Raw genomic sequence first — 72,089 nt, forward strand, 5'->3', positions numbered from 1 at the left:
TAACATACCTGAACATACTGAACAATCTGACTTACGTGGAATTTCTCCTGTGCTATAAAAGTAAATTTTAATCAATACTGGCTCTTTTGGCACTAGAGAATATTTCATGACATTGACTAATTCAGCAGTATGGCTTTGTTTAGACCATGCATATGTGCACACATACACAACATGATATAAATAGTGGAGGGATGCATGTGATATACACATCATTCATCGTTCAAGTGCAAGTCTTATAAGTGATGTCTTGAACTCTTAGGGAATGAGACTAATACTCAAAATTTTGTACGTATGTGAATATACTTCTAGCACATTTTTGCTTATTTTGTTTAATTTATTGCTGCTACTTTTCATTTCCTTGATTTATGAAAGCAGTTACCTTAGTTACACATTTCTGCTCCTAATTTAGTTGACTTTACAAGTTCATAAAAATAAAAGAGAACATGACATTAGTAAATTAAAGCAAAATATTAGCATTTCTGCAAGAAAGTCATAAATGGCTTCTTCCTTCCTGGCACAGTCTTTTACTTCTATGTTGAAGACTTTGAAAGCACAAGAAGAGGAAGAAGCTTTTGTATGTAACTTAATCATTTTCTTGTTAACCTTTTGCCGTCAGCCACAATGAGATTCATTCTTCATATCACAGTAGACTTTATCAGCAGGAATATACGTTTATCTTTGCTGCCTGGTTTTACAGGACTGGAGGGAATTGACACAACTAGGGATTCATTAAAGAGATAATGGACAAATTATTTTCTCATATCTTCATTCAGACTTCTTTCTCACTGGTACCCTCATCCTCAGTAAGCATCAATCAGAATTATTCATTAAGAATTGAGGGATAGAACAGTGTCCTGAGGCTGAAGGGGGGAGGTGGGGTAAAAAATAATATTGGAAGCAAGTAGGACTCAGACTCAGTATGTCAAAAAGAAGTGTTGGGATTATTGTCTATGTAGATGTATTCAAGTTAAAGAGGTTGGAACGGTACTGAACTGACTTATTCATCTTATAGCCATAAAAAAACAGAGGTAGCTTGCAATCTTTATAAATCCATCTCTTACAAAAAGAGTTTCAGCAGTAGCCAGATATTTTCATTTTGTAAAAGTATTTTTTAAAGCCATTCATGCACATGCAAATGACAAGTAGCTAGTAATTAGGCTTGAGCATCTGTCTCACTCTTGAGGAAAAAAAAAAAAACAACAACTGAGTACTGTAAAAGAAAAATTGCATCTGACCAATTAAACAGTCAAGGGAGATTTTATTGGAGAATATTTCAGTAGGGCAGAGAGACTATTGCAATAGGGGAGAGAGATTTAACTCAACTCTGCTAAAACAAATGGTGGGAGGATTTTTAAATTCTGGGCTGAGCAAATGGAAAAATACTGCAGGACGTTAGGGGTAGGCTAATCAATGTGATTAGGCAATCTACACTTACTAATTGTTGCTTATTGAAGTTAGGATCCTACCTTGCCACAGAAACTAGGAGATAAAGGTGCTATCTTCTTCAATGATTACATTTCAAATAGATGGTTTCCAGGATCTTGAGAAAGACATTTTGAGGCAGAGGAAGAACTTACAGTTGCAGGTTTTCTAAGCTAACTACTCTAAGAAAAGGGCAGTCAGGAGTCTATAGTCAGAAAGAAAACTGCCTAAAGTTTAGTCAAGCTGAGAGGAATGCCAAGGTCGTTTTGGTCAGTAGTTAATAAGTCTCTGTTTTAATGTAGGACTTTCCCTCCTTCAACTGGTGGAAGTTGGGCAGTGAGGCTAAAGCTATGATCAAATGCCCTGTGGGTCATGCCTCAATCTTTATCTCTCAGACAAGGCTGATGCAAGTTTGCCTAAATCGGCCAGGTTATTGGGAGAACTGCTTCATGAAAATACAGATTCAGAGAAAAAACGAAGGGGACCAGTGCTTTTTAAGGGCTAATCTGAATGTGTAGGCTACAGAGGAATACCCCTTTGGACGTGAGATGATTTAGCGTGTTTCTTTCTGGTGCCATAGCTTGGCATGAAGCCAGCTGTTTCCTGGGCTGAACTCACACCTTGAGGCGTAAGAGAAGCGGGGTTCAATTTGTCAGACTTCTTTATTGTGTGTTAATGATTATCAGATGCCAAGCAGGTTCCCGGACACACAGCCATCACAAAAATTCTTTCAGATAATGTTGTAAGTGACAAGATATTATTATCCACATCTGTCTTAATACACATAGAAGTGACACAGATTCATTGTTATAGGAATAGTGATGGAGAATATTATTCCCATTGGAAATATTCTTGGTTTTTAATTTTAATTCCCCATAATTAAGCAAGATAGCATAATATTGTGTATTTTACATGGAAGAAGAATACCATTGTAAAGTCTTTCCATGGGCAATGAATAGAAAAATTACAAAATCTATTTGCAATTTTAATGCCGCTTTTCTGGGAACTCTCCCATCTTTTTCTGTTCCAAATTTAGCAGGTGGATGCACTGTATTTAACTTAAAATCATTGTAGGCTACTTTATAAAACATGAGCAAACTGAGCTATGAATTGAATTTTGAGTTTGACATATTTAAAATATGAAGAGGGAAAACAATGGCATCACTAATGGCTCAAAGTAACAAGGTTATAAATAAACTGCTCACTGTTCTCATGTATTTTTAGTAAAGAGATTTGGGAATAGTGCAAGTAATCCCCAGTGCCCAATTACAATCTCTTAACTAATTTAACAAACACATTGTAAATGTGTAGTTAGAGATACTTTAAATAAACATATATTGCATGGGAGGAAGTTTAATAGCGAAACAAATGGAAAAGCACTTCAGTTGTAGATGTTTTAGCTTCCTCAAAGTTTTTAGTAAAATAGTTATAAAAAAATACAAACATAATTATGAGGCAAAGCATCAAGAGAGGATTTTCTCTAGATGATGATATTCTGCAGTATTTGCCTTTAAGAATATCTTAAGACATTAAAGATTCCCATAATTAAAAAAAAAATTACCAGTTCTTTTTTCTGGTCCTTTTTTGTGTATGATCTTATTGTATATATTGCTCACAGAAATGGATAAGAATAGATACACATAGATATGTAAGTGGATAAGATGCTATTCCAATCTGCTTAAACAGATATATATTGCTTACAATTGATTGAAAGCTGATCCACATGAAGATATAAGATTTATAGGTAGTGTGCCCTTGCTCTTTGGCAGTACTTTTTGCAGGGGCTGCCAATGAAATGAAGCCTGTGACTTTCTGGGGAGGTTGGTCCTCAATTCCTCCTGCACAGGTTTGGTCCTGGTGGAGTTCTTCCAAAGTGTGCAAACTGTACTTCAATTAAAGAAGTCTGCAGGGCACATAGAGCAGATGAACAGCAAGTGCTTTGGGACTTCTCTTGACAAGACTCTGGCAGGTGGGAAGCCCAAATGCAAAGCAGGCATTTGAAAATGCTATACGGGAGCAAATATTTAACATACCAGGGGATTGGGAAGTAATGTTGATTTCTCATTATGTTTCCCGTTTTCTTGTAATCTCTGGAAGGAAGTGCTTATGACTCCAAATAATACAAAGAATCCAACGCTTTCAAATCTTAGCAGTTGCAAACTCCAAACTTGGTGCTTTTAAACAGCTGTCAAGAGGAAAGGCAGTGGTTATTAACAAATTGGTACCATCTTTACTAAACTGAAATACTGACTGCATTCATTTTGGCTCAGGTTGTTCTTGGAAGCTTTAAAAAGTCCCAGGGAGAGTCTTTCATTTTTGTTAGTGCAGATGATTTTCTGTTGGCTTTTGCTTAACTTCAGCTGACTTTCATGTAAATGTACCACAGACAGGGGCTTAAAGTAGCCAGATGGTCACTGCAAAATGTTGTTCTGACTTGTACTTCCCCTTTCCCTCACCCTTTTCATATGCTGCAATCCCCAGTACTATGGAATTGGGATAGATAGGTGAATTATTTTGATGGATGTTCTGGCTACTTTACCAACTTAAAAATAAGGGAATTAGATGGTTTCATATGTTTAGTTGAGACCTTCACTTCTCTGAATAAGACATTCCCAAAGGAACCTGTTATCATTTTAATTATAATTATAAGTAGTTATAATAATACAACTAATGGCTAGGAACAACTCAGTTTATGAACGTTAGTATCTACTACTTGTTCTCTACTGTACTTGATGTCTAGAGCTCTCCATACAGCTTCCATTTACCTCAGACTGAAGACAGTCTGAGGAAATATCTGTAGAACTCATGAAAGAGACTAATATGGTGAATGCAAAGAACCAGAATGTTTCCACTTGATACTGATTTGTTCTAAGGTGGTCTGGGTTACCAGGATAGTTAAGAAGCTTGGATAGGCGGAGGAGTAATAAAATGATTGGCCTATAGTAGCTGATTAGATTGGACTTAGTCATTTAAGGATCCTTAGGGTAATGTGATATTCAAAGATAGAAAAAAAGAGTAATCTTAACTCTAAAGAAAATACCCTTAACGAAGGAGAGAAGGAAGTAGACTTTTAGATCATCTTGTCTTTAATGATCATAATCAGAGATGCTGCAAATATGAATATTTCCTATAAGCTTTATTACTTTGAAATATTTTGGGTAGATTTATTTATGATACTAAAAGGAACTGAATTAGTATCTAATCCTGCTGGAAAGGAATGATATTCTTCCTATCACTTAATTGATCACTTAAGATGTACCATGAGCAATGCTGAAAATTATACAAATATTAATACCTAAAAGTCCTAACAACAGCCCAATAAATAAACTTTATCCCCATATTACAGATGAAGAAACTTAGCAAGTTGAATCAACTTTGTCAATGAAAATTGCCATGCAGTTTGTAAGAGAACCAAGAACCAGCTGAATCTTTATGCTATTGATTCTGCTACTTTGTTAATAGATTCAGGACCTTGGTTTATTTATCCACAACTTACTATGTTTCATTCCTCTCCAAACAAAGTGTTATTTCTATGCATGTTAAATGTGAAGGAGACTGGAACAAGTTAGCCAAAGTCATATTCTCTAAATTGATAATTGAATGCAGCTTTACTCTTTTAGTGGAGGAATATGTCATCCATGCAATTAGCTAATTAAGTGGGCTTGTGTGAGAAAAGGCTCCCATGGGGGTTTCAGTATATACCTCTACTGCAGTCTTGTTGACATTGAGGGAAAATTTGTCTTTTTCTGTCTCCTCTATTGAATTGCGAGCTCTCTGAAGGCAAAGATTGGATTTATTCATGCCAAACTGCCAGTGGTTTACACAGTCTCTGACACATGGATAGTGGAAAGGAAGGAAGGAAGAAAGGAAGAGAAGGGAGGGAGGAAGGAAGAAAGGAAGATCTGGCTTTCAAGCTTTGATTTCCTAATAATTGGCTGTGGACATGATATAAGTTCTTTAATCTCCCTCAGCATTGATTTCTTCATGTCTAAAATGGAGATTATATGTAATTGTATTGTTGTGAATTATCTGAAGAATGCAATGGGCTACAAAAATTGAAGAGATTATTATTTTGAATCTAATAATGAGTATAATAATCACCAAGAATCAAGTTGGATATAATAAATATGGAAAATTAATGAATATATAAAACTCATCAAGAATGTTAGCTCTGCTAATTTAACATCAAAACTGATTAATGTTCATTAAGGCTCCTTAGCTAGGCAAATTAGATAAGAATTTATTTTCCTGGCATTTAGGTCATATTTGGATTTGTCTAATATCAATGACTTTAAAAGAGTACTTTGCTTAAATCATCTTTAAGTGAGTTCAAAAATAAATGCTAAATGATCCTTGGAATAGAAAACAATTCAAAGTGCTAAATTGTGTAGTGATGGACTTTTAAAATGTGCTGTTGTGTGAAGAAGAGGTAAGGATGGATGATGGGATAAATAACATTTATAGATTGTTAAATGTGGGCAGAGAGAGTGCCTTACAGAACCATGTTTGCCATTCACAGATCTTCTGAGGAGCAATATTAATTTTCTTGCATAACCTCGCTGGTGAAATGTCACACCTTCAATGGCCATGATCATACAATAATAAAATCAGAAACTTCGAGATGGGCATGACCTTAGAAGCAACAGTGGTCTCTTTGTACCGATTGCTTTGTACCAACTGGTACTTTGTCCTAATTGTTCCTCATAGGTAGAATTTTTTCCATAGATATTACGAGGGTAGCTGGCTCTTTCTGGCCATTCAGGACTCAGCTTAGACACTATGTCCTCAGAGAGATTGATGGACCACTCAATTTAATATTATCCCCTGGGGAAGCTCTCACCATTCCATCACTCCACTTCATTGCTTCACAACATTTATTGCTATTTGATATGTGCTAGTTTATTTGTTTATTGCTTCTTCCCATTGCCTCTCTCACCCCTGGAATGTAAGCACATTGAAGTAGGGACTTTGACCATCTGGGTCCTGCTGTAGCCCACACATCTAGGACACACATTGTAGGAAATCAACACAATTATTGAAAGTTGGATGAATAAACCCCTCATTTTATAAGTAGAGATGCCCAGGGTCACACAGATGGTTACCAGTAGAGCCAGGGATAGAGCCAGTTCTCCCAACACACAGTTTAATGTTCTGTTTACTGCGCTCTCTTAGTTATGCTTAGAGCTAGATACACTTAATCTATACAAGGGGGCACAATACATAAAGCCGTTTATAAGTTCTCTCCATTATTTTCCAAGCAGTATAATTTCTCCAGTAGTATTTTTCTTTAGAGCAGTAGCACTATTCATCATTGAACTCTGACCCAGCTTTTAATTACAGTTTTATTAGAGTCCTGATAGACCTGTAGTTCTACCATGTAGAAATAACAGAGAAGACATATAACCCAACTCTACACTCAGAACCTCTGTGCCCTTGTGCATGAAGGAAGCCAGAAATATCTAGGTATAAATTAATTTATATACTTATGAATTAATTAAGCATTTATCAAAAACTTGTTGGCATTGTTTTAGATACACTGTTTCAGCATACGAAGAGGAGACTGAGGCCTGCATCATTGGGGTGCAGGGACAGTGTTACACTGCCATGGGGGAAGTGCTATGTGGGAAGGAATGTAAGGGTTTTTTTTACCAAAAGTGAAAAGATCAGAGGGGAAGCAGCAATGAAAGGTGACTGGAAGGCCAGTCTGCAAAAAGAGTAATATATGAGCATATATTTAAGGGTGGGTCATTGTATCCTGAAAAGTGAATGAAACAAGGACTCTTGCTCATTGTTGGTAGGAAAGCAAAATGGCCACTTTGAAAGACAGTTTGACAGTTTCCTACAAAACCAAATTTCTCTTACCATATGATCCAACAATGAAGCTCTTTGGTATTTACTCAAATGAGTTAAAAAAAAATTATGTCCACACAAAAACCTGTATATGAATGTTTATAACAGCTTTATTTATAATTGTCAAAACTTGGAAGCAACCAAGATGTCCTTTAATAGGTGAATGGATAAACAAACTGTGGTACATCCATACATAGGAGTATTATTCAGTGATTAGAAGAAACGAGCTATCAATCCATGGAAAACCATGGAGGAAGCTTAAATGCATAATTTAAAGTGAAAGAAGCCAGTCAGAAAAGCCAAATTATACCATATAATTTCAACTTGATTACATTCTGGAAAGGCAAAACTCTGGAAATAGTGAAAAGACCAGTGGTTGCCAGCGGTTTGTTGGGGGGAGGGAGGAAGGGATAAATAAGAGGAGCAGAAGGCATTTTTAGGGCTGTGAAACAATTCTGTATAATATAATACAATAGTGCATACTTGTCATTCATTATACATTGTCAGTGCCTGTGGAACTCTATAACACAGAGTGATCCCTGAAGTAAACTGTGGGCTTCAGTTAATAATCCTCTACCAATATTGGCTCATGAATTATAACAAATGTACTATGCTGATGTAAAAGTTAGTAATAGGGGGAACTCATGAGAGGGTGAGGGATATATGGAAACTCTTTGTACTTTCTTCTCTATTTTTCTATAAACCTAAAACTGTTAAAAAAAATAAAGTCTATTACTAAAGTGAATGAGACCAACTGAACATTTCTCATAGGGGCAAGTGAAATCAATGTAATTTCTCAAAAGAATAATTTATTGATTAATCTAGGAGACAATTACTAAGTGCATACTTGGCACTCATCTCTGTGTTAGGCACTGAGTTCCAGAAATAAAGCATAATCTTTTACTGTCAAAGAGTTTATAGTCTCAGACAGAAGTAGCTATGCAAACAAGGCCAATAAAGTATGGTAATTGTTTTGGTAGAAGTGCATAAGAGTGCAATGGACAGCAAAATGGGAAGTTCTAACTGTTTAAAGGGGGAGGTTCAGGAAAGTGTTTCCAGAGGAGTTATACCTGGAGCCAAATCATTATTCACCAATAAAAAAAGGTGAATGTGAGTTGGCTAATAGGTGATTCTAATGAAAGAGATGGTTGAAGTCATCTACCATCTACCTATCTCATGCTTGATATTGAATAAGATAAAGATAATTCAAGACTGATATTACAGAATAGAAGGAAATGGTCAGAGCCCTAAGTAGCCATGATGAAGTTAAAGAATACAAATGGGGGAGTTTAGAGCATGAGAGATGTGGAAAGATGGTGATTGGGGATTCATAGATTGAATTTTAAAAGTTTGAGTTGATCCATTCAAGAGAAACAGCTCTTGAAATATTTATGTCTAATTTGGCTGGAGTTTTGGATTGAATTATTTATGTTTTGCCTTAGCAGCCTGAGATATCTAGAAAATTTATAGCTGTAATCACCAGAAATGCTCACTTGTAGTTTGTATGTGGTACCTCAGCCTGTTTATCCAATCATAAGGCCAGGGAGAGGTCATAGAAAAGGTATGCTCACAAGAAGTGTAAGTAAATTTTGTTGGCATTTAATAGGTCAGAGATACTTGAAGCTAAGTTACTTGGTGGGTCATAAACATGGAGATAAGTAGGAAAGAAAGCTAATGAGCCAGGGACCCAAGTACTGAGTGAATAAGGGAGCATAACCATGAGGTCAGAAGAAGACAGCAAAATTAAAGAGTAGAAAAAGACACTTAGCCAACTGTCATCACCTTACATTTATTAGTATCATTATAATTAACATAATTTTTCAGTGTTTGCACAAATATCAGGAGCTTATAGTTTGAAAATTTAGTAGGGAGTTTAGGGACTGTCAGTACAGCCCAGGACATTGGAGAATAAATAACTTCTACCCAGAGGACTGAGCATGAGGGAAGAGATGGTCTTCCTAGAAAAGGGATTTTTATTTTATTTTATTTTATTTTATTCACTCATTCATTCATTCATTTATCGAGGGGCAGAGGGAGAGAAAGAATCTTAAGCAGGCCCCACCCGTAGTGGGGAGCCCGACAAGGAGCTCGATCTCACAACCCTGAGATCATGACCTGAGCTGAAATCAAGAGTGGGATGCTTAACTGACTGAGTCACCCAGGCTTCCCGAAAAGGGTTGAATTTTAATTAAAGCAAGGAAATGGAGCTACTTAGATGCTTTTTTTTTTTTTTTTTAACAATACGTTTTATTCTGGATTGTGTGTTAACAGTTAAAACTATGGAGAAGAAAGCCCTAAAGACGTGCTAGACTGTGAGGAGATGGTAGGCCGCAGGGTCTAGTATTTTGAGTAGTCACTCTAAAACATGGAGGTGAGAGGCACATGGAACTGGTAATGTTGGATTTCTGGAATTTTTGCAAGAAAACTCTTTTTCAGGCAACTTGATCCTAATTCTTGATCAAGAATCTTAGAGGCCTGTGATATAGAGACTCAAAGGTTCATGAGATGAGTTAAAGGTATCGCACTTGATCATAGTTCTCTCCAGAGAGAAAAGATTTTCCTTTGTTGTCGTTGGAGGCTGATTTTTTTTTTTTTTTTTTTTGCATGTCAATTTAGCAATCTAAGGTAGTTAGAAATCCCCTTGTTCTGCTAAGGGTAATTGTCAGAGATTTCTATTCGCAGATAAACCCTTTTGCTTCAGCTGGCTGTGAGGGGTATAGCAATGAGACTGGTAAACCCCCCAGGGCCTAGATATTGACTAAAGCTTTGTCAGTTTAAGTGCTAGGAGGTAGGCAGGAGAAAAGCAGGAGCAGGGGAGAAAAACAGCCGGATATTAACACAGATAGGATTTAAATAGAGAAAAAACAGTGAAAATTGAGTCAGATAAAAGAGTTAAGGTTAACTTCAGAGGGGCATGCAGTTAGAGAATCTTCTGGGATTTTTAGACAGAAGGCTAGTGAACTATTTTGGAAGGAAACACATTTTAGGTTTAAATTAAACAGAAGCTTAGTTTTGAAATGCCTAATGAAACAGTTATTATTTTCACATTGTCGTGACAATAGAAATTTATTTATAGAGATTGCACTGGACTAAAAAAGTGTAATTACATAAAGACACACAAAATGTGTTTTTCACACTTAATCACTTCTGGGGGTGTCTGCAATTTTTTTTGGAAAGTAGTGTATTTCCAGAAGTAAATTTTCTTCATGGCAAAGAATATCCTATTAAAATAGTGTACATTTCAAAGAAATGGCTAGTTCTAGGCTTCTCGTATCCCATGTGGGGGGATGGGGTAGCTGGGTAATGGGTATTAAGGAAGGCATGTGTTGTAATGAGTGCTAGGTGTTATATGCAACTAATGAATCCTTGAACACTACATCAAAAACTAATGATGTACTATATGTTGGCTAACTGAACATAATAAAAAAATAAATTAAAAAAGAAATGGCTAGTTCTAGAAAGAGCAAATGATGAAATCTTAACTAATCTACTCTTAAGAAAAATCAGATTAAGAATGGCATCTACAACACAGGAATATCCTTGTCACTTAGTGCAAGTCTATGCAGGGTGGGGTTGCTTCCTAGCTGCCCTCCAAGGCTACAGATAAAAACCAGAAGTCTTAAGCTGCATGATTGTGTGCTTGTGTCCATTCTGAATCAGTACTGTTTTCTCTCAGTACTTACCAAAAAGCCCAGTGTAGCCAAGAAATCTGGATTTCTAATGGTAATATAATAATCATCTCCCTAACCTACTCACTTTACTGCTTGGCCTAGTAATTAAGCTTCTGGAGCTTCAATTTTTTCGAATGCAGCCCACTCCAAAGGGTTGTAAGGAGTAAATGAAGTAATGCTTAGTAGAGTACTTGGAATATAGAGTAAGGCTTCAACAAATAAGTTATTTTTAAGAGACCAGGCTCAGTACATGAAAATGGTGAGTCACAAATTTTCCTAGAGTCCTCATCTATTAAAGTGGAGCTATTAACAGTATCTCCTTCTTATGTTGTTAAGATATTATCTGTTAAGGGGCGCCTGGGTGGCTCAGTCGTTAAGCGTCTGCCTTCGGCTCAGGTTATGGTCCCAGGGTCCTGGGATCGAGCCCCACATCGGGCTCCCTGCTCAGCGGGAAGCCTGCTTCTCCCTCTCCCTCTCCCACTCCCCCTGATTGTGTTCCCTCTCTCGCTGTGTCTCTATCAAATAAATAAATAAAATCTTAAAAAAAAAAAAAAAAAAAAAAGATATTATCTGTTAAGATATTATATGTTAAGATATATTAGCATACTATCTGTTAAGCATTTAGAACAATCCTGGCCCACAGAAGGCAATGAATGGATGCTACTTCTTATCATATAACTTATCTTCTCTAACTGCTTCTTCTCGCTACTGTTTGGGGTTGATGGTATCTAAACCAGAGGTCAGAAAATGGCCACCCAGATGCTGGATCTAGACCTTGCTGGTTTTGCTTTGCTCACATACTATATAAACTATTAATTTGAATGCATACAGATGTAGCATGTGTTTTCTCATTTGTCACAGTTCTGTACAGCCTTGTGTCTCATACCTGGCATGATGGACATACTTGGGCCACCTGCTTGATGCCTAAGCTATTTATTCTAAAATACTTTGTGTATGGTGTTTTCCTTTGCTCTTCCATTTACATTCTTAAAATTCACCACTTTCCTTCAAGCTCTATTTAATACATGAAGGATAAAAATAGTTTATGCATTTGCAGAAACCCTGATATTAGCACTTCATTGGCTTGCAATAGGAAAATGAATATTGGGTCAATATGCCATCTCAAAAGTTGCTCCAAAGAGAATTCATTTAATTACCTTGGTTTTTCTTCAGTGTAACATAAATGAAAATGAATAATATAAATTTTCATTTCCTCATTTTTCTTTGCTTTGTAAGATATTTCATTCTTGAGTTCTGTATTTTTAGTTGTTCACAAAAGGTATTTTAAATTTGATTTTTTAGAGTAGCTAACATATACTTAACATAAAAGCTCACAATAATATTAATATATTAAATGAATGCAAAATAATGGAAGCATTCTCAGGTCAAAAGAGAATCTTTATGGAGATACATTAATTATTTTTTCTTTTATATAGGCAGTGATAGTTACTGGCCCAGTGTTTGTTAATTGAATAAGTAGAATCTATGATAATCAAGATCACCACTTAGTGGTAGAACTAATTTTTTTGGTGCAGAAGAATGCTCATGAGGTTTGTCCACTGAAACAAAGCATTTCTCAGAATACATTGAATACATAAATGCAGTGGGTAATTTTTAATGTAAAGAAACTTTTATTAAGTAAAAGATTCTGGTTGAGATACTTTTTTTAGACTTCCTAAGTTTCTATTAATTATGTTTATGTTTTGGTGGATGTGGTTACTATAAACATTTTTATGGGACAGTAGGTAGGTGTGACTGCTAGGGAGATCCAAGAATAGAAAAAGTGGTATAGGCCTCCACGCCTGCACATGAGGTGTTTGTAGGACCTTAACAGCATAAGCTCCTGCTTCTTGCTAATGGTTGCTCATTTTTAAAAAATTTATTCTATATTGTTTTAGTTAATTTTATATATTAAGACTTAGTTTTTTTTTTTTTTTTTTAAAGATTTTATTTATTTGACAGAGAGAGACACAGCAAGAGAGGGAACACAAGCAGGGGGAATGGGAGAGGGAGAAGCAGGCTTCCTGCTGAGCAGGGAGCCCGATGTGGGGCTCAATCCCAGGACCCTGGGATCATGACCTGAGCCGAAGGCAGACGCTTAACGACTGAGCCACCCAGGTGCCCAAGACTTAGTTTTTACAACACCACTTAGGTGTCCAAGTTTTCCGAATTCTGAAATGAAAGATTCCCTTGGTCAGATCATTTGGGATAATGTTGTATAAGAGATCTAGGAGGGTCATAAAGCACATGAATATACTGAAGGCTCTGATGATTTCTGCATTTAAAAACTTGTTTGGTTCTCTTTCACTTAATTTCTCACAATGGTTTTGTATTACAAAACTCTTTATTGAATGTCTATTAACTTTCCCAAGGAGAACTAAATTCAGTGGATGCTGCTGGAGGATTTATATTATTTCACTCTATTATTTCTTTTTTTTTAAGATTTTATTTATTTATTTGTCAGAGAGAGAGAGCACAAACAGGAGGAGCGGCAGGCAGAGAGAGAAGCAGGCTCCCCGCTGAGCAAGGAGCCCGATGCGGGACTCAATCCCAGGACCCTGGGATCATGACCTGAGCCGGAGGCAGACACTTAACAGACTGAGCCACCCAGGCGTCCCCTCTATTATTTCTTTTTCTTATAACTTTGGCTTATTAATCTCTGTCTCAAATTTCTTCTTATGTGTACTTATAGCCTTCATACACATTGCTCCCTCATTTAATTCTTTTGTTGCTTGCTTGAAAGTTTGCTTTTTCTTAGTACACATTCCAGAGAGAGGGATTTCAGCTTCCAGCTATGATAGAGTACTTTGTGGTAGACCAATGAATGTTCTCACTGAGGAAAACTTGGAAAGCCAGATGAGAAATAGATGTTTAAATGCAATGGACAATCTTTGCAGCAACTAGGTCTTGAGGGAACCGGATTCTACACAAAGAGGTGAGAAGATATTCTGCAGCCTTTTCTTATCTCCATCAGAGCATTTTTGATTCTCAGAATGGAGTAATAGTTGATGTTACCCACAGACACAGAAAATGGTAGAACTTTTGTTAGTCTCATAGGGCTTGAGAAACAAAATTTTGAGATTTAAGGGGCCAGAATTGCCTGTAATAAGAGAGAGGTAAAGGCTTAGTTCAACATTCTTCTAACAGAATATAGGCCAGAGAAGAGATCTCACAGTCTCATGGTGGTGATTAGCATTCAGAGGAGAGGCCCTGTGGACACTGGTCCCACTCTCCTCAGTTACAACCCTATGAAGGGATACACCCCAGGATGTGTGATAGAGAAGAGGTCAACAGACCATACCAGCACTGCAACCCAGCCTCAGGTCAGCTCAGTCCCTGGTTGGAAGCAGATGATAATCTCCATTCTATCTGGTTATTAAAGGAAAAGGTGAACCCCCACTGGACAAAGATAACATCATCAGAGCCTCAACTTTTTTCATATTTGGTGTTCAGCATGCTATTTAAAATCCAAGGAGGAAAAAAATGGACAGCCAATGTAAACAAATGCAGATGACCCAGATACTGAAATAAGCACATGAGGGCTTTAAAATAGCAATAATTAATATATCTAGGAAAATAAGAAAAATATTTGAAATGATGATGAGAATAGATGGAGAATTAATGAGAGAATTAAAATCTTTAAAAGTTTTTTCTAAAAAAAGCAAATCTAACTGTCTGAGCTCATGTTCTTGTGCTATGTCATGAGTGTTGGCAAGCCAATAGATTGGTAGATTGATAACTGAAGTCAGAAGCTCATATACTCCAATTTCCCTGGGCTGGGAAAGGGAATTCATATCACGTAATAATTTGTATAAGTCTTATGCTTTAGCAAAAACTTTGGGCTGTGGATAATAAGGAACACCAGTAAGTCTAATACACATTTTGTGAAGCATTTAAAATGCACCACACATAAGCAAAATGATGAACAGACAAGGATATTCATTGTAGCACCATTTAAGTATTCACTAATAAAGACTGTTTATAAAATACACGTAGTAACCATTGAAAGTAAAACAAGTACAGAAATAGAAAATATTATCAGTAAAAAAAATCTTTAGATAACTAATTTTTTTTAAAAACAGGACTTATATAAGGGTTAGGGTTGGTCACAGTAGTGGTCAGATTCATAACAGAGAGGGACCAAAGGCCAAGGTCTTTTCATGATAGTTTGGGGGCTTTATATATGGTTTCTACTCATGTCCATTGTAAATAATAATGTGGACACTCTCAATAGATTTTGGGATAAAATACCCATAGTGAAGAATGAAGATCTGACTCATTGGTTAGATTAATTACAGCATAAGTATAATGGGTTGAAATTATGATGCAAATTTGGATACTTTCTTTTATATTTTTCTTTCAGAATTTTCTGGTCTTCTGAGAAGTTTACTATAACTTGCAAATTTTCATTCTTTATTTCAGCTAGTCTTTATATACCCTAATTCTATTGCCCTTTATCCTAATTTCTTTGATATTCTTTTAATGTCTAATGAGAACAACTGCTAAATGTTGATATTGTTAATGGGAAAATCAAACAGATATAATTAGAGGTTTTCATTAAATTAACATTTTAGACTTCTAATGACATCCTCATTAACTGGTGCTTTATTCTAACACAAACTCTCAAACAGACTCCTTTTATAGTTTTACTAAATCCAAATTTATTTTTCATGTATACACCTGTTCATCTTACGTATGTGACGTTTCCATTAGGCTTTCTGCTACCTTGTTATATTTTCAGGTTATACTAAAATTTTGCTTTTAGAAAACATCAGAAAGATCAGAAATTTCAAGGAGATTTATGAAATCAAGTTAGTTTATGTTACAAGTAATATGTCTCAAAGTAGCAGTAATGTTTCCTGGTGACTCATAATACTGTAAGAAACTTGATAGACTGTTAACTCTGGAGTTATTTTTGAGCTCTTAGGTTTTATTTACATTTTTCAGGACACAATATTTTCTCTTCCTTTATGTTCCTTTGCTTTTAACTACATCCACATGTATCTATCTATTTATTTATCTCTATCTGTCTGTTCATGTATATTATCTATATCTATATGTTTATGTATATAAAAAACAAAAGGATGTTTCCTCTTGAATTTAATATATAAAGCTAGGATATATCACTTTCCATTTTCTGTATTTTTTTGTCATACAGTCCTTGTTTGTTTTGTTTGGGCCAGCTGTAATATTTTTCAGGTTTTATTTTTTATTTTTTTAAGATTTATTTATTTATTTGACAGGGCACCTGGGTGGCTCAGTTGGTTAAGTGTCTGCCTTCAGCTCAGGTCATGATCTCAGGGTCCTGGGATTGAGTCCCCATCGGGTTCCCTGCTCATCCTGCTTCTCCCTCTCCTCCCTGCTCTTGCTCTCTGTCACTATCTCTGTCTCTCTCTATCAAATAAATAAATAAAATCTTTTTATTTATTTGAGAGAGAGAGAAAGAGTGCATGCACGTGCGATTGGGGAGAGAGGCAGAGAGAGAGGGAGAGGGAGAGAGAGAGACTCTCTAGCAGACTCCCTGCTAAGCAGGGAGCCCAATGCAGAGCTAGATCTCATGACCCTGAGATCATCACCTGAGGCAAAATCAAGAGTCGGATGCTTAACCAACTAAGCTACCCAGGCACCCCATTTTTGACGTTTTTAAATCTCTGGCTATATGACTTTCCCTTTATTCTAATTGATGCATAATTCCAGCTTTTTGATATTATATCATAGACTTGACATATCATTCATAAAATTCATGGCCTTTTTATGGACTTAAAAAGCTTATCATCATGTATCTATTTCTCTATATATACTTTATAGTCTTAGCTGGATTATTGGCTTTCTTTGATGCCTTCAAACATCATTTTGCCTTTGCTCAGGCCACTAATTCTATTTGGAACTTAATACTTGTTCACACACATACAATCATACCCATGCATGGTTTGCATATCGACAAACGTTCTTTTAGATCCTGCCAATTCAATGGTGGAACAAAACCCCAACAATTTCTGCATTTGTGAAGCTCATAAATGAGTGAGGGGCACGGAAAATAAACAAAGACATCTGCAAAAACTGTTTAATATATTAAACAGCGATCAGTGCTACAGGTCAAGGAAGGGAATTAAGGGTGAGGTTAACATTGTAAACAGGTTGTCAGGGAAGCCCTCACTGAGAAGTTGATATTTTAAAAATCCCTGTAGGAGGTTTTGGAGTGGGTCACATGAACATGTGTAGGAGGAGTATTCCAGTCAGGGGGAATATTAAGTTCAGAATCCGCACGGAGTGTGAGGAACAGCAATGTGGTCTGCTAAGGGTGATGGGTAGATACAAGCACGTGAAAGTTGTCAGGTGATCTATTTGGTACGTATAGCATTCTGATGCAGTATTTCCTAGCAGTCTTCCGAAATCTAACTACAACCTATCTTCTCAATGTAACTTTCTGATAATTCCCAACATGATATCTCTGTTTTAGATTGTCCAGACTCAATTCTATTCCTTTTCTGAGGCCATTGGTACTTTACAAAAATGCCGTAACAACTCATCACTTTGACGTAGAAATTCTGGGTCTCGTAATCTTTGTTTCAAAACTTGGTTTCTATTTTCTTAGTTTGTATCTGGAGTCTCTTTCTATGCCTAACCTTAATGAATACATCAGTGATCTAGATAGGTTGCTTAACTTTTGTTGTTGTTGTTTATTCCCTACATCACTATCTCTTTCTTTTTTTATTGACCAATACTATTCACTGACACTCACAGACAGAATGAAACTTCAGATTGAATGACTATTTCTGTAATGCGTCCGGATAGAGCTTTGCGTCCATAGATGTGGTCTGCAGAAGTGTTGTATAATCTGTCAAGAAACTGTCATTATGCATTTCAAACAGAAACAGGAGTTTCTAAGTGGTTTTCCCTATGCTGACTTCTTGCAATCAGACTAAAGCAGTAGAAGAATCAGAGACACAGGCAGAATTGTGGTTCAAGCTTTGGTCTAGTAGTTCTGGTTCTTACCCCTTCAAGGGCTTTTCCTATGGGGCAAACCCTCCTGACACACACCTGTTGCTTAGACCCAGTGACCCACCACATAATGACCATTAGCTATGCATAGTGGAGTATCTCAAGAGAGGAATATTGCCTGTATCTTACTCCCTTGCTTGTCCTTGGTTCTTTTCAATCCTTGTTGATATCCTCAACTCAGTCTTTTTCTGAGAAACTTATGCTATCCGTTTCACTTTACCTTTTTTTTACACCACCTTGGTCCTTTTCTCACATTTCTTAGACTATGTTACATTTGTCTGAAGCCTACTCACTTTTTTTCATCTATCATCAGAAAGATCTTTCATTATAGTATCAGCTCATTGTGATATGGCATGTCCCTGAGCTTCTGTAACAGTTCTTATATGTAATGTTCATGGGCAATTATAAGTTGCATTTTATTGTGAGTTTTTTATTTAAATGGATGGGCTTTATATCTATAATTAGATTGTAATCTTCTGTACAAACAAGGATTATACTTCTTTGTATTTTCTAGTGGTAAAATGGATATTCAAAGATTTTGCTATGATATGAAAATGATATGCAATTGACTGGGCATAGTATCTTTGGTCAAATGACCACTTTTACATTCCTTATATCTTAAAAGCTAGCTCAGTAAATTGGATGGATTTGGTCTCCCTATGGAATTGACTTATTTTATACTTTGGTGATATGAAATGTATCACTTAGATTTTATTACATCATATTTTGTTGATCATCCTGTTGTTAGATACACTTCAAAGGACTTAAAGCTTCAAAATGGTCGGTGAGTAACAGTGAATAAAAGCCTTCATGCACAAATTTTGTTGTGGTTTACTCATATCTGTCTTCTTTCCCATTTTAACTCATTAAACTCATTAAATTGTATTAGTGTTAACAAGGATATCCAATAATCAATGCGGAAGAATTGGCCAAAGTACTGTGTCAGATGCCGTAACAATCACAGGTGCTTTCTGGTGCAATGTTTGAAGATAATAATGATTCAGACTTCTTTCAGACCTATGACATTTGCTAAGATTGCCAAATGTTGTAGAAAATATATAGGGTGGTCAATGAATTGAATCACTCCTTCCTGTGATGAAATGCCACACTTTAGATAACACTGGCCTAGTGGTGGTCTTTTTTTCTACTGGTCTTTTGTCTTTCAGGCATATGGAGCTCTCTAGGAGACTCTGAAGTCTTTTAAGGGAGTCTTTGAACATAATCTATATGCATTGCTTTCTGTTATCATTTAGATACATCCTTCTTGTGTATCACATTTTGGACTGGATGAAGTTTAAAGGTCTTCTCCATATTCTACTTTCTGTAATTCAATGACATAATAAAGTTTTAATAACGTAGTAACAAAAAGACAGAAGGAACAATGCAGAACAAATCTTGGTATCTGCCTCCTAAGAGACCTTGCAGGATAGTATTTAGGTTAAGTGATGTGCTGAAACCATATAGATACAATGAGTCAGAGCTGGGACCTAATAATAAATCAGTTCACCTGAACTCCATACCTCCACACCTGTACCTCATACTGTGTAAGCGGTACCCCTTTGCACATCTCACACCTCTCGTTATAGCTTTTGTTAAGAGCATATTTAGTACTAAAAAAAAGATTTGATGATACATATTTTAGAAGTGCAAAATATTTCTTCTCTTGAAACATTTCTATTATCAACATTTGTTTACATCAAGAATTTTCTCTAGTACTAAGAGGAATCCTTCCCTTTGTGTCTCTAGATGAGATAAATATGTACACTTGTTTAGACTCTTTTGTACTCCTTAGAAATAATTAGGTCAAGTTCCTGGTCTTGGTAATTTATTTTGATCATATGGGAAATATGCATGCTAATTTTTTTTTCAAAACAGATGAACATAGGGAAAGGGAAGGAAAAATAAAATAAGATGAAAATAGAGAGGAGGCAAAGCATAAGAGACTCTTTAACTATAGGAAACATACTGAGAGTTACTGGAGGGGTGGGGGGTGGGGTGATGGGTAACTGGGTGATGGGCATTAAGGAGGGCAGTTGATGTAATGAGCACTGGGTGTTATATGCAACAGATGAATCACTAAATACTACCCCTGAAACTAATAATACAGTATATGTTAACTAAATTGAATTTAAATAAAAAAATTTTTAAAAATACAGTTTTATAATGTAGATAAATCATTTGGAGGCACTGATAATCATGTTAGGTATAGATTTGTTTGAAACATTTGTATTTATATATGAATAAGGAAAATATAATACTATAAATTGGTTGGTATGACTGCAAAACCTTACAATGTAAATTTTTAAGATTGTGTCATTTAATCATACCAAATAATGTGAAGTAAATGTAGCCTTTTATCTTCTATCACAATAATGACACTATTAACCTCTTATTTTGCTGTCATTAACCATAACTTAGATTATGGGGGGGGGGTTGACATATACTTAATGAAATAGATACAGGATAAAAAATCATTCTTTTGAAGCATTTAATTCTGAAATACATGAAAACATCCAAGGTTTTTGTCTTTCTTTTTAAAAAACCTTTGGTTAATATTTTCGGATGCCAGAATAACTTTTTTATATGAAAACAAGGAAGAATAAGAATAGCTAAAAAAAAAGGGGGGCCTTATAGGGACACCTGGGTGGCTCAGTCATTTAAGCATCTGCGTTCGGGCTCAGGTCATGATCCTAGGGTCCCGGGATCGAGCCCTGCATCAGGATCCCTGCTCGGCGGGAAGCCTGCTTCTCGCTCTCCCTCTGCTGCTCCCCCTGTTTGTGCTCTCTCTCTCTCTCTCTGTCAAATAAGTAAATAAAATCTTAAAAAAAAAAAGGGTCTTACAGGCCATTCTTACTCAGGAATCTAGACACAAAATTCTAACTAAATAGTATCCAATCGAATGCAGCAATTACACACATAAAAAACTCATATTTGTAGATCATATCTAAGTAATATCAGGAAAGCAAACATTGTTCAATATTAGTGAAGTTATATTAATGTTATTAGATACTAACATAAAAACAAGATGAATCATGATGATTTTAATAGCAAAAAGGGGAGTATTCATGTGGTGGATGAGGCATCATAAATCAGTGGGGAAAGGATGAATTATTTGATAAATGGCATTAGGGCAATTTGCTTTCCACATGGTAAAATAAAATTAGATATTACTCTGAAAAAATACAGAAAAAACTACAAAAAAACCTTTCATATTAAGGATCTTAATATGAAAAAGAGCAAAAAAAAATAGAAAACATGAACAAGTATTTTAATGAATATTATGTAAAAATGAATTTCTGAAGCAAACGCACAAAGAAGAAATCATGTAGGAAATAAATTATAAAATTAGTCACATCAAAATTAGAACTTCTTATAACAAAATATGCCATATAGTTCACAGATATAAAACAAATTGGGGAAGATAGTTGTAATACATACAAAATTGACATATAGAATATATGTCAATTAGTATACAAATAATAAAAAGATGAACAGCCTAATTAAAAGTAGACAAAGGTTATAAGTAGGAAATTCACAAAAGACCACACCAGTTAGTCAATAAACATATTGAAAGGATGGTCAATTTCATTAGTAATAGGAGAAAAGCAAAATAATATGGGAATCCATTTCGTACCTCATGCACTCTTGTGGGTGTTTCTGAGACTGCCTTTTGGCACTTCCTTCAGTTTTCATGACCCTTCTTCCTTCTCATGAACAGCATCTTGCATGTGGCCTTGTTCTACTCTAAGAAGCCTATGATCTTTCAGATGTTTGGTGAAGTCATGTTTTCAGATATCCCAAATATCTGTGAGAGCTTCTACCAAATTCTGTCTCCATCTCAAGTATCTGCTCTGGTGGTTGATAGTGGGAAGTAGAGCGAGAACACATTTACGTATTACCTCTTTTCACTATACTTCCTCTTTAGATGGCCTCTCCTTTAATAGCCCCTCCTTCTAGGAAAAGAAAGGCTTTGTCTTACTTTCTTTCCCTATTCTTCCCTCATCCCTTGGAGGTAGAAAAGTGTGGGTAAACCTAAATGATAAACGGAATGATGGAATAGTAGTTGAAAGTAAAAGAATAAATAGATGGATTATGCAACTACAGAAGTCCAATATTACATTAATGAGAAAGGCTTAGAGCAAGAGATGATACTGTCTTTTAGCTCAAGTATTCCAGATTCCTGGAATGGTGAGCCATATGTATGTTGTTAAGAATACTGCTGCTTTTGAACCTGACAAGATACAATGAAACCTGAGTGACATTGCTCTGGGAGATATTTTCATTATATGCTAAAACGATGGACTGGACTAATTGTTAATGACTGAGTAAGACTCTAGTAATGAGTCAGTATGTTTGATTCTTATTTTTGTTATACCTACTGCCATACCGTAATAGGTTGTTAATACTGACATTGTTGATAAGGTTATAATACTGATGCTGATGGTCAAATGTATTGGTAAATTGAGTTAAAGCCTCCCCAGGATGTAATATTGATGGAAAATGACTGGACTGAGAAATAATGGGTTTTATCTAACTGTCAACTAGTTTCTATGCTAGGTAGTTCTCTGAAAGTTTATCATAAAGTACAAATAATGGTAAATCAGGGAGTGGCTTCATAGAATGGATCAGTTATTTCTTTAAACTATCCCTCCCCTACACTGGCTCCACCAAATATTAGGAATATTTTTAAATATATTATTGCTCTGTCTGGCATATAAACTATACTAAATATAGATGCCTCAGTGAGGGTGGAGATTGTGTAAGAGAGCCTTGGACAAAGGCCAAGAGATAATCTAACTGTGTAGTAAAGAATTTGACCTTGCCTAAAGAGAGGTCTGGTCTTTTTGCTTGGCTTCTAGGAAGTAAACTATGTTGTATCTGATAGAAGTGGTTTTGTTAACCACCATAAACAAAATGGGGCTGACCATTCCAGATCTTGGGGAAAGGGGCAGTGGCCACACCCAACAATCTTCAAGAGGGGGGTTGACTATACCAAAAAGACCAACATTGTGACTTAGGGTAGGAGCTTTGGGTCATGCATTATCAGTCCATCTGGAAACGGTTCAGCCATGTGGGCAATCAGTCAATCAACCATGTCTACATAATAAAGCCCCACTAAAACCCTGGACACCATAACTCAGGTATATTTTCCTGTTGTCAGTACTCCATGTGTATTTTTGTACATTGATGTTGAGAGAATAATGTGTTCTGTTTCCATGGGGAGAGGACCCTGGGAACTCTGTTAGGAAACTTCCTGGACCTCACCCTATGTACTTCTTCCCTTGGCTAATTTAGAAATTAGAACTTCTTATAACAAAATATGCCATATAGTTCATGGATATAAAACAAATTGGGGAAGATAGTTGTAATACATACAAAATTGACATATAGAATATATGTCAATTATTATACAAATAATAAAAAGATGAACAGCCTAATTAAAAGTAGACAAAGGGGGGTGCCTGGGTGGCTCAGTCGTTGGGCGTCTGCCTTTGGCTCGGGTCATGATCCCAGGGTCCTGGGATCGAGCCCCGCATCGGGCTCCCTGCTCTGCGGGAGGCCTGCTTCTCCCTCTCCTACTCCCCCTGCTTGCGTTCCCTCTCTCGCTGTGCCTCTCTCTGTCAAATAAATAAATAAAATCTTTGAAAAAAAAAAAATAAAAGTAGACAAAGGTTATAAGTAGGAAATTCACAAACTTTGTGACAAGTGGATCTGAAATGAGCCTCATTTTACCATCAAGTTAATAAAACAAATGTATTTTCATGACAAATGTATTTCATCACAAAATATCCTTTCCCTGTAATAAACAGCAGTCATCAAACTGAGGGTGGTTTTGGGAACCCTTCAGTTTTGCTATTGGTGTGAGAAGTGAAGTAAATCTTGGGATGACTATATCCTCAAACTTTGCAGTTTTACTAACTCCAGGTACCTTGTTACCACTAATAACAGTAGTTTATTTTTGTATTTGTATGGAAGGTAGTTTGAATTATTTATTTGTGTATTTTCTTTTGCATGGCTCCTTTTCAACATCTCTATGAGGGAAGATGTTTTTACATTTTGTGTTTTGAAACAGGTGATAGATGTATGGAGACAATAATTGTGGGGCAAGTGAGGTGTGAAAATGAATTCCAAATGTAGGTTTCTTGACTATAGAACCATACTATTCCCTAAGATTACTCCCAACTCTGGATTGTGAAATATTGTTTGCACATACTTTGATATCTTTTCTTTTCAAAACAAACCCATAGTGAGATATTGCAAAAGCATTCTATTCTCTAGCATTTAATCTAAAAAAAAATGCTCTCTATATAATTGGTATAAAGATCTTTAATTGAGGTCTCAGAGTTTCTTATTTAACCAACTACATTTTTCAGAATTATAATATGTAGTTAGTACTCCTAAGTTATTAGGATAAAGGGATGTTGAATAGGAGAAATAAATTCTCTGCCATTAGCACCTTTAGACTTGTATTCTTCTCCAGCGAAAACCTTTTATCATCCCTTAGTTCAGAGATAGTCTGACAGGATTTATTCTGAAGTTCTATTCAGAAAGAAAGCATTCCTTAGCAAAAGAGACTGAGATTTTTCTCAAATGCTTTAGATATTCTTTTTAATCATGATGGTAATAAGATTTAAACAAAAGAATGAATTGAGAGAAATATTTTACTAGCTTCCTTTTTTGTTTGATGGATATTGTTTAATTGTGCCAGTGACAGACAAAATGCTTTCTCTTTTTATTATTTTGAAGTTTCTAACCATTTCGATGTTTATTTATTTAGAACAAGTGGTATCTATGAAGGATCTTCATGAAAATACATTTGTTTTATTAACTTGATGGTAAAATGAGGCTCATTTCAGATCCACTTGTCATCTATGGTGATTTTATTCTTGCTATATAGACCATCCCCTTATGACCTAGGCATGTGTGCTTTGCTGTCCAGACAATAGACAGTGGTTATGGTCAGACTTAACATGCTCATGAAAGCTATATAGATCTATGAGACTTATGGAAAAGTGTTGCCCTAAAAACATCCTTAGTTAAACTGGTTTTATCATGGCATGTCTATTTTTTAAAGATGCTAAGGACAGAGGAGAAGAAAGACTATTAGCAGACTCACTCAAGGAGCTATTTTATTATTTACAGAACCCATGCATGCTTTTCCTCACATCCTTCCACTTGGCAATACGTTGTCTAAATAATATTTGTGTAAATGATGTAGATTTTCTTTGAATCTTTAAAATTCATGAATATTCTTCCATCTACGAAGCCTACAAAGTTAATTAATTCAAAAGACATTTGCTTTTTACCTTTAGTGACCATAATAATTCTTTCTACCTGGTGCGATTATACTTTGTAACCTGCTTATAGCTGTCTGCAATAGTGTAGAGTTGCAGCGATTTAATGACATTTTAAAAACTTTCTTATCTTTAGTATACACAGTAAAAATGAGTAAGTGGCAACCAAGAGAGTCTGAGAAACAATAGCATCCATTAATTATAGTGCTACTCAAGAGGCAGAAACAGAAAAGCAGCAACAAATAGACTTAAGAGCAAGAAACAGAAGATAGAGACTATAGCACTAAGAAGCTAGAATGAGAAATTAGATTCCACTGAGCACTGGTGACATAAACCACTCTGCATTTAATTGATAGATCGCAGGACTTAGCCAGACAGGTAAGCCTTCCAGGCTTCTAGGCTTCTTTCCAATTCTGCACCTGAGAAAGCTGAAAAGCCTTTATTTTAATAGCTTAGTAAATGATAGTTATCTGGTATCTTAGGCTCACAGGAGAGAGTTGCTATGGAGCTAAAAAGGATTATAATGGCACCCTAGATGAGCTTGGGGCTTGTACACTGTTACCTGAGGAGCTGGATATGAGTCTGCCCTACAGGGATGAGCTGGGGGAGAAGTCTTTAAATAAGATCCAGGTGAAATCAGATATGACAAAATTTACCTAAAACTGAAGAGAAATTGTGAGCAACCTTTGGTTGTGTAACACATTCTTTGACCTCAAAAACATTAGAAAATATATTGACTCATGTGTATACCATACACACACACACACACACACACACATATATAACTCAATATATATATTGTTTGAAACTCCAGTTTAAGCTGAAGTTTCAAGATAGGGAAAATTATTCCTGAATACACGATGTGGTTTTGTGCACACTTTTTAAAAATAAAGGATACAATTTCTAATTCACAGAGTTGCTACTATATCTATACCTATAGATATCTGTATCCGTATCTATTTTTAAGTCTGTTTTCTTTTAGGAATATTACATTTTAAACATTAAGACATATTTCTGGCAAGCAAACACTATAGAAACATGAAATTAATTGAGAATTTAAAAATATATAATGTATTGGAACATAATTTACACTTGTACTAATTGCTAGAGAGTCACTGGTAGATACACTTGGCTGTCACAGGAGACCTGAGCAAATGAAGAATGAGAATTTCCCTGTCTTATGATTTAAGGGTCTGGCTAGGCATTTGTAGTGACACAGGGAAGCAGGAACTAAGGCCTCAGAATAGAAATACCTGAAAGGGAGAGGTTTTAAGAAAATTAAGTCAACTGCGGGAGTGCAGAGGTGAGCCATTGACTGATAAGGAAACACTCTGTTCAGAGATTTTAATATTCCCTGGGTCTTTTTCCAAGTTAGAAATGGCTAGATAGGGGTGAGAACCAGCCCGAAGAAGTGTATTTCAACAGATGGGAGGCAAAAGAGAGAGGGTTGTAGGTGACAAAAATTCTCCCTTGTCCAAACTCTAGCTGGGCTCCTCTGAGCCCTTTCTTGACTAGGCCTCAACCTTGACCTTTAAAGACTTGAATAAAACACTTAACATTCTTTCTAATAGCACAAGACTGCATTCTTAGGATGATCCTAGCTTAAGGAGCCTGCTTGAGAAAACTCAAGGCTGCCAAAAGAATTTACTATTTGTTCTAGCTAATACCTAAAGATGGGGCCCCATCTTCAGGAGTCTTTAGAATCCATGGAGTCGTAGTCTCCATGGATTATAAGAACCTAACTTCCATAAGTGCTAGTTAACAAACCCAGGTGGGTTTCACATGGACCGTCATCCCCTTCTTTCTACTTTTTGTAATTTTTCACCTCTCTGACTCTGTTGAGTCCCCGCTCACCCCCTCCCTATTTTCTCATTCTCTCTTTAAATGGCTTTAGTCACCTCTGTATAAATTAAAGTTGCGTTCAGTTTACACTGGAAACTTTGCCCTATTGCACTAGTATATTACTAATTAAGATCTGTCCTTACCACCGTAAATAGTGTCTCGCTATGTTTATCTTTGATAAGGAGAAGAGGAAATTGTGCCTTCAGTACTGGGGGCCCTTATCCATGTGTATTTGTGCCCTTGCCATCCAGCTGTCTAAGAGACATTGCTGTCATCAGAAGGGGGTAGAGAGAGGCAACTGATATCTTTTTGGCATCACATGGTACTTTTAATACCATGTTAAGTACATAAAAGTATCTTATGTTGATGAATTTAATCATAACAGCAGGTGTACGAGAAAATAAGGCTTGGAGAAATGTAGAAACTTGCTAAAATTCAAATGGTCAGTATCAGCTGGATTCTGACCTGGGTATGCCTGATGCCAAAGGTTATGCCTGCCCTTCTGCACACTATTTCCATAGATGGCAACCACGCATGTGATGGAAATTGCACTAGGGATAAGAAATAAAACTGAAGTCCACTGATATAAATTGGAAAAGTCCAGAAGGAAAAAGAAGGACCTTGACACCAAGGGCAAGGCAGGAGCCCAATTAACAGATCTGGGCCAGCTTCCTGAAGTTGACAAACTGGTATAGGAGACCTCATGAGGGTGGCTGTTCGGATCCGGGGCTATATTTGGTTCATTTCTCTTGTCAGGTCTCAGAGTTAGCTTTGAGAACAGGAAGGAGGGTTGACGGTATACAGGTAGGAAAATAGGGGTTGGCATCTGGAAACTGAGCGAACACAATCAGTGCTGTAAGAGTCTCTCAGATAAAGAGTGAATTTATTACTTAAGGCATAGTGAAAGTTATGCATAAGTGAATTGTCTACAGAGAATGCTTTTAAGTCATCAGTTCCAAGGAGTGATTACAGTTCATAGATTAAAAGATCATATATTTGTGTATAGGTAGCTGCCAGCAATACATCATCTCCTCTGAATATTCTGGATGCTAAGATTTATGACGGCAGCTGCTAACAAGCCACCACATATGAGTGGTTATATTGCAGATATAATGTGGTTGAGATAATGTTTTTAGGCTAAAATCTTCCCATTGATTTATTTTCCTTGTTTCCCTTTTATTATTAAATTGCTCAATAAACTTGCAATGGATTCTGAAACATGTGCTTCTAAAATTATTAAAGAGTTCTGAGGAAATTTGAAATTGCTCAGGGGAAGAGAATCCATCAAGTTGCCTTTTAACTTCATTAAGGCAAGGAAAAACTGGTATCTTATAGCAAGTGATCAGGTTTTTGGGGTGTTTTTGTTTTGTTTTGTTTTTTAAGTTTCAGGCAGCATTTGTAGACACTCCTGTCTCACCCTAAACCCACACCCTCAATAATATCATTTTCTTTCTGAAAACTTTCTAATAAATTTCTTTCTGAAAACTTTCTGAAAATAACTTTTTTGAAGCAACTTTGCAGGACAGGGTCAGGGGTCTGAGCTTCATGAACCTAAATGAGGGGGGCGCCTGGGTGGCTTAGTCATTAAGCGTCTGCCTTCGGCTCAGGTCATGATCCCGGGGTCCTGGAATTGAGCCCTGCGTCAGGCTCCCTGCTTGGCGGGAAGCCTGCTTCTCCCTCTCCCACTCCCCCTGCTTGTGTTCCCTCTCTTGCTGTGTCTCTCTCTGTCAAAGAAATAAATAAAATCTTAAAAAAAAAAAAAAAAAAGCTGAATGAGGATGAAACACACTTGAATTGAAGTTGTTCTCACAGGCCCAGCAAAATTTATCTCTGGGCCATATTCTCATGACTAATTCTTTTTCCTTCCACTCAGTAAGTACCATTCACATTCTGAAGGGGAAGAAAAGAGCAGAAAATGTAGTTGTATTAGTGAGAGTGGTCCTTTTTCACTCAGTCCATGACAGCCTAGCCCCTAATGTCCAGTGGACTGCTGTGCAGGCAGACTCACAGCAGACAGTGGGGCTGTGTGTGCAACATGATGACCTGTGATCCCACCCAGGGTGTGGGCATAGGCATGTCTATAACAATGTGAGGGAGAGTGGAAAGATGACAAATAGCAGTTTTTTTAGAATCATCAGAATCGAGATAAATTGAAAAGGCCCTCTGGAATCTTTATCTCCTCAGACTCTTATCCCCTTGGTACAAAGCAGCAAAGGTTGCCTATAAATATAATTACAATGAAGAACTCTCAGGAGATATGAACATTATGAGGAAAGCCATAAAAATAGTTCGAAATATTTGTATAGAAAAATTTTTAAAAAGCAAGAAAAAAGAGAAGATCGCCGATTTAATTATACAAAGTGAGTCTTAATTTAGTTTCTTGTTTATATGTTGTGAGTATTGGAAAAAGGGAGTGAAAATTTTTACATAAGATTTGGTTGGGATAATAGAGGTGTAGTGCGTGCCCAGAACTTCCACCAAATTCTATCACAACAGACAGTCTCAATGTCCCTTTTTTTCTTAGTCAATAGCATGCATAACTCTGTTGAGTTAGATAAAATGTGTGTGCCTGGCACATTCTAAGTGTTTTACATGCAATATTTTCTTTGACGCACACAGCAACCTTAAGTAGTAAATACTAATATTACTCCCTTTTAACAGATTAGAGAAAACGAGGCCCAGAGAGAAAACTGTTTCAGTAAAGCAAATAAAAACCAGAACACGTATATGCAGTGTAAGAGCTTGTGCTTTACCAGTTAATGTGATACAACCTCCCACTGGGTTTACTCTTCCCTAACTGGAAGCCCCCCTCCTCTGCCCTCTATCTAAATTTCTCCTATGCCCCTTAACACTTTCTGTCTTCCATTACAGTAATCTATGTGCACATTTTATCTTTTTGACAGCAGGAATAACACCTCAATCATGTTTTTAACTCCTCCACTGTCATTCACATGTCATTCATTCAACACTTGTTGAATGAATAATGAAGCATTTCATTTCATGAGAAAGTTTCTGAAAAAAAGAAAGTGGAGGAAGAAAATCACAGCTAAAGTCAAAGGCAATTCTTTAGAATGTCAAATAGTAAAATAATGTTGGCTCAGTTTATTATTTATATAAGACACAGTTTACTTGAAAGAATATAATCAGACTTGATCAAAACATCAAAACAAACAATATGGATATTTCAGTTTTGGATGCACAAATGATAACATTAATTCTAACTGCTTAGATATTAGCTCATGGAAATTGCTTTTTAGTGCATTACAGTGTTTCCCTGGAATGGTTAACATTCTGGAAACACTGAAATTATTGTTAAATTTTCTTAGTGATGAGGAAGGAAATATAAAAGTCATCAAAATGGAGATGATTATTCCTAAAACCTGATTATTCTTGAGGTATGCTATAACTTTGGAAAACCTAGTCAAGACATTTCTGCAAAGAAAATAGGCAAATGATAATTATTTATTTACGTTTTATCTATTTATCTTCTTACATATCCATCTGACCACTTTGTTATTATTATCATTATTATAGATTTCAGTATAATTAACATATTGTATTATGTTAGTTTCAGATGTACAATATAGTGATTGAACATTTCTATACTTTACTCAGTGCCCATCACATCACTCTTAATCCCCATCACCTATTTCACCCATCCCCCCACCCACCACCTCTCTGGTAACTACCAGTTTTAAAAGTCTGGGTTTTTTTTTTTGTTTGTCTTTTTCTCTTTGTTCATTTGTTTTGTTTCTTAAATTTCATGTATGAGTGATCCGTACGACCACTTTAGAAAAAGCTGTAAAAGCCAGAAAACTTAAAAAATTAAATTACCTACAAATTGTAAGCATGTAAAAATGGTAATTGATAGTTTTGTCAGTGTTAATTGCCTGGTTTTAAAAATGTACTATGGTTATGTAAGATGTTTCATTGAAGAAAGTGTGGTGAAGGGACACAGGGACTTTACTATCTTTGCAATTTCTTGTGAATCTTAAATTATTCCAAAATAAAAAGTAAAAAACAAAGCAAAACAAAAAAGAACCCATGACCCAGAGATAACAATATTTCAATATTGTTCAATATTTCAAAAATCTCTTTCCAGTATCGAAAAAGAAATTTCTAACACCTCTTTCTCAGAACTATGCAAATTTGAATAGAGTTCAAGAATCTTACTCTAAATATGTGTCCATCTGTCTGTCTATCTATCATTGTTATCATTAAGTTTAAGATCTGTGATGAGGAATGTTGTAAGTCTCCCTATGAAATAATTATTTTTATCAAAGATTTCTCTTTAAGTCTACATTTAATTCCCTTCTACTTTTAAAGGGCCTGATGCAAAGCTATCCCATTCCATGAGGAACATGCCTGGGGGAATGACAGGAGAGAAAAAGGGGAGCACAGGTTTCCTAGTTGTTCTTTGTAATTCTATATCGTCTCCTGTTTCCCCAAGATGGTGTTATTTGTTCCTTCTGTTTTCTAAGCGCATGATTGCAACTTTTTTTAGTATAAGTTTTTTTCCTTTATTCAAATTAATTATTTAGAGCTGAATTGTGAAATAAAGTGTACGTTTCTTAATGTTTTACCCATGCCATATTTCTTTCTGTCTATCTCTAGACCGTAAGATGGTGGATGCAGAGAGTTGTGATTTGCTTACAGATAACTTCTTCCCTCCATTCTGTGTTAAGCCAAATAATTCAGTGTCATGGATCTAGAGAGGAATCATCAAGGAAATGGACTCTTCAACTCATTTTTTAAAGAAAAATAATATTTCCTAGAGATTCTCAGGAAAAAATATTCCCAGATGGGACCTGGGAGCCCTTTGTATTTTTCTTCTTATCTGAACATATATGTCTGTTGTTCATAATTAAGGCATTCTGGGATCACTGTTCCATTTCCTGTAGGATCACTGTCTTTCTGAACCAAGGGCTAGTGAGTAGCGTTCATGTATTTTGGAAGTAACATTCACTACCAGTAGGGGAGGTTGGACTCTGGGCATTTGGTTTTTCAACATCTGTAAAGAAATCCAGACTTTAAAGTGACATCAAATCAAGTGCTATTGGATTTCAGATAGAGATGGAAGATGAGGATGGTAAACTTGATAACTGAAGATCAGAGGTCCTTTTCCTATTTTTGTACTCAGCCTCTGTCTCCCTTATTAAATTTTTCACTAGCCAGGCTAGCAGAACTCAGATTCATATATAATGAGTATTTCCTCATTATATGTAGCTGAGTTCATACAATGAAGATTCATACTCACTGCACATTTATTAAAATGGAGTGGCTATATATATCCTATTGCAGTGAAGCACTAAAAAAATAGTTGGAAGTATTCTAGTTGTCTGCTGCCGGCGGTGGTAATATCTGGACTGGGGTGAGAAAATACATTGTTGGTTGAAATAATTCCATTTTCTTTGTAAACCCCATTGTTCTACATTCTCTTGATAAATCTAGAACTAACTAAAATCTTCTTGTTCACAGTGAGGGTTGTTTATGTGCAATTTGGTATTATATATTATCAAAGTGTGCTTTTTCTCTGTAAGATTGAGCCTGGATTTTTGTCATCCAGCTGTTTTTGTCAACAAGACAAAAGGAGATTTGAATTCTTATGTGCAAGTGATGGCATTATATTATATATAAGACACTGATACTGACTATGAAATGCTTAAGTAGATGTCCTTTGGAGCTTCTGTTTCTGTTACGGCGCTAGAAATACATTCCCCCGAAAGGAAAATAAAGTAGGGCAAACAGATAAAAAATAAGATTGCATTTTATTAGCCAGTTTTATTTTTTTGATATAAGTTTATTTTCACTAAGAATAAAGATAGTTCTGTGTGCTGACAAATTAATACCTATTAGCTTTTAAAAATGTGGTTTATCTGAAAGTACTTAAAGATTATTCTAATGACAAAATTTTAAAAAGATGCATCTTTAAATATTCCTTTCTGAGCAATACAATACTGAAATTATAAAAATGATAATTAACCAGTCCTGAACTTTCTTTGGTTGAAGAAGTAAGCCTTTTTATGAATAATAGGTGTTTTTAAAGTTATACAGGTAAGAGTTAAGGGCAATTCTTTGGCTTTAAAAAGGTCTTCAGAGATATAGGTGTGTTGGTTTCTTTGTTTTACATGATGACTAACCACCAAATGTTTGGGAATATATATATGGTTAACCTGAATATTCTGTTTTCTTTCTGTGTAGCTTACAAGTTGTACATGCTAGTACTTTTTTGCAATCCCTATAACACAACTGCAGTGAATATATATATATATAATATGTAATATATAGATAATATTAAGGTAAAAATCAATTTCATATTGCTTTAGAACGTTCATTTGTTTCTTATTGTTAATAAGAAATTAACATATTAAAAGATTATAGGGATCCCTGGGTGGCTCAGTCAGTTAAGTGTCTGCCTTCAGCTCAGGTCATGATCCCAGCGTCCTGGGATCAGGTCCCACATTGCGCTCCTTGCTCAGTGGGGAACCTGCTTCTCCCTCTGCCTCTGTCTCTCTCTCTCTCTCTCTGGCAAATAAAAAAAAAAGATTATATTAAATCCTTTCATACATTTAAAATAGGACCAGACAAAGCAACCTAAGTCAATGACAGGTTTCCCTCTCAGCTTCTTGTTTGTTTTACCACATTTCATAGAGAACGCTCTTTCTTTGACATCAGTAAGACAATAATACTATTCTGATAATGGAAGACAACAGGCCCTCTGCTCGTCTACCCGGCACTACTATAATGAGCAGGAATTTGTGGCAAAAGGGGGAACTCATGTTGATGTTCCCACCAGATTTTAAAAAGTAACTAGGAATGTTGACATTTATCTGAAATCCCTTGATTTTTTAAATGCTGAAAATTCGATTTTTAAAAATACAGTGTGTAGGCCAAACAGAACACTTCTACAGGCTGGATTCAATTTGTGCCGCAACTTGTGAAATGTGATTTAGAGAATGTAATGCTTCGGGCCGACATTGTTATGGCCCTGGGACTTAACAATGCTCCCTTCTTAACCTGAGCAGGAAGGCAAGCAATATTGTTGTAATTATTATTGTTTCTTCAAACTCATGTTTATGATAAAGGTTTGCAGTGTTTTCTTAAAGCTCTACTGAAAACATAAGGAGAAGTATCCTTAGCCAATATTCTAAGTTTCTCTGCTTGTTTTAAGTCCCTCCAGTACCTGTGGCTTCCAAAATTCTGATTTCCGACTGCTCTTCTCTGTTTATTATCATTTCCTATGTTTGTAGGGTGTTTGGATGACTGGCTCCAATGTATCTTAACTAAAAGCACTTACAATATTCAGGTCATAAATTAGACTTGCAGTATCTAAATGAATTTTGACTCAGGCGTTTAACCTACCTGTGAATTTTATAACACTTTCCCATTAAAAAGGGAAAAATATAAACTGTTGAAAGATGATTGCTAGTTATTCAGCCGCATGTGGTAGTACGCTTAAAGATTTTATTTTCCTCAGAAACTACTACTACTTATAAAGCTCATCCATCATATGTAATGAGAGCTGTCAGGAATATTTAGTGAGAAATAGCTGCTTGATATGCTAATTGCGGCCCCTCAGTGAATTCATTTTGTTCTGCTTCTTGACATTAATGGTTTTCATAATCTAATGAATGATGTGTGCAATAGAAGCAAGGCCACAGGGAAAGATCATATAAAGTTAAAGTAGGGAAAATCTTTATCAGTATTTGCATCCATTTAGTAGAATGCATTTTATATATATCTATATTTATCTTGACTTTTACTGATTTCTACTCGAAGATATCATTTGGAATTAGGAATTCTAGTGTACTTACTGCCAGCTTGCCTTCCCTAATGGTACAGGTGCTTTGGCTTCTCATTTGGTCTGGTTAGTAAAAATGCTCATGAGGAGTGATTTTTTACATCCTCAGAAGTACATGAGAATTTTGAGTCCTTAAGATGCTACTGATTTACAAGCAAAAAGCAGTTGGAAACATGGAAGTGCTGATGCAATCAATAATAATTTGATTGGTTAAATCGGGAGTACCATTCTGAGCTCTCTATTCTCTAGAGCTATGTGTATGATTAATTTATATGAACCTCCTTTGCATCATGGCTTTAAAAATAGGGTAGATGCACATTTGTCAGGGACAGTTAAGTAGGGTGCTGCTTGAGGGTGGAGATGTAAATGACCTCTCAAGATCCCTTCCAGTCTTGTGATTTTATGAATCTGTAGTAATCAAAGTGGAGTCACCCAACTCAGTACTCATGAATGTGTTGTATGTGCTTATAAGGTTATATAGATATATATAAAACTGAAATCTAGGGTAGTCCCTAACATTTCTCAGCAGCTTTCAATTCCATTTTTAAAACAAGGTATTTAAAATAAATATTTTAATTCCTTTAAATGTAGATATTAACACATTTTAAACTCATTATATTTTTTTTAGCTAATGAAGCACTGACAGATTTGAAGTACTTTTTTTTTTTGCTAGATCTGTTATCTTGTATGAGCTGGATTACTGTGAAAAAACAGCATACTTTTTAAAAGATACATATAAGAGGAATCTTAATTCTGTGGTTAGAGAAGAAAGGGACTTTTTTCCTCAGTAGAGAAAAAAGAAAATTTTACCTAACTAAATGTCCAGGTTTTTAATAAAGCAAGTAAACAGAATTCGTAGACATAATAGGGCTAATTAGTTTATTGGTTATCATACTTTTTGTGGCCAATCACTCTTTTTCTCTTTCCGTTCTACAACAGATTTTGTGTTTGCAGACAGCAGTTTCGAAATTGGGAAGTAAGTAGTAACTGATTTCATATTGATCTGATTTTATGTCCTCTGGTTGCATAGCATGTAGTTTTGTTTAATATAACCAACTATGCTGTGAACACTTAAGTTGTCTGCATCATCTCTGAATGCCTGTGAGCCAGATTGTCTTGGTTAGAACGTAGACTTGCCGGCTGTGTGATATTGTCCAAAGCACTTCAGTTCTCTGTACTGCAGTTTCCTCAAGTGTGAGGTGGAGATTATAACGGAACCTTTATCAAAGGGTTGCTGTGAGATTTAAAAAGATAAAAGTACTTAGAACGGAGCCTTACATATTAGTCCTCAGTGTGTTGGCTATTTTTACTCGTTTAACAAATATTCAGTGAATGCCTACTAAGGGGCTCTTCTAGTCATGGGGACACTACAAAAAGCAAAAGATAAAAATCTCTGATTTCATAGAATTTATATTCTTATAGTCTTAGAGCATTTATTATTCTTAAATCATGTGACAGGGTATTGAAAAGGTATGCAGTAGTGTTTACTAACCAGGTGAATGAATGAGTGGATGAATGAGTGAATGACTAAATGAATACCTGAGTCTGTGACCTACTTGCTCTTCCTATTTCCCAGGCAGAGTGAACAAACACAAAACAGAGGTTAACTCACAGTAGGGCAATAAGGCAAATAGCCCTAGAAGTGGGCTACTCATCTGGCAGCAATGCTTATTCATGGGTGTCACGGAAAGCCAGATTGGAAAGTGCCACATTAAAGGGCTGATTGTGAACCCATAAAAATGTCTTTTCAATGTGTAGAGGAGTCCATAAATCTCTGCACTTCCACTCTTAACTTACTAGTGAATGAGATATCAAGGACTTCTAGTAAACTTTTGGTCCAAAAATAATCTTCCCTCATGAGTGTCTGCAAATGCACTGTTAGCAAGCCCTCTTTTGGTTTTACATCTGGATATTCAGTTGTCCAGACATCATTTGTTGAAAAAACTACTCTTCCCCTCAATGAATTGTCTTGAGACTCTTGTCAAAAAAAAAAAAAAAAAAAAAAGGTGTAAAGATTTAGTTCTAGACTCTCAGTTCTATTTCATTGGTCTGTGGTTATCTTTTTGCCAGTACTACAGTCTTGATTATTATAGTTTTATAGTAAGTTTTGAAATTAAGGAAGTCATCAAATTTGTTCTTCTACAAGATTATTTTGGCTTTTCTGGATCCCTTGCATTTCCATATGAATGTTAGGATCAGCATACTAATTTCTGTAAAAATGCCAACTCTGATTGTCATGGGGATTGTGTTGAATCTATGTATTACCATCTTAACAATATTAATCCTTCCAATCCATGAACATGGGGTGTCTCTCCATTGTCTTTATGTTTTCTTTAATTTCAATAATGCCTTACAGATTTCCATGAAATCTTGTACTCTTTTTGTTAAGTTTGTTCCTAGCTCCTTTATTTGTTTTCATATTATTGTAAGTGGAATTTTTGAATTAATTTCATTTTTGGATTGTTTATTACTAGTGTATTGATATACAGTTGAGTTTTATATGTTGATCTTGTATCATTCAATCTTGCTGAAATCATTAATAGTTCTAATTTGTGTGTGTGTGTACATGTGTGTATGTGTGTGTATTCCTTGGGATTTTCTATATACATGACAATGTATAGAGATAATTTTACCTTTTTCTTTCCAATTTATTTATTTATTTACTAATTTTTAAAAAATATGAATATCACCAAAACTTTTGTGAGAGATTAACACATTTAGCCACCAACATTTAATGGCATTGATTTTGTTAGTTCTTCCTTTCTATGTTACAAGAAAGGCAGAGGTAAGAGACTGTTTCCAAATTACATGATTAAAAAGAGTCAGTGAAAGAAGAAGCAAGCATACAGGTGACCTACCTAGCTTAACTTTACTCTTTCATCTGGAAGGTACCCCATTCCTTGATTACCTGGTCTCATTTTCTGTCTCTAGAGAAATTGGGAGGTATGGCAGAACTCAGTGTGTCATCTTTTACTAGAAGTTCACAGAAGAGGGATTAATGAGTAGGTTTGGTTACTAATTTGTAGACCTTATCCATTCTATCAACAGATTTAATTGGTGTTTCCATTTTCAATAAGAAATGCCAGCTCATGTAAGACAATTAAATCTATTTTTCAAATCATAATTCTGAGTCACTACATCAACTCTATGAAATATAAATCTATCACATTTACTACATTCACTTCATCCATGAATTATGTATTTCAATTGAGAAAGTAATTAAGTTTGCTTGACATGATTTACTTTTTTACAAATGCACTGGGCTCATTGCTCATGTTTTCATTATATTTCACTCATTTGTAGTTATTTTGGTTAGTGGTTTATGAATGATGCCACAAGAGATTGAAACTTGGCTTATAGGCAGCCTAAGAATTCTTAGAGAAGGTTAACAATGAGCTTCTTCTAGCTTATGGTAGTTTCCTCAATTAATTTCTTTTCAAAGTAATAGATCATGTAACAATTCTGAAAATTACATTAACTGATTTTTCTTAGACTGAGTAGAAAATATTTAAAATTTATTGCTACATAAATATTACATTTTTCCGACTATATGAATACCCATCTTTATCAGTATGTCTATGTTTCTAAATCATTAAGTGGATAATACATTTTGGGTTTGTCTTGGATTATATCTCACCCATGTATCATCTAAGTCTCTTTCATACTCTGATATGGCAAAACAAAATCAAATTATTAGGATGAATTATTGGATGAGTATTATATGTAAGGTGTGTAGGATACAATTTCTTTCTATGAAGAGGTTAAATTATTAATTTCATCTTTTAAAAATGCTCAACATATTTTATTCCTTTTTTTTTGAATGAATTATGTTACAATGTCTTCAGAGTCATGATTTATTTTTACTGTAGTATAGTCCTAATGCAAATCAATTTTACCACTCCAAATATATAATTTTATTTCCTTCTTGACCTTTTTATTTTTTTTTAATTTTATTTTATTATGTTAGTCACCATACGTTACATCATTAGTTTTTGATGTAGTGTTCCATGATTCATTGTTTGCATATAACACCCAGTGCTCCATTCAGTATGTGCCCTTCTTAATACCCATCACCAGGCTTCCTTCTTGATCTTTTTATTACAAACTATTTCAAACATATACAAAAATAGACTGAAGACTATAATGTACTTCCATATGTCTGTCATGCAGCTTCAATAATTATGATCTCATGGCCATCGTTTCCTCATATACACTTCCACTCATTTCCCCCTTTTCTGTAGTATTTTAAAGCTATTTCCATTCCTCATCTTAATTTATTAATAGACATTTCAATACTTCTCAAAATGAAGAATTCTTTTAAAATAATCATAATACCATTATAGGACTTTAATAATAATGTATTAATATCAAATATCTGGTCAATGATAAAATTTCCAGTTGTCTCATAGATGTCATACATTTTTCAGTTGTTTAGTTCATATGACCTTGCTGTTTTCTGTGGTGTAGACTTTGCTGATTGTGTCCTTAACTGAGTAAAGATATGATTAGTAGGAACATGATTAGTATGTTCTAGTCTCTATACTTATTCTGTTGGTAGTTGGTTCTAGTGGATTGAAAGATTTATATATATGTGTATATATATATATATATATTTTTTTTTTTTTTTTAATACACTTCATGGGTAGTAGAATGTTCTTCTCTTAGGAGGTGCAAAAATCTGCATGGCTTTCTTTTCATGATGATAATAACTGTTGATGTGTAATGCCTATCCATTAATTTGTTAAAGGTAGTTTTGTGTGTGTGTGTGTGTGTACACATACATATGCATATATTGTCATATATTATAATTTATATGAATTTACACACACACATTCTTTGTCTCTATCTCTCTCTCTCACACACACACACACAATTTCTCATTTACCAACTTGTGTTATGTGTAAAGCATAGGTTCTGTAAATGAGGACCCCACTTGTGCATGAACAAATATTATAGTTTTGATTTCTAAGAGTGACTTTTCCACTCACAGGACCATATAAATGCTATTTTCCTTGTTTGCTTTTCTCACACAAGCTTATGGAGTAATTTTTTCCTGTCTTATCATGGGCACTAACCTCTCCTATGCTTACTGCCATCCCTAATGTTTTGATCTAAAACCCTCATAAGCCACTAGCCATGAGTTGTTGTTCACCATTCTGGCTTTGAATTGTCTCTTCATTAACCAGTGATATCATATTGCTCCGTTTGAGCTTAGCTATTAAAAACACAATAATATTTATTTGTGTTTTAGAGTGGATATTTTTCTATATCAGCTTGGTCAGCCATATTTCCTGGAAGTTTTCTCAACACATTGTGTGTGTGTGTGTGTGTGTGTGTATGTGTGTGTATGTACACACATATGACACTTTCCCTGAGATCATATCTTTCAAATGTGTAAACATATAATGTAATGTAAACATCCTTTTCTTTGAAAAATATTCCATTATTCATACAAAACTTCTATTCATTTAAAGTAATGTGACTAAACATTGCACTTATTTAATATTATGTATTATACGCACTTTAGTTTTGTAAGAATTCATAGAGTGAGATGGGTCTAAATTATCAAAATGTAGATATATTGTTGAAAATGGAGATACAAAACATTTGCCCCTATTGGAGATATTTAAGATCAAGACTTCCTACATATTAGGTTCTTCATGTAAATCCTAATATGAATTATTAATCCATGACTTAAATAACTATTTTAGTAGTCTAAAGTATTAAGTCTTAAATTCAAAAATTAAAATTCACAATATTTAATATTAATAATGCTTTTTTAATAATAACTCATTTTTGCAATAAGCAGTCACATCTGACATATCAGTTTTATTAATGATACTAGAACTCAGTTCCCATGGATGTCCTACCATTTCAATGGCTGCTGATTCCTTTACATCACCTTTTAACACTATTTCTTGTGTCATGACTTTTGGACTTCCTAAATTTCTAAAACGGCAGGCTATGAAGGAATCATTTACATTGAAATTGAATATTTATTATAGCAGACTGCTAATTTTTAAAGTTCAGTAGCTCTCTAGTGGTCTCATAAGGGAATGTAACTACCTCTAAATTATTACGTTGTAATAAATACGGAAATGAATGTTCTTATTATATCTTTTTCTTCTTCTTACCTGACAGGAAGGAACATTATAGATGGCTTTACATCGTCAGTAACTAAGAGAAAATCAGGTAGATGTTCTGTTTCATCCTTTCATGGTTCCATCAGATATATATTCAGTAATTTGTTTAATGATTTGCCTGTAAAAAGCAACAGAGCTGAATTATTTCTCCTTCACCAATTATCAAAAACACATAGCATGTTACCATACTAAAGCAGATATCCATGTCAGATTGGGCCCCAATTAATTGGCAGCAGAGTATACAGACAGGAGAAACAAGCAGAATTACACAGAGCCTGGAGTTTAGGGAATCAAATTGTGACTCCCCGGGAAAGACTGATCATAAAGCAGCTAAAAGGAAACGTGGCAGATCTGGTCCAGTTCCAGATCAGAAGGAGAGACCTGATACTGTAGTGTGGGAATAGATACTAGACTTTCTTGAAAATAAGAGCCAGAGTGTAAGTAGATCTCTTTGTTTGTTGTGTTTGAATGTAATTTACAAGTCTACATACTTACTGCAAAAACTCACTTATAATGCCAAAAATGTTAATAAGACTCCTTGCTGCTTACCTCTCCCGTGGGAGCCATCTTTGCCTTTGATAGCTCTCCTCTAACATGGTTCTCTAATGGCTCCCAGTTTATTCAGAGACACTTTGGGTAGTCCCAGGAGTTAGAAACTCATGCAAATTAGATCTCACTGATTCTGAAGACTCATGATGGGAAACTTAGCTCACTTTTACACTATTTCTCCATCACATATTTTTATATTCAGTTATTTACAATTTTGTGTAATAATTCCTACAACATATGAAATAATAGGAAATAGATACAAAGATAATCACAGGACATATTTACAACTATTCAGACCTATGTATTGGTATAGTCTTAGAAATTCACATTTGAAATCCCTTAATCACTTTCCTTTATGACATGTGGGGAGAGACATCAAACATTCCAGAAATTATGCATAGGAAAAAGAGACCTAGTAAAGCAAGCATTCATGGGGTAATGTGAATTGTCAGGAAAAAGCAAGTGTAAAGTTCAAGCTTTCCAGCTGGGTTTCAGAACTGAGTTTCCAAATGGCAACCTCCTCTCTTTCTCTTCATATCGAAGTACCAAGAACTTTCAAGTGTACCTGTTAAGTAGCTTTCAAATCTGTATAGTTGTTTCTATTGCTATCATCTTAGTTCTCGACACTATCTTCTTTCTCAAAGATATCTCTGAGTACCTCCTAAATACCATTTCTGTGTATATTTCTCTGCTTCCTCATAGCCCATTATTCTCAGTATATCCTAATCAATCATTTACAAAAAATATCTGATTATTATATTCCCTTTGTAATACCTTTCAGGGAATTCTGACCTAGAGTAAAATGTAAAAATGCTCACCTCTGTCTATGAAGGCCTAGATTACTTAGTCCGTAATTATTAGTCTTTTTTTTTTTTTTTTTTTTTTGCCTGGGATATTCTTTCTCCCACATTTTGCCTAAGTAAAAATTTCATTTTAAGTGTTATTTTCTCGGAGTGCCTGGGTGGCTCAGTCGTTGAGCGTCTGCCTTCAGCTCAGGTCATGATCTCAGGGTCCTGGGATCGAGCCCCGCATCGGGCTCCCTGCTCGGCGGGAGGCCTGCTTCTCCCTCTCCCACTCCCCCTGCTTGTGTTCCCTCTCTCGCTGTGTCTCTCTCTGTCAAATAAATAAAATATTAAAAAAAAAAAGTGTTATTTTCTCAGAGAAGCTTTTGCTTCCTGTCCCACATCTATTATGTTCTTACTTCTCATCAAATTCTCTTTCGTCTCAGAGTACTTCTGTTAATTTCTAATTACAAATATATGGCATGATTTTTGAAAATGTCTGTCCTAATTGAAAATTGGCTCCTGTATCTCCAGGATGTAATAGGATTTTTGCACATAGAAAGTGCTCAGGAAAGAGTTGTTGGATGAGTGAATGATTCCTAGGTGGGGGGGACAGGAAATTTGGAAGAGGGAGTCATGTAGAAGCTTTCATCTTCTTTGGGATAATAGTAGTCGAATGAAATGATGATTATCAGTTATCATCCTTAGACTTAGAACCATTCAAAAACTATTTTCTTTTTAATGTTTAAAATTATTTTTATGTAGGAATTTATGCCATTTCTAAAAATGAATGAAAGACCAGTAAGTAAGCACAAGTACTTGGATGCTTTTTGGAATCAGTTAGGCAGGATTGATAAAACAATATCATTTGACAATAAATTTCTAGTTTGTTATTATCTGTAAACAATTTAGATTTTAACTAATAGCAGAAAATATTTACAGTGTTAGACAATACAGTAATAGTTCATATAATGGTACTTTGACTCTAAGGACAAGATGATTTTGCTTGATTAAAATATTAAGTTGGTGGGGTGCTGGGTGGCTCAGTCGGTTAAGCATCTGCCTTCAGCTGAGGTCATGATCCCAGGGGTCCTGGGATGGAGCCCTACATCGGGCTCCCTGCTTGGCGGGGAGCCTGCTTTTCCCTCTCCCTTTGAGCTCCCCCTGCTTGTGCTCTCTCCCTCCCTCTCTCTTTCTCTCAAATAAGTAAATAAAATCTTTAAAGAAAATATTAACTTGGTGTAGAGGAATAAATTGTAACACATCTCCCATTAAATGAAGCTCCCAGTAAAATTAGAGTTTCCTCTTGCAGATAGGAATGAATTGGTTAGAATTACATTGGAAAATGCAGCCCATAAAATAAAAATTTATTTTGTCATATGATACAAATGCTGTATTTATAGAACATAATTATTTGTGGCCATTGGTGAAACAATGAGACATTATGTCATAAATGTTACTACTTTCATTTTACCATAATTTATTTTCTTATTCTGGTTCAATAAAAATAGGATACAGTAAACATTTGGTGGATTGTTGGGTTGGTGAGGGAAGTTTATACAGCAGAGCTCTCTGACTACATAAATATTCTATATATAGCATAGAAAAGTTGAAACCAAGGTGGTATAATTCTTTAGCTATTCCAGACTTCACTTGTACTTGAGGATTTCCTTTATCCACTTGCTCACATTTAGTGTGGTTCAGTGAGACGGTGGTAGTCATTAGTTGTATTCATTGATATTTCCACATCTTCTTCTGGGACTGTAACAGGATTCCATTTCTCTGTCCCTGTTTGTTAGATACGGTCTTATGAATTGATTTGACCAAGTAAATCTGAATAGAAGTGACACATGTCACTTCTGGGATGAATCATTTTTGGGAAAGTGTTCAATTGTTCATGTTGTTGTCCTCTGCTATGGTAAACAATGGTGATCCAGATAATGAAGTTTTCTAATAAGTCTGGGTCCTTGAGGGAGGATGACATGGAACAAATCACTTTGTTGACCCAAGATTATGTATAGCATGAAGAAGAAATAAACCTTTCTGTTTAATGCCACTGAAATTTGGGGGTTGTTACTATTGCCTCTCATCTAGTCTGTTCTGCCTGATACAAAAGTTGGAACACACACACACACACACACAAATATACACATGTATGAAACTAAACCAACAACAGCAAACTTTGAAACATATATCATTGGTTTAAGGGTCAAGTGGAAGATGGAAAAGAAACTGTAACCAGAGACTGAGAAGATGATAGCTCAGGGTAAAATATTTGTAAAATTATCATCTGTGGTAAAATGAAAGGCAGATTATATATCTAAGGAATTTATGCTGTAGGGAAAGGAGTGAGAAACAGAGTGTTAATGTGTGTGTAAGTTGCTCTTTGGCAAGTGGTATGAAAAAAAAAAAAGGATGAGTTCCAAAAACAGTTGCCTGGTTTGTAAACATTTATGCAATGGAATACAGTCCACAAATTCAGGGAGTGTTGGGTGGTTATGATGTGTCAGTGTAAGTTGATCAGTTGTAACAAATGTACTACTCTGGTGGGGGATGCTGATAATGAAGCAGGATATTCATGCCTGGGGATAGGGGTAAATGGGAAATCGCTACCCTCCCCTCATTTGTGCTAAGTTTGAACCTGAAACAGCTCTAAAAAAATAAAGCCTTTAAAAAAATAATTGGGCTAGGAGGAAAGGAAGCTCTTCCAGTTCCTCCACTGCTATTTTAATACAGGATGTTGTAAAGATTTTAGCTCTCATTAATCAGAAATATATCAAGACAATTTATTTTAGCTGTATTTTCTATTTTACAGATTTCAGAGTCTCCTCAAATACTTGGTATTGGACAGATAAAACTACCTCAGTAATTCATTTAACTGATTGGCAAACTTTTTTAGTTTGGTAGGCAGTATCTTTCAGTTGATGTTGAATGATGTTTATTATTTCTGAAATGACTTACATATTTGAACTACTTTTAAGTGTTAACTTGTGGTTTTGTTTTTTGAAAATGTATTTTTTTTGTTACTTCAAAGCCTAGCAAAGTTTTTTTAATTATCTCCACAATGTTGGTGATATTAATCTAAAGGAAACTAAACTCATCTCTGTTGTTCCATAGCCCTCTTCAGTCTCCTGTCTCTAGGGCGTGATTGTACAATGTCACCCCTACCAGAAAATGAACACAGATTCAAATTTAGATTACATTTAATTCTGTTTCACTTAAGGAAGTTATCTGGGCTAGATTTTCATGATCAGTAAGATGAAAATGGGTGGTCTAGAGCAGCATTTCTCAGCCTTAGTATTGACATTCTGGCCTGTATAGTTGTTTGTGTGGGACGCTGCCCTGTGGATGTGTAGGATCCTTGTGGCATCCTTAATCTCTACCCATTAGAGGTTCTATTGGCCAGTAGAACTCCCCAGTTATGAGAACCAAAAGCATCTCCAGAAATTGCCAAAAATCTCCTGGGGGACAAAATTGCCTTCAGTTGAAAACTGTTGTGAGAGATAATAAATGTATGTATAATATTTATAATATATTTAATAAATATTAAATAAAATGTTGACAAATACTTAGATATTATTGTTTTGCAAAATCATAATTAGAATATTATACAAGGTCAACCAGAAATACATGTTTAAAGGTAGAGGAATTAAATGTATGATAAAAGAAAATAAATTCTTAAGCTGTAATTTCATATAAATGATAAGGAAAAAGAAAAATATTCTTCAGAGGTTTATTTTCTCATTGTATTAATTACTGTTATCCCTTTAAAACAACATCAAAACTTTCAATAGAAAAAGAAGGAAACTGGGAAAGCATAATCAAATGTGCAGAATCAGTGAGCTGGGATGGAAAAGTGAACCCTCATGAGTATACATTCACAAACATGGAAGTGCAAGCTATGCACACAAGTTTCATTAAAATCATGAACATTTTGCTATTTTTGCTTTATAAATGTGCAAGGAACATGTGGATGCATATTTCTCTAATTAATCAGCCAACATTTGTTAGAAGCCCTAATAAATTAAAAAAAGAATATGTCTGTATGCTCTGATATTCCATAAATTTCCTTAATCACATTCGATTTTTCTCCATTCCTTAATCACGTTTAATCCACCTCCCAATTTAAATTAATGTTTTCTCTGAGTTTGTAGGACAAGACAGGTTCTTTTTGATGAGTCAAAAAATGTTAACTCTTGTACCATAAAATAACTTTATTTTTCCTCACTGTATGCCTATACAACCCTCTCTAGTTCTGAACACTAAGGAAAATAAGATTTTCAGAAGTGGGAACCACAAGAAGAATAGCATCTGATAACAGTAACATATAAGAACTTGTCTGGACTTGAACAACTTGTGATACATCTGACTGAAGAAAATATCTACTTAGTACAAAAGAAGTGTCATATGTGGTTTCAGAAAACAAACAAAAAACGGAGCTAACAGCAAGGGCTGTAAGCTGGTTATCACAATCACAACATTCTAGTATGGCTTCCTAAACTAATTTGTTGTTACCTGATGGAAAGGAACAAAACAAAAAAAGAATCTCCAGCATGTCACCTTTCATTAAAACTGTGTTTTTCTGAGATTTTGTTATTTGCAGTTGCTCATCTGTTAAATTAAAACTTTTAATTCTTCACAGTTTGTCACCTTTTTAATTCTGGTCTGTTGACATGCACTTTTTTAATAAATCCAAAGAAAGTTGAAAATGCAATTTGAAAGCAAATTAACAATTTTGCTGGTTGCTAAAAAAAAAAAAAGCTTCATGCTTCATCTGTATTGTTTTAAGTATGCTTTAAAAAATGAACCAGCCATGTAAAGAGGTTGTTAATCTTTTTTTTCTAAACAATTGCAACATTAGCCAATGTAATGGGGTTGCTAGTTTTTTAAAGGTCTTTTCTCTGTCATTTGCTCTCTTTCATAATATGCCGGAGGACACTGGTGATTTGAAATAAATATTTATTTGAAACAAATAAGAATAAGCAACAAAGAAATCTTAATAAAGAAAGGACAAGCAAATAGATAACAACAAAGTATAGTAAATAAAAATACCAAGTGAAATAATATATAATGAGCCAAACAACAAAAATGGAAAGGCAGATATAGGATATTTCTACAGAGTTTAGAAAAGTACAAAATTACAAATCCTCAAGACTCATGAGAAATATTCAACATCACTAACAATGAAAGATGCAAATTAAAATCAATAGGTGAAACTTACTTAGTTTGGCAAAATTTTAAAAAGTGAAGGGGCAATATTGCCAGGAGTATGGAAAAATTAGATCTCTTATGTATTGTTGATGAGACTTTGGATTGTTGCAACATTTTTGCAGAGTTTATCAACAGTTAGGAATATATTCCTGGAAAAATACAATGATTTATATGCACATGTTCATTGTAGCGTTGCTTGAAATCTTGAGCTATGTATCTGTGAAGAAATAGTTTTAAAAAGGTAATATAAATAGTGGGTACTTTTTTTTTCTTCTTTACATAAGGTCAGTCTATGTGTTCTCTCTTCGAGAAATGCCTTTGATCAGATAAGTATAGAATCAAGTTGCAGACCTGTATGTATATATGTTTGTATGTGTATATGTATAGTTGTATGTATGTATAGAATATGTGTAATTTGAGAACTACAATGAATATAAAGTACGAAGTACATATAAAAAAAAAAAAACAGAACAAAGAATCAATAAATATTCATCACCAGCATGAGTATTGCTAGTGCCACTCCCTCGAGGCAGCCACTCCTGCTACCTCCCACCACCTGGAATTGACCAGGGGACTGTCAGACATCGGCATCCTAGCAGGAGCTGATTTAGGAATTACTTAACCAAAGAACATTGCAATTTGTGTTTAGGTCATGCACATACACAGATGGCTCAGAAATACTGTGTGTGAGAGAGCTCAAGGACAGAGAGCGTTCAGTGCACTGAATCATCCCCAAGAGCGATATTACTTTAACTCTTTTGCGCCGGCTCTTTTTCATTCTCTTGGGCATTGTTGGTGCTACTGACAGGTGACATATGGCATTCACCTGGTATTTGCATCACACTAAACCCATAGGGTAGACAGTAAAGTCATTGGCTTGATTTGAAACATAAGTAGTCCAAATTTCACCCAGAAAATGATTCAGGAAGCTCCTTGGTACTTGTTCTGAGTTTCTAAAAGATATTTTGGGGAGAGTGAGGGAACTGGGGACCTTTCTGTTGTACTCAGCCAGCAACTAAACATTCCACAATGAGGCTATGTGTCTCTTTGAGGAAAGAGTTATTAGTTCTGAGGTTCTCTTCGAGGGGCCATGCACCCCGGCACCAGGTTTGAGCCTTACCTCTACTGTCCCCATCTCTTTCCATTTGGGGGTATGCAGAGGTCTAGAAGAAGGTGCCTTTGGGAGCTTTCCCCATGAGTTTTATTTTATTTATTTAGTTAGTTATTTTACAGTCTTGAGGTCTTTATTTTTTTTTACACTTATCATGACATGAATTCATAGGGAATGGGTTCCTGTGGCTCAAGCTCCTTTCCATTGGTTCCCACAAAGTATGCTTCTGTGGGTGGAACAGGCTGGCACTTGAGTTGAACCTAATACCTTTCTCTTTGGCTTCCTTCTTTTTCTGATCATTTTCCTTTACGTGCTTCAGAAAGCTATCTCAGCTCTTTGAGTGCTTAATAAGCTCAATATTTACATTAATTCTCTTGGCAAGAATCTTGCTCTTAACTTGTTTGTTTACAAAAATGCCATCAGCATGCTGGGTGACATTGTAGACTCTTCCAGTTTTGCCATGGTAAGATTTGTGGGGCATTCCTTTTTGAATAGTGCCCATTCTCTTGAATTCTCCAATATAACCTTTCTTGTAGATCCATACGTATGAGGCCAAAGAAACAACTCCATGTTTTCTAAAAGGGCAGAGAACACATAGCAGGTACGTCTCCTCTTTCCTGTTGTGTTGGTCATTTTGGTGAATTACTGGAAGATGGCAGTTCCAGCCAAAAAGCCCTCCATGAGTTTTAATCTTTCTTCTATGGTAACACTCTACACCAAAGTGGATGCTTTCTCTAGGACCGGAGCCTTGGAGACTGTTGCTTTTTCATCCACAAATCTAATTCAATGACTGACTTGTAGGCTCTTCCTTTGCTATTGCTCTTAACCCTGGGAGAGACATTTATCTTCTCCCTTCAAAGTAGATCAAATATCTCATTTTCATTATTATCCCTTTATAGCTATCATGCCATAACATGAACATTTAAAATAAATTGAACATGGTAATTAAGAATGTGTCTTTCAGATAGCTCTTAATTTCCCACCAGTAAAATGATAAGGCACAACTGACAAAGGGAAGGATAGGATTCTGCAATTTGTTTTGTCAAGTTTTCAAGTAAGAGTGGAGGCTGATTTTAAAGTCAAGCATTAAACATATTAAAACACTTAAATATATGAGTTTGAATTTGACATTTTACTGTTCTTCCATGGTGGGTACATGTTCAAGCTAATTTTCTTTTTTTTTTTTTAAAGATTTTATTTATTTATTTGACAGAGAGAGACACAGCGAGAAAGGGAACACAAGCAGGGGGAGTGGGACAGGGAGAAGCAGGCTTCCCGCGGAGCAGGGAGCCCAATGCGGGGCTTGATCCCAGGACCTGGGATCATGACCTGAGCCGAAGGCAGACGCTTAACGACTGAGCCACCCAGGTACCCCCAAGCTAATTTTCTTTGTTTGAACCTAGGGTGAATGGAATTGGGTTATTTCACTTTGCTGTACTGTGCTTCGAACTATTTCTGTTTTTATCTGTAAGCATTTCTTCTGAGCATGCCAAGGACCTGACTGACGTATCGTACTGATATCCCGATGTTATAATCATTTGGGGTGGGACAGAATGTAGGAGATGTGGAGAAAAAAACAGTGTGTGTATTTCAGTCTCTCATTTTTTCTTGATTTTGGTTTCTTATTGTCTGCTTTTTAAAAATTTCTTGCCAATAAGCTTACTATAATCTAGTTATTTTGTTTTAAAGATAGGGCAAGAGCAAAATGAATTAGGGCCCAAATTTTCTTTTTGCAAGGACCTCCCACTCCCCACACACCTCAACTTGGAAGAGGGTGACTTGGAGATTGAGTGCTCTGAGCCTGAAGCTTTTCACAGCATTGACACACGATTGAAGGACTTGGAGGAAGGAGAAAATTGGACCCTGAGAATCTGTCCAGCTTTTGTTCAAACAATCAATGAGAAAGATACTGGCCTTTTATGTTCTCAGCAGTCTCTTTTGAACAAACAGAGGCTGTCAGACTTCTGATTTTTTTTTTTTTTTTTTACCTTGTTGATTTTCTTTTCTGAAAAAACGGTACGGTATAAATAAGAGAAAATTCTCTAAGACAGGTCAGGATACTGCAGCCAGGAATGCCATCAAGGCATGGATACCCCTCTCTGGCTGAGTGGGTTCAGTGTGACAGGAAACAGGAAAAATAAAAGTCCTGTGATCTGACCTTCCTGAATAAATATGCAATTGAAAACCTATTTGGACTATTTTTAGCAAAATAAATTTTATATTGTTAATACTGCATTCATGGTTAATATTGAATAGAAATGTGACCTTTTTGGTGTCCATTATTTTGCTTACAAAGCTGTATTGAAGCAGTTTGTAAAGTATCTATTTATAAATTGATATATCTGACATTGAATTGCCCTTTCATTTTTTTATTTTTATTGGTTCAGGCATTAAAGAAAAAAATCGGTTTTGGTTGCTTTACTAACTGAGGATATGATGAGGTTGGTAAGCTTAGTTCAAGCTAAAATTTTTACCAATGATATTGTACTTTTGAGATCCATAATCTTTCTAGTGGAAAATTGGTTGTAGTAAGCTAAATATTTATAGGCTACTAGACTTTTTAGAACTACTAATTCTTATGTTTGCCTTTCTGACTAGTAACATATTCCATACATACCATTGTACAATTATTTATTCTTTGCTTTCCCTATATATGTAGAGGACACTGGGCTAAAAAATTGAATGAATGTATAACCACAATCCAAATAGATTTGTAGGCTAATAGCTTCTGTTAAGAAGCTGTTCTGTCATCTGTAGAATGGAGGGGATAACATTGCGAAGATACAAATTAAATAACACATGATGATATTTTAACATAAAGCATAACAATGCCACATTTTTAGGGCAGTTAAAAGACTGGAGAAATATATATGTATATTTCATTCAAAAGGACAACTTATGTGAACATCAAGATTTTACACATATATGTGTATTTTTGTGTATATATGTATATACACACAGATTTATATAAAACAACATATATCTGCATGTAATTTATGCTTGTCTGTAAATGTCCATGTATATTGAAGAAAATCATAACTCAATTTAATTTTACTTATGTATGAGTGTATATTTATATATTTATTTACTCTTAGGGGTGTGTTTTTCTGGAACTTTCTGTGTATGTTGGTACTTACAGATGTTGTGGCCTAAGCAAATTGGTGATAGATTTTATTAAGGTGTGGTACTGAGAGGTATGGTAGAAATAGTACTGGATATGGTGTCAGAATAACTAGTTCTGAGTCATGGATTGGTAAATACTCTGAGACCTTTAAAAACTGAAATCACTTTTCTGCAATATGGTAAATACATTACCTAGTATACAGAACTACTGGAAAGTTTAAATGTGATTATGCTAATGAAAGTGCTTTATAAGACCAAAAGGGCCATTATGCCGCTATCTTTATACGATTGTTTCTATATCACGTTTTAGGAATGGTGAGTGAGGATATGTGAAATATGTTGGTGCCTGGAGCAAACTAACATATTTGGGGAAAGGGTGGGGTGAAGGTGGTGATACTTTAAAGAGTCAGGATTTATGTGCCCTGTCTTTTGCGGGGCAGAGTCTCTACCTAAATTATTTGTAATTCTTGTGCTTGGGAGACTTGTTTTTCCCCCTGATTTGTTTACTCACTTAATAATTTATATCAGCATGAACTCATGGATATTTATTTCATTGTAGGTTACAATCCAGTATAATTTATTTATTGTCTTGCTCCAGTTGTTCCAGTTTTGGCATTTGGGAACTCTTTCAGTTAGCATTTACCCATTATTGTGTGGTTCCCTTTCCTTTCCTTTCCTTGCCTTGCCTTGCCTTGCCTTTTTCCTTCCTTCCCTCCCTCTTTCTCCTTCCTTCCTTCCTCTCTTTCTTTCTTTCTTTCTTTTCTTTTTCTTTCTTTCTCTTTCTTTCTCTTTCTTTCTTTTTCTTTCTTTCTTTCTTCCTTCCTTCCTTCCTTCCTTTCTTCCTTCCTTCCTTCCTTCTTTCCTTCCTTCCTTCCTTCCATTCTTTCTTCTTTCTTTCTTTCTTCTTTCTTCCTTTCTTTCTAGCATTTCTTTACTTTTTGGCACTACAAGATGGTCCAGACTCTTGTATATTTCCTGTGTCAGACCTAGAACCTACTGTTTCTCCACAAAGCTGTGGTTCCCTTTATTGGAGAATGGTATTAGAAACCAAGATCTGGGTGCTGTGTGTCCTTGTTACAATTGAGGTGTGGCTGCATCTAGGCCCTCTTGGCTGACCACAAAAACATATGTGTGCATATCTACCTTTTTATAAATATTTCTCTATATAACCTTATGTATCTATATTAAGTTGAATATGATATTTCCAACTTTAATCCATTAGCACATGGATTATTCTAGTTCCGTCCTTCTCATCTGTCAGCTCCAACTCCAGCAATGAGAAACTGGCTCCCACCCTTCAGCATCAGTTTACTCAGTTGTTTCATTCCAGTGTACATCTGTAGCAGATGTACCATTTTCTGTAATTTTTTTATACCACTGGATAAAGATGTTTGGATTTCTTGTTATTTTTAATCTTTTGTACTCTTGCCTAGTTGATTGTTTGCTCTCTTCTCTCTTTGCTCTGCTATTTTCTTTGGCTTCATCTTTTTTTTTTTTTTAATTTAAATTTTTTTATTGTTATGTTAATCCCCATACATTACATCATTAGTTTTAGATATAGTGTTCCATGATTCATTGTTTGTGCATAACACCCAGTGCTCCATGCAGAACGTGCCCTCCTCAATACCCATCACCAGGCTAACCCATCCTCCCAACCCCTCAGTTTGTTTTTCAGAGTCCATTGTCTCTCATGGTTCTTCTCCCCCTCCGATTTCCCCCCCTTCATTCTTCCCCTCCTGCTACATTCTTCTTCTTCTTTTTTTCTTTCTTAACCTATATTGCATTATTTGTTTCACTTTGGCTTCATCTTAAAAGTCCTCAAAATACCCTTCCTCTCCACTTATATGTAATTTCTCCAGTTAGTAAGTTTTAATTTTGTAAGATGTATATCAAGCTATTCAACTGTATTTTTTATTCATTTGGTTAAGGAATTATTCATTTGGTTAGTATTAGTCAAGAAGAAATCATTAAGAAAATAAAATATAAGATCATTGATTAATTTTAAACCATCAGGCGCTCTTCACATTTAAGTAGATAAATTTTGATATTGAAGCAATATTATAATTTACATGCATCTGGAAATATACGTAAAGTGTTTTTATTTCTTTGATTATATATACTTTGGGTACAAACTGCTTCTGTTTGCCAACAAGAGAAAAAAATTAGGTGGTGTATTTGGCATTGAGAAGAATTATAACCTCCATTACTGGATCAGAGGCTGTATAAAGTTATGAAATATGATGTTATTAGTAATGCCTTTTTTTCCCTGTGGAAATGGGGAACACAAGATGGTTTTTGGAACACCTGAAGAAATACTTCAGTGCATAGCTTTAGGGAAAACAGAAACAATACAAAATATTTATTGCATAGTCTTTGTGCAAGATCCCACAGAATCTGTGTTCTAGGTATAGCAGAGGTGTTGTCCCATTAAAAAGGAAAGCTATAACAGCAGAGAAAGAATTGAAAATTTGTCTGGAAATATATGCTTATATGAGACAACAGTGTAGTCATTACATATATTACATATATTTATTCATTTATTGACTCCTGCCAGTATTACATCCAAAATAATTTCCACACATGTGAATTTCCATGTTCCTGTTTTAAGGCACATATATGAAAACCATTGGTTCTCAAAATCATACATCAAGCAGTATCCCTACAGTGCACAAGACGGCCCTCCACAAAAAGGAATTACCTAGTTCAAAATGTCACTAATGCTGAAGTTGAAAGACTCTGACCCCAAAAATGGGTATGCAATACTGTTCATACTGTTGAAAATGGTGAGCATATGTAGATATACATTTAATTTGTGCAATGACTTCCGACGCCAGTTATGCAGAGTTAGACCTAACTTTAAAGGTTAAGGACATTGTTCTTACTTACTTTAGACACTAGTCACAAGTTCCAGAGTCCCCAGGCCACCTGCACCTCTGACCAGCTGGCTACCAATTTGGGGGTCCTCCTTAGGGTTTGATAATTCATTAGAATGACTCACAAAACTCAGGAAAACATTATATTTATGATTAAAGTTTTATTGTAGCCAAATAATATAAATCAGAAACAGCCAAAAGAAGAGCCACAAAGGGTGAGATCTGAGGGTTTCTAGACATTAAACTTCCATATCCTTTCCCTTTGTTCTGGTATGTCAGTGTGTGACAATATGCAGAGTATTGCCAACCAAGACAGCTCTCCTGGCCTTGATGTCCAGAGTTTTCATCGAGGTTTCATTACATAGGCATGATTGATTGAATCATTGGCTATGTGACTGAACTCAACCTCTAGCTCCCCTCTGCTCCCTGGAGGGTCAGGCTGATGTCTTATGGCTTAAAACCCCAATACTCCAATCACAAGTTAGTCCTTCTGGCATGGCCAGCCTGCAAACTGAATCGCCTGTTATACATAAACTATCTTGGGACCCTTAGCATATATTATCAGATTCCATCATGAATAACAAAGACACTCCTATTCCCTAGGAAATCCCAAGTATTTAGAGGCTCTTTCCCAGAAACCAGGGACAAAAGCCAGCCAAATTCTTTGTTACACAGGAATTGGTTTACTAAATAGATGAATGTATAATGGTGAATTAATATCATTATAATCTGGATATTTATCAAATATATTTTTCTTTTTTTTAAATTACATATAAGGTATTATTTGTTTCAGGGGTACAGGTCTGTGATTCATCAGTCTTACACAATTCACAGTGCTCACCCTAGCACATACCCTCCCCAATGTCCATCACCCAGCCACCCCATCCCTCCCACCCCCCTCCACTCCAGCAACCCTCAGTTTGTTTCCTGAGATTAAGAGTCTCTTATGGTTTGTCTCCCTCTCCGGTTTCGTCTTGTTTCATTTTTCCCTCCCTTCCCCTATGATCCTCTGTCTTGTTTCCCAAATTCCTCATATCAGTGAGATCATATCATACTTGTCTTTCTCTGATTGACTTATTTTGCTCAGTGTAATACCCTCTAGTTCCATCCACGTCGTTGCAAATGGCAAGATTTCATTTTTTGATGGCTGCATAATATTCCATTGTGACACACACACACACACACACCACATCTTCTTTATCCATTCATCTGTTGATGGACATCTAGGCTCTTCCCATAGTTTGGCTATTGTGGACATTGCTGCTATAAACATTGGGGTGCACGTGCCCCTTCGGATCACTACATTTGTATCTTTGGGGTAAATACCCAGTAGTCCAATTGCTGGGTCGTAGGGTAGCTCTATTTTCAACTTTTTGAGGAACCTCCATACTGTTTTCCAGAGTGGCTGCACCAGCTTGCATTCCCACCAACAGTGTAGGAGGGTTCCCCTCAAATATGTATTTCAATACTGAGTTTGACAAACGCAGGCAGGAAGCAGCCAACTGAAAACATTTTAAAATGCACATATACAAAATGTAAATAAATAGGAAAAAGTAATTTGTAATTTCAATTAGAGAAGAAGATAAGTTGAGAGTAGGCCTAAAAATGTATTAATTTGGATATTAATCTGCAAGTTTTTATGTCTAGGAAGACAAAACTGAAATAGTTTAAATGTAATTCAGGGGATTTATATTTGTTAGAAGAATTTTTTTTCTGATAGGTATATATTACTGGAATTACAATTTGAGATAAATGATTTTGAAATCTACAGAAACTTAAAGAATATAGAAATGCAATAAAAAGGGCATTTACAAGACCTAAGAATGGAAGATTTAGAACAAAGTAAGATGTTAATTAATTCTCTTTAGCAAACATCAGGATATATAATACTCAGGTATTAACTGCCAAGGTACACAGATTATGAGAAATTATAATTGCTAAAGTACACAAAGAAAGGAAAAACAGCATGCCTAAACGGAGAGAGCTTATTTGTATTAACTTAGAACAGAGGAAATATTTATAAAAATAATTTCAATAGAAGGTAGAATGTGATGTGTAGTTTCGGAGAGATACATGCAAAAAGTGTGTGAGAACAGAAAAGAGGAAGAAAATAAATTGCACACAATCAGAACCCTACACAACATACCTCTGTTGAAGGCTTATTAAGATGACCAAGTTAAACAGAGTATCAGCTTCATAAGAAGGTGGCCATTAAGGCAAAGAGACAATACTACAACATCTGGGAAGTGTCATATCTTAAAGTGCTAGATCCAGTTGACCAAGATTTGAGGAAGAAACAATGGCTTTCCTTTATAGCTATGGTTATAAAATACGGGTGGGTGGGGGAAGGGGCACTGTTAAAGTTGAAGGAGGAAGACCAAGAAATATTTTCTAAGGCATAGTGTACAAGAATAGGGGATGGAAAGATAGATCTAACTTTTTTTTTTAAAGATTTTATTTATTTATTTGACAGGGAGAGAGACAGTGAGAGAGGGGAATGGGAGAGGGAGAAGCAGGCTTCCTGCCAAGCAGGGAGCCCAATGAGGGGCTTGATCCCAGGATCCTGGGATCATGACCTGAGGCGAAGGCAGAGGCTTAAAGACTGAGCCACCCAGGCGCCCCAGATCTAACTTTTAAAGGAAGAAATAAAGAAGAAAATGATTGATGAAAACATAATGAAAAATTGAATTCATTATTATTATTTTTAAGGTTCTTGTTTACAGAGGGAAAATAGTAATGAATATGTTTCTAAATATTTTTAATAAAATGCATATCATTCTTTTGAAAGTTCATTAAATGATGCTTTCAGTATGATCCACTTTGAAAGCTTCAAAAATAAATGTCTTCTCAAAGATCTTTCCTGCCTTCTGATTCTAGAACTTTGACCACCAGGAGTTTTCTTCATAGCCATTAAATCTTTTCTGGCCTATAAACAGAGAGTGGTGTAAGAGTTCTTTGGGAAGATGCATTACTCTCCACAAAAGAAGTGCTTGGATGACATAATTCATGGCATTTCTTTGACATATTGCACATCGTTTTGATTTTTAGTTTGATTCATTTGTATGATGCAAAGGAAAGCAATCATAATTTGTTCTTTATGGTTTGTGCTGTGATTACAGTTGAACTTACTTTTAGACTGAATTTCTTGAAGTATCATTAGAACGTAATAGTTAACAGATAAAAAGGTGTAAGGCAAATACAAACTCTTCATTTGCATTTGCTAATTTATTAGCATTCTTTTCAATATCATTGTTCTTACATTGGTTCCTGTAAGCCAGACATAGCCAATAATCAACAGGGCACCACTCTGAACTCTGCATAAACTTTTACTCAGATGCCTCCTACCAATATCATATTGTAGACCTGAGAACATACTTCTCTCTAAATGTATAAAAAATATCGTTATGGCTTTAGAAAATTACTCTGTGCTTTCATTTTTAAAAAGTAAGCCATACTTCATGAATTTGAGTTAGTTGACCTGCCATAAGAATATCTAAAGCAATTTGAACACCTGATAAGGAGAAAAATATGACTATGGAGAGGTATTGTGGCCATCCATTAACGCACATTAAGATGGTTTCAGAGATGGCTTTTTGATAAAAGGCAAGTAAGTTTTATCAAGAGTATAGATAAAGTAACACTATAGTGGATGGCCCATGGCTTCCTATGAAGAGTATTAATAAGGGAATCGGAGAGTAGGTGAAGAGTAATGTGAGAATCTGATACCCCATTCCCTGATTTGACTATTAACCTGTCCTAGCAAATGCTCTATTGGAATGTTAAAGCTACAGGGAACCCTAGGAATCATACAGTCCAAGCCTCACTTTCCAGGTGGGTATCTGTCAAAGGTAATATTTAAAAAGCATTTGTTGAATCAATAAATAAATGAGGTAACAGACAGAGAAAGTCTAAATAAATATGGTAGAATTTTATGGCTGGTTTCTAAGCAAATTAGAATCTACGTCTTATGAATCTCATCTAGTGTTTTTTCCCTTACATCATTCTTTCTTGATTTCATTTTAAATCTCCTAGTAAATAGTTGTTGGTGGGTATATGTATTGAATTATTAACTGAAAATACGGTTTTATAAAAACTACTGTTTTTTGAAGTGGAGTAGATCACACGGTCTGTGACCTACATTTTCCTTCTTATCAAATGGATGATATCTATCCCATCTTTTATTAAACACACGCATATGCATGGGCAAAGATAGCAACAGAGACTTCTATAAATAGTGGGATTTAGGAAGATTTTGTAGGATTATGAACATATTTCTTTAAAAATATTTATCTAAAATTATTTTAAAAACATAATTAACATAATAATAATACTATTTATTAGTATGATTAAGAAATACAATAATATACTAATATGATATGATAATAGTATAATCACAACTATGATATTAATAAAATAAGTAGGGATATTATTACATAATAATATAATTAATACTATCATGTAATATAATACAACCTTAAATAATTGTTAAAATTATTTAAAAATATTTATGATTAGCAAATACAGGAGACATACATGATCCTACTGGCAGTATTTATCATCAAAATATGGGACTTTGAAAAATTTTGCAGTCTTTCTCTCACCTGCATTTTAGTTTTGTCTATAATGCACAATCATTACTTTAAATTTTTAAACCATATTGTTTATTGATTTTCAAAATGTAATAGTAATATATATAATTAAAGATTCCTAATTCTATTAAAAGGCATGCAGTAAAAAAATAAATATTCTTCCCACCCTGTCCCTCAACCCTCCAGTTCCTATCCCTAAAAAGAAATGTTGCTTCTAATTTTATATAGGTAGTGTACGCGTGTGTGTGTGCGCGTGTGTGTGCGTGCGCATGTGTGCGTGCATGTGTGTGCACGTGTGTGTGTGTGCACCCACGTACAAGTGTGTCTATAGCTATATCTATCCGTATCATTGATATCATTTGTAGATATTTAAAATATTTGTGTATATAAATATATGGTATAAATATCTATTCCTCTCTTCTCTGTTTTACACAAATAGTGGTGCCATATTTTAGTCGTTCTTCAATGTATGTGTATGTATGCATATTATATATATGTGTGTGTGTGTGTGTCCTTTATATATGTGTATATACATGTTAATTTAATATTTTATCCTGGGGATCTTTTCACATCAGTCTTTGCATATATTCCTCATTCTCTGTAAAGGCTGTGTAGCACTTTATTGTATGGATGTGTCATAAAGAGTGTATTTGAGTGCTTTTGATGAAACTTTGGTTGTTTGCAATATTTTATTATTCCAACTAATAAGCCAATAAATATAGTTGCATATATTCTTTGTGGCATAAGAGTCAACAGAAAATTTTAGATAATTATAATTTTTTCTGTTTACATTCTTGTAATTTTCTTCAACAAACACATACTAATATTTAAGTTACATTAAGAAGGAAAAACACTGATATGAATCCTCTTATATGAAATGACCACTGTAATGATTTAGTAAAAAAACAAAAAGTACGCTAAAAGCCTTATACATAAGTATATTAACAATATTTTAGATTTGTTTTGGTCTTATAGGTTCTAAAGTCTTTCCCACACATTTTTATATCTAAATGGGAAACTAATCAAAGTATAATTTTTTCTCATGGAAACTTTTAGAGTCTTGGCTTAGTAGTTGTAACATGATCACATCATAAAATGCTACTATTGTCCTTATGCCATTGCAGGATAAAATTCTGCAAATTAATACTACTAATATTCGTTTGTTCCCCCTTTGTACTAGCATATTTTATGTATGTGTACTTTAATGTTTTTATCATTTATGTTTCACTCTTAATTAAGGTCTGAATAGACATTTTCAGCCTTTACCTATTAGAATACCTTATTTTAATTAAGGCCCAGCCATTGTAAAAAAAACAAAAACATATCTTGTTATTTTCATTGCATAAAATAAAAAAACCTTATTTTTCTTACTCTTTAGGATTACTGTTTTTTTAGAATGATTTTTAAAAGTTTCCTAGGAAATCAAATCATGTTATGACTAAAGCAAAGAAAGATGTCTGAGTTTGTTCAAAATTATGAAAAATGGGAACCAACTCTTAGCAACTTTTCAATTTCAATATGCGTCTGGTGGTTTTCTTAAAGCTTTTTTTGAGCATTCAATTTGGAATCCAAGCCCGCTTTCCCTATACCTACCCCTTTCAATCAGTACATGTTCCTCTGCTGTTCCTCAGGATTCAAAAATGGAATTACCCAAATCTGATCGTTGGCATTTAGAACTGAGGTTGATGTAGACCATGAGTTCAGTTAGTATTTGGTCACTGATACTATTCTGTACGTGCTCAGTAGAGAATTTTTCTTTCAAACCTTACTGTGTACCACACCTGAAAATAACAATATAAACACACAAATTATCAATTAAGAAAATCTAAACCACATAGCTAATTAATACCATACTCAAGTTGGCAGGGGAGATTGTGCTTTGATCTAATTGTGGAGCTGTTCACAGATGCTAATGCAGGTAACCATACATTTAAAATTTCTTTCTATTTTTTTTTCCCTAAGAGAGATGATCACATTGAATTCACCCTACCAATTTTGAAGGTAAAGGTAAACGATTTCCACAATTGAAGAAATAAGAACAATTATTTTAGAGATTTCGTCTCAGTAGTTCTGTACTGCAAGGTTTAATTCCTATAGAAAAGTTTATAATTATCTCTCTCTCCAATCTGCTTTCAAACATTCCTAATTTTACTTTCTTTTCAATGCAAGTTTGTGATTTATTTATTATGTAGTCCTAGTTTATTCATATTTGTGAATTTTGTTCACGAAGGGAATTTCACTAAATTTGGTCAAAATACAGGTACACCAAAGGCAAGGCCGTCTATATCTAGATTTACTCTGCTTTTACTAAAAAAAGGAAGATTCTTGAGATGAAGGTCAATTTAGCAGGTAATGTGATGCAAAAGCAAAATAGCCCCAAACAAAACAAACAAAATGCTAGTCTTTCACATGGTTGATGCATTGTCATTCATATTTGGTAATGGTTAGATTTATAAGCACTGCAATTTTATTTGACAGATAAGTTTTGAAACTAGTATGCATGTACCAAAAATCTGATTGCTATTCTTTAGCAGAAATAATTTTGTTACCACCTTTAACAGAATCTCATTACAGAATGCCTTTGGGGAAGGGGTGGGGCAGATAGGAATAAAATGAAAAAAAAAAAAAAAAGCCAGGAACACTTTCTTAAAGTAATACAAGGAATGGATCTTAAAAGTATATCATTTTTATTGAAACACTATTTTGGGATCTCAAAAACATTTATGACATGCTCATTTACATTCCTTTTTGATAAGATATTGAACAAGTAGTTTTATCTAAGTGACTAAATTACATACATCAAATCATCATACTAATTTTAGAGATCAAGCAGAGCTAGAGACACAAAAGACTTTATATTACTAAGATCGTAAGTATTTATTTAGAGATCTTCAAATAGTCATCTAAAAGTAAAAGAATTGGGGGCGCCTGGGTGGCTCAGTCGTTAAGTGTCTGCCTTCGGCTCAGGTCATGGTCCCAGGGTCCTGGGATCCAGCCCCACATCGGGCTCCCTGCTCGGCGGGAAGCCTGCTTCTCCCTCTCCCACTCCTCCTGCTTGTGTTCCTTCTCTTGCTGTACCTCTCTGTGTCAAATAAATAAATAAAATCTATAAAAAAAATAAAAGTAAAAGAATTGTTTTGATGATGAATAATCCACAATACTTTATTGAATTTTAAAAAGTTAGATTTATATGCTGGGTACTATTCTACAATGTAAAATAATATAACAAACTAATATAAAAGTAACCTTTCTAAGATGCTATTGTGTTGTTTATTTACAATAAATTACACATTGCATTATTACAGGGCTGTCCGGTATTACTAGCTTACACATAATTAATTGCATAATGGTTGTTTCACAAAGTAGATAACCAATTTAAAACTGGCTAATAGACCAATAATAGTAAACATGTAATGAGCAACTCTCAATAATCAACAGAAAATTTCATTCGATTTGCACAAGACCTACTATTTAATTCATGGTGGGGAACTTAGGGAAAAATATAATACAGATTATTAACACATTCCAAACCGTGTGTCACAAAGAGTAAATATTTATGCTTAGGAAGGAGAGAAATCCAGAGTGAAAACAGTTTTTGGAAAAATTGAAAATTAATTTTTAAATGTTTGTTGGTATACAAGATGCAAAGCGTGAATACCGAAATATGAGAATCTTCTTTCCAGTTTATGTTGTAAACTATCTTGAACACATCAACTGTAGCACATACGCACAAGCAAATAGCAATCATAAAACATTATGTTGCCAATTAAGTAAAATATATCAAAGGAAGTGTATTTGACATGTATCCAGTAAATTATATAAAAATAGATTGCTGAATTGAAACTTAAATATCAGCTAGTAAATGAAAATTAATGTGCTATACATATAAAGTAATAATGTGCTATAATTCTGCAAACATATAAAGTAAACCTTAATCATCAGAGAGTAACTGAGTAGTCGCCTTTTTATTGGTGTCCTTCTCTAGAAGGAGTAGTATTAGGAATTAGTAGTAGCATAAGGAAATACTAGCTGCATCATTTCCATGACTTAGACCAATAAAGATCCATTTCTCACACATGTAAAGACAAATGAGAATATTCTTGGTCAGCATCAGTTTTCATCTTATGATTTATTGTCCCCTCATGTCTCAGGGTCGTCTGAACCAGAAAGTACCTGGGGAAGACATAAGGTTTGAAGCCACGCCTGCAGTTCTTAATTGCCTCAGCCCTAAAACGATACAGATCACTTTCTCCTGTACTCCTTTGGTGAGGGTTTGGAAACGGAGCTGTCGCTGGGCTTCCCGCAGGTACTCTATTATGGAGGGGAAGCACCAGTTTTGCTGGGCAGTTAGTCATTTTCCCACCAGAATAGGTATAGCCAAGTTTCTTTTCTTTCTTTCTTTTTTTTTTTAAAGATTTTTATTTATATATTTGACAGAGAGAGACACAGCAAGAGAGGGAACAGAAGCAGGGGGAGTGGGAGAGGGAGAAGCAGGCTTCCCGCGGAGCAGGGAGCCCTATGCGGGGTTCGATCCCAGGACCCTGAGATCACGACCTGAGCTGAAGGCAGACGCTTAACGACTGAGCCACCCAGGCACCCCAGCCAAGTTTATTTTCTATGTAGAGATAATTAGGGTAAAAAATTCAAAGCTTAAGAAAAATTTTGAAGTAAAGGTTTATTAATTCATTACACACACATCCTGCTATGTGCCTCTGCTGAGAGGGTTAATGGCAATAGGCCTTGAAATAGCCAGAACTGTTCCACTGACATAAGAAATGCTCCTGCATTACATTAATATCTAGGCATGAAATAAAATGTACTGATAACAATGTCGGTTTGCAACCACAAATCCCCAAAATTCCAGTTTGTACCAGTTTATCAGCATTGTTTATTGGTAACAGTGAGATTGCTAATTTGCCCATGGTCCCTGTAAGACACCTAGAGAAACCCCAGCAGAGACTCCATTTGGGGCGTCCCAGTTCTGAGGTGTTCTCGACGCACAGCAGTGGTTCCCAATCTGAGAGAAAGAACTGTGTCCCTGTCATCCTTGTAGAAGGAGAACAATGGACATCACTTGGCCTTTGCAGACCTCTCCTGAGACAGCCAGTGATGCCCATTCTGACTTTGATGCTGTGGCTGTATTGTTTCCTTTTGTGATTAACTGCACATTTTGTAAGGATTGTCTTTTCGGTCCTTGTGAGTCTTCTTCAGTGATCCCAGCTTGTTCGACTGTCACCCATTAGTGAAGTGCCACACAAGTATCATCACTATAAAAAGAATAATGAGTGACAAAAAGAAATTAAAAGAAAAACCTGCTATTTTATTGGACACAATGACTCATTGTATACTTTTAGGTATTGGTATTGGTATATGAAGAAAGTAAAATAGGGGAACAGAATTGGGAGTTACTGGAAGTGGAGAGAAATAACTATGGTGCTGAGCAAAAACCTCTAGGAGGACGAGTCATTAGAGCAAATGACAAAGGAATGAAAAATATTAAAACAGTGATGTCAAGGTCTGGGAGAAAAGTGTTTTCTGTGAGAAACAGCAGGAACAGAGACTAATTGATTGCACCTGTACTCAGCACTCTGAAAATTGAAAATTGAAACTTACACCCACGTTGATCAAGGAAACTGAAGGAGCTAAAAAGAGAGTCTGAGTGGCTGAAGAAGAGTAAGCAAGAGCAGGGGAGATGAGAGCCCAGGCCAGAGGGCCCCAGTAGCCAGAGCATGGAGGGCCTTACCATCCATGGTGCAGATTTTTCATGTCGCTTTAATTGTTATAGGAAGTTTTGGGTGGTTTGAATCCTTGAATAATAAACTTTAGATTTTGTGAAGAGGTCAGACTTATAAACTTAAATTGCTGCCATTCTATAAATACTTGTTAATATACAGTTATTTAAATGAATTTGGTGTTTACTTTGGAAAGGGAGGTCTTAAGAGATCACTTCTAACTGTATCTGGCTCCTTGATCAACACAAGTATAAGTTTCAATTTCCATTTTTTGCACTGCTAAGTATAGGTATAAAGTCAGTGATTTGACTTTATTATTATAACTGTTGTTACTATGAAGAATTTATAGGCTTACCTAGTACAACGGGAGCCACTGATCTTCAAATTTTTCGAGAATTAGATATATTTTTAAAAGGAATTGGTTCACTTTTCACTTTCTAAGTGATGGGATCTAGGAGTTTCAGCTGAAATAAATGTTTCAAGGTTAGTATCAAGGAATATTTGACCTTATTTAAAGTACCATTTTTATGGATATTGTATTGACTCTGAGAAAGTGGCTTTGCAAAAAAAAAGTGTTGTAAGACACATTAAAAAATTCAAAGAAAGTTGTTTCAATTTTTCTTCCTCCAAATATATATATTTATATGTATTATTGATTCTTTTTTTAAAGATTATTTATTTGAGAGAGAGCAGGGAGAAGGGCAGAGGGAGAGGGACAGAGAGAATCTCAAGCATGCTCTACGCTCAGTGCAGAGCCCAATATGGGCAGATCCCATGACCCTGAGATCATCATCACCTGAGATGAAAACTAGAGTCGGATGCTTAACTCACTGAGCCACCCAGGTGCCCCTATCATTGATTCTAAGGAGAACATTTTTCCTCTATGGTTTGGCATCTCTGAAGTAGGTATGCATCTTTCAGTCAGTGATGTGATATAGTTTAAGTAGAGATTTTTTCTCTATTCATGGTACATAAATAATGGTGTTTTTTACATTCAATGATGCCTTATATTTGAGGAAATTTAGCATATTTTCGGTAGTAAAAGACATGCTTCAAAAATCTCTTGAAGAAAAGAAATAATTTATAGCTTGATTACACACAAGACCAATGGGCAGCTCTCTATTCTTTAAGCATGAAATATTTTTTATAATCAACAGGTTTTGTCGTGTTTTGTTTCTTTTTGGTATCTTAGATATGAAAAAAACTCGAGAAATGATTTGGTTGAACACCCTCACTTTATAAGGTGGAAAGTTTGTTTTATGTAAAAATAAGATGACTAATTACAATTTTTCATTCATTTCAGTTTTATTTGGCTTAGTGTCTTAACAGAAAAATGGTAGGGGATAAATTATGTGTGATTAGCAGAGTACCATTTTTACGTTCGAAGTACCCAAACTTACATTTAATGGGTAGATGAATTAAGTCTATACAAGTTTGATGACTCGTCTCAAATTATACAAGAGGTCAATGGTTGAGCCATATTTCTTGGTGAGGCCAAAGCTCTTTTCCTTGAAAACACATGGTAGCCCTTTTGCAGAAACATTTTGCAAAGCTGGTGGGCAGTTATTAGTGAAAACAGACCTATATTTTAAAAGACTCAGAATATCTCTATGTGCCATAAAATTTTAACATCCACTGAGATTTTAATAGGTGATCAGAAAAGTCAGTTTCTGTGATCAAATATATTTTTCAAATGCTGAAGTTTTTAAAATTTAATTTGTTGCTATTACTTTCTGTTGGCAAAGTTTCTTTTTATAAATAGGTATGCAGAAACTTACTTCTTATTTAATTTTAAAACACTTGATTGTGGAATACTTTCATCTTAGAATATGTATTTACAACTTATGAGGTATTGATATTTTACTAAATTATTTATGGAACACTGATTATGATTTTTTCCCAAAATTTTATTAAATCCACTAAAGTGGATTAAAGTGGAGTGAGAGGTTATATTAATCTGTTCAGTTGAAATTAATTTGCTCTTTACTCATGTTTATGGATCATTATTTAAACAACTACAGATTTATATTTTGAATAGCCTATACATGTTCCAGGAGGATAGGGATGTCTTTTTTCATTGCAGAATCATCTATTGGTTTATTGTGCCAGATAGTTCCTATGATAGGTACTCAAAGCATAGATATTAAAATCCAGAATGTGATTTGAATGCATTGTTCAAGGTGAATAAACTTTCATATCTTTCTTATACAGAATGGTTATAATTTTAGTTAAACAACATTATTACAATGACTCTTCAAGAAATGCACTATGAATATATCTCTACTTATCTCTCTTTGTCTATATTTATTCACTTATTTTCCATTCTTCTACATCCAAAAAATATGAGAAGAGGGTATCTTTATTGCTTGTTGAATTTATCGAATCCTGTCATGAAGTGCAGTTTTGCTCTGATATAACTTAACTCATGGACTTTATACCTTTTCTAGTAAGATTTTGGTGAGATTTATTAAGATATTAGGTTATCTGTGTGCCCACTTTTCTTTGCTCATCCTCCAGTAAGACTGGATTCCCTGAAACTGTGTTCCTGGAACATGACCCCATCTCCTCTCCATAGAACAGATATGAGTCTGACATATACTCTATAGAGTCGTTGGTTGTTATGGACTGAATGTTTGTGAACCCCCAAATTTCTTATGTTGAAATCCTAACTCAGTGTGATGCTATTAAGCTGTAGGGCCTTTGGGAGGTGATTGAGTCATAGGAGTGGAGCCCTTATGAGTGGGATTAGTGCACTTATGAAACACACCCAAGAATGCTCTTATCCCTTCTGCCATGTGAGGACATAGCAAAGGCAAAACTAAAAACAAAAACAAAACACCCTCCATTTGTCTATGAATCAGGAAGTGGGCCCTCACCAGAAACAGAATCTGCTGGGAAGTTGGTTTTAGACTTCCCAGCCTCTAGAACTGTGAGAAATAAATGAATGTTGCTTAAGCCACCCACTCTGTTTTTTTGTTTTGTTTTATTTTGTTTTGCTTTGTTATAGCAGTCTGAACAAGCTATCCTAATCTGTTTTGTTTTCCTGGGAAGGTGGAAGGTCAGAGGTCAGGCTGTCTGGAGGGGACAGAAGGTACTAAAGGAGCAAATGCAGGGGCCGTGCAGTGGCCTCCACAGAACAAATAATTGTGATAGCCCATGACCAGTCACACAGCAAACACTGAAGGCTGTAATTTTTATCTGTATTTGCAACCTAGTTTGGAGTTTTTGTAGAACATGGATAAAGTTTAGGTGCCTACTCACTGATTTTGTAATTTTAGATTATCAAAATGTAAATTTCTAAAATGTGAATTTTAGCTAAAGATAGGGCTTGTTTGGAAACCAGAAGAAAATTAATAAAATAGTGACATTATTTATAGTTCTATTATGAAATAAAGTTGTTACTAAGCCTAGTTATGCTCCCTAAAACTGACATTATGAAATGAAATTCACCATAGCTAGAAACTTTCTAAGAAATGCAAAACTACAGGCAGTGTTTTTTAAGTATTTGGTAATGTCATTAATAAAGTAAGAATACTTCATATTAACCAAATGGTTATAAATGACAACAGAAGTGTAATTGACATTAATTTCTGGCTTTCTTCCCAAAATGTTTCCATCTTATGGATTTTTTATTATTTTTTTATTTTTTTAAGATTTTATTTATTTATTTGGGAGAGAGAGAGCACAAGAGGGGTAAGTCAGAGGGAGAAGCAGACTCTCCGCTGAGCAGGGAGCCCGATGTGGGACTCGATCCCGGGACTCCAGGATCATGACCTGAGCCGAAGGCAGTCGCTTAACCGACTGAGCCACCCAGGCACCCCTGGATTTGGTTTGTTTTTAATCTTTGGCAGCATGGCTGTTTGAAATTAAAGTCCTAACTTTTTTTTTTGAAACTTACAAATATTTGGGAAATTCAGTCTTTAAGCAAAACAGTTTTTCAAATACATTTGGCTCTTATTCTGATTCAGAGTACGTCTTTGGTGTGTTTAGTGTAACAAATGTCTTCCTACATCGTCTGACTCAATGTCCATTTGTAAAGTATGATTATACTTCATTTTGGGACCGAGGAAAGACCTTGCGTGAAGGTGATTAGTTTGATTAGAAAAGTGCAGAAGACAAAATATATGTTGATCCTTCATCCCTTTTTTTCTCTTTTTCTTGCTATTTTTGTGCTTTGTTGTGAGACGTTTTAATTAGCCATCCCTGAAGTACAGTAACCTATAGGATATAATCTCTCAATATGAAAAGGTCATGCCTAAATGGGGAAGAGGGTGAACCTGATTTGAATCTCATCTTAAAAATGTCAAGAGATGTTTCTAAAGAACTTATAATTGTTCTCCCATGTATTTTCTTTGTAAAAGATTTATTACTATTACATAGAACTTGTACAGCATAAAGTGGTAGCATTATGACAAAATGCTTAAAAACTAATGAAAAAAACTCCTACTCATTTGTCGACTTTAAAATCAGACATACTAGGAAAAGACACTTTTCTACTTCAGATGATGGTTACTTGTTGGTGTTTAAACGATTGCACTGAGGAATAGGGTGAAAAACCGGTTTATTTTTGTACACTTTCCTAGTGCTACTCCCTACAAAATCATGCAGTAGAGAGGACTTTTTACTATTCACCTCTTCAATTTATTTCAGTTCATTTCCTTCAATTCAGTATGGTTTCAGGTAAATTAGTTCATTTTTCCAGCAATATATTAGAAACCCTGTAGAAAGGAATAATGAGCAAATTATTTGGGTACAGTGTAGAAAAAAACACTGATGTTATAGTCCAACTACACATAGAGGGCATGTAATCTTAAACACTACTGTCCTGGTAACTCTACCTGTTTTCCGTCCAGGAGATCACACATTACTCCCCCTCATCTACATGTTTTCAGTGGCATTTACTTCACATACACCCAGATCCACATAGTACATTGCATTGTTCAGATCACTACGGCAGGCTTAAGACGGCCACCAAAGCCAGTCAGAACAATAAAATAAAAGGAGTTTGGTTCCAAATGGTGGGAAAAGAATCTCACTATTTTGATTGGCTTCAAATCTGGGCACTTCTAGCAGCTGTCTTGAAACCCATCTGAGAATGAAATCATGTAGAGGAAATGTATTGGAGAAATAGAGAAACCAGGTTGTGGTGATAGAGTTTGAGCTCTGAGCTGAGCCCAGACCTGAGATTTTGGACGAAGGAGTTACAAGGTCTGGAATTTTCCCTTTGTCTGCTTAAATCAGTTTGAGGTGTGTTTCTGTTATTTGCAAAGCAACATATTTTAAGAGATACACTAGATATAAAAACACTGAAATAATTTATGAGAGGAAAGGTCACTATTAAGAAGGATAATAACTTTTCCTTGAAGAACATGAATCTTGAGCTCAACCACTTAACTTTCTTGTAGACAACTTAGGGTTGGGTCTTGTTTTTGTTAATTCACTTTGACAGTCTTTGTCTTTTAATTGGTATATTTAGACCATTCACATGAAAGGGATTATAGATATAATGAGAGTAATATCTACCATATTTGTAACTGTCCATCAGGTAAAAGGAATTGAGGTAGATAGGTCTTCAGTGTGAGTTTTTGTAGTTGTTTCTTTTTATCTGGGTAGGAGTTAGGCTGCGTTTATTGTTTGCTGTAGCTGTTACTGTCAGAGCCTACAATTTCTTCTAGTGTCCTTGTTTCTAACTCTTCTGCTGTCTTTGAATTTTTCTAAAGATTCCTTAAATAGAGTCTGAGGCCTATAGATCTTCTAGCTGCAATCCCTTGTCATTTTCCTGGGGCCCTATTGATGCTGCGGTAATGTCTGAGGGAAGGGAACTGCACTATAGCCCTACGATTAGGTATCAGCCTTCAAAGGAGCCTGAATTGGGTATTTCTCTTCCCTCAGGTTGGTTAATCTTCGGTAAAACCCCGGTAGGTTCGGCTCTGGTAAACAAGTTTTCTCAAGGGTAGGCCTTATTAAGAATGGAGAGCTCTGAATATATTTCAGAATGGTTACTTTCCCTCTCCTCCTGCTTGAATACAAAGGGATTTTTCTCTAATTTTCACAGTAAAAACAATGGGCCCCTGGAGGTGAAACTCACAAGAATTTTGGGGGAGGGGTAGCTACTATTGAGCGTCTTCAGAGGTTTTAACTCCTGAGCTACAGTCTGCCTACCGATGCTGGCGTCTGCTGCAGGCTGAGACGGTGCCTGGGCGTTGTGTCTGGGAAGCGGTGATTCTCTGGATCTGCAGGTCTGTCTTCCAGATTTGGGGTAGTAGTTTGCCCTGTGACCTCAATTCTGAGTCGAAGGAGAGTTGCTGAATTTTGTTTATCTTTTTTCTTGTTGTGAGGACATGAGTGATGACTTCCATGCTATTTACATGTCAGACCAGAAACTAGAATACTTCAACCACTTAACTTTCCAACAGTGAATTTCTCCTAATTATTTTCAGAAATTATGAAGGAGTCTTGGTCACTTTTGTCTCAGGACGCCTGGGTGGCTCAGTCGTTAAGCATCTGCCTTCGGCTCATGATCGAGCCCCGCATCGGGCTCCTTGCTCAGTGGGGAGCCTGCTTCTCCCTCTCCCTCTGCCTCTCCCTGCTTGTGCTCTCTCTCTGTCTCTCTGACAAATAAATAAAATCTTCAAAAAAAAAAAGAGTCTCCATGGTAGAAGAGTATACCCATTGAAAGAAGCTTTGATTTTCATGTATCGTAAAGGTAAGTTTAGATTCATATTCACTAAACATTATTATGTGCCAGGAAGCTTGGGAGATGTTTGCACATTTATTTGTGGCCTCCATTTTGTGGTGCAGATGTGAGGCTGTAGGGAGTTAAAAGGATGGATTCCAGAGACACATTCAGTGGCTTTGAATCCCAGCTCCAGCAGTTAGTGCTGGGTTGGTCCTTAGTGATTTACTTAGCCTTTTTTTTTTTAAAGATTTTATTTATTTATTTGACAGAGAGAGACACAGCGAGAGAGAGAACACAAGCAGGGGGAGTGGGAGAGGGAGAAGCAGGCTTCCCGCGGAGCAGGGAGCCAGATGCGGGGCTCGATCCCAGGACCCTGGGATCATGACCTGAGCCGAAGGCAGATGCTTAATGACT

This window comes from Phoca vitulina, unplaced genomic scaffold (genome assembly GCF_004348235.1).
Source record: "Phoca vitulina isolate PV1807 unplaced genomic scaffold, GSC_HSeal_1.0 scaffold1, whole genome shotgun sequence".
NCBI classification, from domain to species: Eukaryota; Metazoa; Chordata; class Mammalia; order Carnivora; family Phocidae; genus Phoca; species Phoca vitulina.